The following is a 72089-nucleotide window of genomic DNA, read 5'->3' on the forward strand; positions in this document are numbered from 1 at the left end:
ATCCTTGTTGAAAGAATAAGGATGTTGAGATCTGATCACTTACTGAGAGGTGTTGAGGTGTATGATGATGAATGAATGCTTGTTGGCGATTCCTCGAAGGTAGTACGAAGGTATTGTACTTTACGCCACCAAGATACGAAGATAACTCATTGTGAGTTGTATGTGTGTGAGTTGTTATGACTTAGAGTGAATGCCATCTCCAGATATCATGTTCTCCTTTTATAGGGCTACTTTACAGCTCCTTCTCATGTCTTCTAGGTGGGGATCAGTCTCCAAGACAATCTCTGATAAGACAAAGAGAACTTTCCCTTTGGCCGACTATGATCCCTGCTGTTGAAGAAAGTTAGCCTGATACATTCCTCTTTTGTCATTTAGTGAAACAACCCAACCCGTACTCCGTACGATATTTTTTTTTAAATAATACACATTTACGCGCCACTTAAATATGTAACCCATTCCACACATTTCGTCAAAACATACTACGAGTTTAATGTTTACAAAGAGGCACAAAGGCCATTAACGAATGTGATACAAGTTTGACCAACTACAAATGATAGTTTATAATCCAAACGACCCCTTGAGCATGGTTTGGGACTAAACTACCCAAAACGTAGGCCAACTTCCAAAAGCTTCAACATAACATCTACAAGGGACACCTAGTGCCCAACAACCCCCTTGCCTTTATCCGCACCTGCATCTAAAAATATGAACAACGAGAGGGGTAAGCTAACGCTTAGTGAGTGCAATAATTATATGTTTACATATACAACCTACTTACTTGCAATCACTTACACATTCCTGCATACATGCTAGCAATATAATTAATCATACCATCGCAAGTATAATACCAAACTTCCAACAACATAAGCTAGCATAACAATAGCATATTATTTAAACAATATAATATGCTACAATCCGCACACAACCATGATTAACCAATCGAACAAGGGAACGGTGTTTAAGGACCGTCAGAGTTCATAACAACCATTAGTGCATTTAACACCTCGTACACTAACCCCACGGGTGGCATCTTAACACTTCGATACTTCACCCCGAGTGGCATCTTAACACTTCGATGCTTCACCCATCTATTCTACGGAGTAGTGTCTTAACACCTCGACACTTCACCCCTTAGGTGGCATCTTAACACCTCGATGCTTCACCCCGAGTGGCATCTTAACACCTCGATGCTTCACCCATCACATGAGAAGTGGTGCCTTAACACCTCGACACTTCACAACTCATACTACACAATTAAATACATCATATATGCATGCACATAATTATCCCACTCACCTTAGCACTTCGGTGGTGATTATGCACTTCCGAGCTTCAAAGCAAAGTACCTAATACATTAAGTACACATTCAATTACACAACTAGTGGAATTAACCACATTACACCTACTTGAGCATTTAATGACCCAATTCGCATTAAATGACTCAAACACACCACAATCGCCCTTAAATGGCCAAGACTCGACTTTAGTCACTTAAAGCTAGTGAATTAAAGTCTACCAACTTCAACTAACACCAACTTAGGGTAATTTATACCCATTTCGCCCAAACTAGGTCAACTAGCCCATTTTGGATCCATTCAACACTTTCACTACCAAACTTGTCAAACATGACCCAATTAACATTTCTTTAAACTTTAACAAGTGTGTTAGTGACTAAAAACGCCATTTAACATTTATAACCCCAAATCATAAGACCAAACCCTAGGTTATGGCCATTTGGGTTTACTTTCACCAATCTAACCCAAAACCCACCCATTAAACCCTCATATGGGTCATACAAGATCTTCATTAGCAAAACCCTAGCTTACAACCAATTAAAACTCAAAACTTAGAGTTAGAACTTACCGAGACTATCAACGCGTAGCTAGAGACACAAGAAACAACTTTAATTCTTGCTCCAAAGATCAACCCTCAATCCCTCACTCTCAAATCTCACTTTTAATCTAAATGGGTGTTGAGTTTTTGGGAGAGAAAATGAAAGAAAAAGGAAAAGAAATTAAATGAAATGGAATGGGTGGTTGGGATTTAGTGCTCCCATCAGATCTACATGTCCAATTACCATTTTGCCCCTTAAAATCATTAAATTTGAGCTAAAACCGGATTCTGTCCAGCAGGACTGCCGCGGCGCGGCCTAGTTCGTCGTGGCGTGACATACAACTGGAAAATCACCCCTCTTTAACTCACTCTCTGATCCTGGTTTGCTTGAAATGCCGCGGCGCGGACCAGTTTGTCGCGGCGCGGCCTAAGGCTAGAACTGGGCACTTTGGCCACACTCAAACCAAAAATCGTTTTACACAACTATCAATTCGTTCAAGCTTCCGATATACGTCTACACATCATATCTACGCTTCACATGACTTAACGCTAACTAAAACTCATATATAGACTTGCTTATGCACACAATATCAAGTATACACATACATACATACATATATATATATATATATATATATATATATATATATATATATATATATATATATATATATATATATATATATATATATTCATACATTTACGCGTAAGCTAACGAATTATAAACGTACAAATGATTAAATATGTACCTTTCGATACGTACGGGAAAAACGGGATGTTACAACTCTCCCCCACTTGAATCGGAGCGCGCCCTCGCGATCCAAGCCGCATGACAAGCCAGAAGATAAACCAAAACAAACTCTTCGGATTCCCACGTAAACTCGGAACCCTTTCGATGTCGCCATTGCACCTTGAAAGTTCTAATTTCCTTGTTCCGCAACATCTTAACCTTCTCATCAAGGATTGCAACCGGTTCTTCCGCATACTCTAGCTTGTTATTCAACGTAATTTCATCTAAAGGCACCCAAGTCGAGTCATCCGCAAGACACTTACGAAGATGGGAAACATGAAATGTGTTATGAATTCCCGCAAGTTCTTCGGGTAACTCTAGTCGATAAGCAACCTCACCAACACGTGCCAACACCTTGAAAGGACCAATAAACTGAGGAGCTAACTTTCCTCGTTTTCGAAACCGGATAACACCCTTCCATGGAGAAACCTTAAGCATCACCATGTCACCTTCTTGAAACTCAATCGTTCTCCTACCTTTATCGGCATAAGACTTTTGTCGATCTTGTGCCGCTTTAAGTCGAGCCTGAATCATCTCAATTTTACTATTTGTTTCCAAAACCAAATCGGAACTTCCGATTTCTCGTTGACCCACTTCTCCCTAACAAATGGGAGTTCGACACCTACGCCCATAGAGCATCTCATACGGTGGCATTCCAATACTAGTGTGGTAACTATTATTGTACGAGAATTCCACCAATGGTAAGTGCTCATCCCAACTTCCACCAAAATCAATAATACACGCCCTTAACATATCCTTCAATGTTTGGTTCGTACGCTCGGTTTGACCATCCATTTGAGGATGATACGCCGTGCTCATTTTCAATTGAGTACCCATATCCTCATGAAACTTGTTCCAAAACCGGGACGTGAAACGAGTATCTCGATCCGAAACAATAGATATAGGAACCCCATGTCTCGATATCACCTCCTTGATAAATAACTTGGATAAAGTCTCCGATGATATCGTTTCCCGAATGGGAAGAAACAAAGCACTTTTCGTCAATCGATCAACTATCACCCAAATCGTATCATATTGGGTTCTCGCCGTCTTTGGTAACTTAGTAATGAAGTCCATGGTAATGTGCTCCCATTTCCACTTCGGGACTTCCAATGGTTGTAACTTACCGTACGGCTTTTGGTGTTCGGCTTTAACTTGCAAACACGTGACGCATTGTTCAACATACTTAACCACATCACGTTTCATACCGGGCCACCAATAATCTTTCTTTAAGTCATAGTACATCTTTGTTGCACCCGGATGAATGGAATACTTTGACTTATGTGCTTCATCTAGTAGCACTTATCGGTTACCACCCATCTTAGGTACCCACACTCTTCCTTAAAACGACAACAAACCACGCGAGCCCATAGTAATGAACTCCGTTTGCCCCACAATCCGCTCTTCGTGCTTGTTGTGAACATACGCTTCTATTTGAATTTCACCAAGCTTTACAAGGAAATCGTTAGTAATAATCATGCGTAACGATCCTACTCGTATCGCCGGATGTTGACTCTTTCGACTCAATGCATCCGCGACCACGTTCGCCTTTCCCGGATGGTAAAGTATCTCACAATCATAATCCTTTACCACATCCATCCACCTACGTTGACGATAATTCAAATCTCGTTGAGTAAAGAGATGTTTCAAACTCTTATGGTCCGAATAAATCGTACACTTGACACCATACAAGTAGTGGCGCCAAATTTTCAACGCATAAACCACCGCCGCCAATTCAAGATCATGAGTCGGATATCTCGTTTCGTGCTCCTTTAATTGTCGAGAGGCGTAAGTAATGACTTTACCTCTTTGCATTAGAACACACCCGAGCCCATTTAAAGAAGCATCACAATAAACCGCCATGTATTCTACCCCTTCGGGAAACACTAACACCGGAGCTTGACACAATTTCTCTTTTAACAATTGAAAAGCGATTTCTTGCTCGTTCTCCCAATTAAATCTTACGTTCTTCCTCGTCAATTTAGTCAAAGGAGAAGCAATCTTAGAAAAGTCTTGGATGAACCGACGATAATAACCGGCCAATCCGAGAAAACTTCGGATTTCCGTAGGCATAGTCGGTTGTCCCCAACTCTTCACCGTTTCTATCTTCCCCTGATCTACTTGAATACCTTCTTGATTCACAATATGGCCAAGGAATTGGACTTCCCTTAGCCAAAATTCACATTTGGAGAATTTAGCATACAATTTCTCCTTCCGCAATGTCTTCAACACTTCACGCAAATGGTGCTCATGTTCCTTCATACTCTTAGAATAAACAAGTATGTCGTCGATGAACACAATTACCGACTTGTCCAACATAGGTTGGCACACCCGGTTCATAAGGTCCATGAATGCCGCAGGTGCATTCGTAAGACCAAAAGGCATAACTACAAACTCATAATGCCCGTAACGCGTTCGAAAAACCGTTTTCTCTATGTCTTCCGCACGGACCCGCACTTGATGATAGCCGGACCGTAGGTCAATCTTAGAGAAATACGATGCACCTTGGAGTTGGTCAAACAAATCGTCAATCCTAGGTAATGGATAGCAATTCTTGATCGTCACTTTGTTCAACTCTCGATAATCGATGCACATCCGCATACTTCCATCTTTCTTTTTCACAAACAAGACCGGAGCACCCCATGGCGAGGAGCTCGATCGAATGAAACCCTTTTCAAGAAACTCTTGGGTTTGATTTAACAATTCTTGCATTTCTGTCGGCGCTAAACGATAAGGAGTTTTAGCAATAGGAGTAGCTCCCGGAACCAACTCAATGCGAAATTCTACTTGTCTTTCCGCCGGAACACCCGGTAACTCATCCGGAAAAACGTCTTCAAATTCATTAACCACCGGAATTTCACGAATAGGTGGTGGCTCATCACGAGTATCCACTACATGAGCAAAATAACATATACCACCACTCTTGAGAAAACGTCGTGCTCGTGCATAAGTGCATAATGGTACGAGTCTTCTTCGTTTGTCGCCATGAATAATCAACTCTCCCCCGCTTGGGGTCTTGACACGAATGAACTTATCATGGCATGCAATATCGGCTCTATAACGATCGAGCCAATCCATACCAACAACAATATCAAACTCACCCAAAGTCATCGGAATGAGATCGATTTTAAACGTTTCGGTACCAAACACGACATTGCAATCTTTACACACATCTACCCCTAGCACCGTCTTACCATCCGCTATTTCAACTTCTACCGGATGACTTAACTTAGCTAGCGGTTTGTTAATCTTAGACACAAATCGGGGCGACACAAAAGACAAATTAGCACCGCTATCAAATAATATCCTTGCCGGATTAGAGTTAACCATGAAAGTACCTGAGACAACTTCATTGGAATGCTTGGCCTCATAATTGGTCATCAAATAATTTCGCCCCTTAGCCGTGCCCGCCGCCCTCTCTAACCTCCTAACATGATCACCCCGCAAGTCGGGACACTCTGGCTTCTTATGCCCTTCTTTACCGCAATTAAAACAAGTGAGCTTGGTTGTGGATGATTGTTTTGGGCACTCACGAGCCATGTGCCCCCTTTGCCCACAATTGTAGCAAGCATAGGTAAAATCTCCAGAAGCACCCTTCTTAACACTACCAACACTCTCGAAGCCCTTCTTATGCTTCTTGTTAGAAAAGTTCGAATGACTAATAGCTTCAAACTTCTTTTTGCCGAAGGTGAAGCCACTCTTTCTCAAGATGAGCGACTCAAACCCTTTGGCCATATCAAACAACTCATCGAAACTCTTCATCACGTTCACACTAATATTTTATTGAGAGTTGTCATTCAAGATTCGGTAAAAGTCTTCCTTCAACATCTTATCATTCCCGACATACTCCGGGCAAAATTGAGTTTTTGATAAGTAAACGGATTTAAGCGTATTCAAATCCATCGACCCTTGCCTCAAGGAACGCAACTCGTCCTTAAGCCTAGTAAGATCGGCCGAAGTTCGGTACTCTTGGAAGAACTCCGTTTTGAACTCATCCCAAGTAAAATCCATGCATTGTTCCTTGCCATAAACTTGGATTTTTGCATCCCACCATAGCTTTGCATCACCTCTTAGCATGCTACTACCATACCTCGCCTTTTTATCAAGAGGGCATTCACAAGTTCGAAAAGCCCCCTCCATATCGGAGATCCACCGGGCACTCTTTAACGGGTCTCTTTCGCCCTCAAAAGTAGGAGGTTGAGCATCTTTAAAATTCTTATAGAAAAAGTCTCGTCTCCTGACATTGTCCCCTTGAAGGACAACTTTAATTTGCTCCTTTACTACGTTGACTAATTGCTCGTCAATCGTATCTAGAAACATTTTCTTAACATCTTCAAGGAAAGACGCATGATGACTTTTCAAAATGGTCTCGACTTTAGCCGTGAATTCGGGGTCTTCACTAGTGCCCCCATTTTCGGTGTCGTGTCCGTTTCTCATCTTCATTCTATAAAATGGAAAAGATTTAAACAACGAAACGAAACAAAAGGACATAACACGTATGCATATACGTATACCCCACACGACTCCATCTTACTCAACAATCATTGTACATTACTTGTTTGACACGATTTGCACTCGTAACAATGGTAGCTAATCATTGTTACACGAGCACGTCGCATTAACTTGCTAGTACAACGTCCATCTCGCTTGATGATTGCTAAACACAACACAAATCTATTAGCACGAGGTTAGTTCACATAAACCAAAGCACTAACAATTCCCGATTAGACCCAAAGTCCTACAAGTCCGCATAAAAGTGCATGCACAATAAAGTCTAAGTCTAGGCACCTATCTCAAGTCGCCTAAATCCCTTAGACCATGCTCTGATACCACTTGAAACAACCCAACCCGTACTCCGTACGATAAATATTTTTTTTTAAAATAATACACATTTACGCGCCACTTAAATATATAACACATTCCACACGTTTCGTCAAAACATACTACGAGTTTAATGTTTACAAAGAGGCACAAAGGCCATTAACGAATGTGATACAAGTTTGACCAACTACAAATGATAGTTTATAATCCAAACGACCCCTTGAGCATGGTTTGGGACTAAACTACCCAAAACGTAGGCCAACTTCCAAAAGCTTCAACATAACATCTACAAGGGACACCTAGTGCCCAACAACCCCCTTGCCTTTATCCGCACCTGCATCTAAAAATATGAACAACGAGAGGGGTAAGCTAACGCTTAGTGAGTGCAATAATTATATGTTTACATATACAACCTACTTACTTGCAATCACTTACACATTACCGCATACATGCTAGCAATATAATTAATCATACCATCGCAAGTATAATACCAAACTTCCAACAACATAAGCTAGCATAACAATAGCATATTATTTAAACAATATAATATGCTACAATCCGCACACAACCATGGTTAACCAATCGAACAAGGGAACGGTGTTTAAGGACCATCGGAGTTCATAACAACCATTAGTGCACTTAACACCTCGTACACTAACCCCACGGGTGGCATCTTAACACTTCGATACTTCACCCCGAGTGGCATCTTAACACTTCGATGCTTCACCCATCTATTCTACGGAGTAGTGTCTTAACACCTCGACACTTCACCCCTTAGGTGGCATCTTAACACCTCGATGCTTCACCCCGAGTGGCATCTTAACACCTCGATGCTTCACCCATCACATGAGAAGTGGTGCCTTAACACCTCGACACTTCACAACTCATACTACACAATTAAATACATCATATATGCATGCACATAATTATCCCACTCACCTTAGCACTTCGGTGGTGATTATGCACTTCCGAGCTTCAAAGCAAAGTACCTAATACATTAAGTACACATTCAATTACACAACTAGTGGAATTAACCACATTACACCTACTTGAGCATTTAATGACCCAATTCGCATTAAATGACTCAAACACACCACAACCGCCCTTAAATGGCCAAGACTCGACTTTAGTCACTTAAAGCTAGTGAATTAAAGTCTACCAACTTCAACTAACACCAACTTAGGGTAATTTATACCCATTTCGCCCAAACTAGGTCAACTAGCCCATTTTGGATCCATTCAACACTTTCACTACCAAACTTGTCAAACATGACCCAATTAACATTTCTTTAAACTTTAACAAGTGTGTTAGTGACTAAAAACGCCATTTAACATTTATAACCCCAAATCATAAGACCAAACCCTAGGTTATGGCCATTTGGGTTTACTTTCACCAACCTAACCCAAAACCCACCCATTAAACCCTCAAATGGGTCATACAAGATCTTCATTAGCAAAACCCTAGCTTACAACCAATTAAAACTCAAAACTTAGAGTTAGAACTTACCGAGACTATCAACGCGTAGCTAGAGACACAAGGAACAACTTTAATTCTTGCTCCAAAGATCAACCCTCAATCCCTCACTCTCAAATCTCACTTTTAATCTAAATGGGTGTTGAGTTTTTGGGAGAGAAAATGAAAGAAAAAGGAAAAGAAATTAAATGAAATGGAATGGGTGGTTGGGATTTAGTGCTCCCATCAGATCTACATGTACAATTACCATTTTGCCCCTTAAAATCATTAAATTTGAGCTAAAACCGGATTCTGTCCAGCAGGACTGCCGCGGCGCGGCCTAGTTCGTCGCGGCGCGACATACAACGGGAAAATCACCCCTCTTTAACTCACTTTCTGATCCTGGTTTGCTTGAAATGCCGCGGCGCGGACCAGTTTTTCGCGGCGTGGCCTAAGGCTAGAACTGGGCACTTTGGCCACACTCAAACCAAAAATCGTTTTACACAACTATCAATTCATTCAAGCTTCCGATATACGTCTACACATCATATCTACGCTTCACATGACTTAACGCTAACCAAAACTCATATATAGACTTGCTTATGCACACAATATCAAGTATACACATACATATATATATATATATATATATATATATATATATATATATATATATATATATATATATATATATATATATATATATATATATATATATATATATATATATATATATATATATATATATATATATATATATATATATTTATATTCATACATTTACGCGTAAGCTAATGAATTATAAACATACAAATGATTAAGTATGTACCTTTCGATACGTACGGGAAAAACGGGATGTTACATTTAGACGTTAGTAGCAGCAAGTTGGTCAACCCGTTTACTTCTCTCCTTCAGCCTATGTGATCTTGTGACTCCAAGATAAGTCTTTATCCATTGGTTTCCGTGATCTCTTCGTCACAATGTTCCTTCGGGACTATAGCTTCGTATAACGGATACAGTTTCTTGTTAAGTCTGAACACCAAGATCACATTTTGGGAGTATTCTTCTTTTATCATTTGGGCGCCAGTATTTGAGTTTGAAGGTATCCCGCCCTTGACTTGTATTTGACATATGTGTTCTTGTGACCAATCCTTATGTCATCAATCCTCAATAAACGTGATACCTTCGTTAACGTAGCTTCGGATGTTTGCTAGTTGAGGGGATACACTATCACCTATATTTTAGTTTTAAAATAAAATAAATGGATTAGTGATAAGGATTTTTCTTGTTCAGATAGGTTATCGGGTTAAGTACATTCACGATTTGGTTGACGTCACGTGGATCTCGAAGATTTGGAGGAAACAATTATTCAAGTTTGGGTGACGTACGGAAGTTTCGCATGTAACGCGATTAGATTGAGCTTTATTCGAATGTTTCAATTAAGACACAATCACTTTGGTTAATCCGCCCAACATTGTCAATAGAAGTGATGATGGCGCTCAGGAGTCACCTTCGGAGGTTGCTGCTGGTTTTATGAACGGGGTCAACCAAACGAGCTTGCTCTATCGAGATCACTTGATACATATGGAGATGATTTTGTTAATGGCCTGTTTTTGGTTCATTCAGCAACTCATACGACTCCATTGATTGATCCTTCTTCGACAGTTGTGTCTTCTAACTCAATTGGACCTCAAGACATTGCCAATGTTAAGAAAAAATTTTGGTAGAAACAAGATCATAAATAAAGCTCAAGTTGATGAGGTCTCGGGGCAAGATGAAGACGGTTCGGTGTCTATGAACTAGAGTGGAGCCGATTTTTTCGACGAGCTTGTGCGTGATGGCGTTTTGTGTCCATCACGGGCTGTTTTGTGAAACAACCCAACCCGTATTCCATACGATATTTTTTTTTTACAATACACATTTACGCGCCAATTAAATATGTAAACCATTCCACAAGTTCCATTTAAACGTACAACCATTTAAATGTTTACAAAAAGCTTGAAGGCCATTAATTAAGTTTAATACAAGTTTGACCCACTACAATGATAGTTTATAATCCAAACGACACTCGAGCATAGTTTGGGGCTAAACTACCCAAAACGTTAGGCCACTTCGAAAGCTATCCCAAAAGCACCCCCTGTCAACACAAACGGGAGACAACTAATCCAATCGTATGCCCTTACCCTTGTCCAGGCCGGAACCTATAAAAATGGTAAACAACGAGAGGGTAAGCAATGCTTAGTGAATGCAATAGTTATACATACATATATATAACCCATCTATTTGCAATCACAAATACCAAATACCTCACACAAACATGTAACTCACATAACAAGTCAATCATACTCGAAATACCAACAAGTTGTACATTGACACCAAATCTCATTAGCATATACTCAACACCATATATATATATAATGCTAAACGATCACAACACAATATGGTTAACCATAACGCTATGGTGCTACCGGCACGTGGTTCACACAATACGCATTTGAGTCTCACTCTTTTATAGTGCTACCGGCACATGGTTCACACTTTGACGCTACCGGCACGTGGTTCACGCCTCACTTTATAGTGCTACCGGCACGTGGTTCACACTTGATGCTACCGGCACGTGGTTCACATCCTATATCCGTCACATACATGTTATGGCACTACGGGCACATGGTTCATACCATAACATTCACAAATAAACACGCCATATACATGAACGTATAATTATTCCACTCACCTTATCACAAGGATGATGATTTAGCACTTCCAAGCTTCAACGCAATGTACCTAAATCATTAAGTGCACATTCAATTTCACAACTAGTGGGATTAACCACAATACTCCCACTTGAGCATTTAATGATCCAATTTGCATTAAATGACTCAACTACTCACAACCGCCCATAAATGGCCAAGACTCGACTTTAATCACTAAGACTAGTGAATTAAAGTCTATTAACTTCAATTAAAACAAAACTTAGGGCAATCCATACCCATTTCATCTAATTAGGCCAACTAGTACATTTTGACCCATTTTATATTTCTTAGATTCACAATCAAGTCAAACTTACCCATTTACACTTCTTTCATAAATCTTAAAGTTCATTAGTGACTAACAACACCATTTGGCACTTACAACTCCAAATCACGAGGCCAAAACCCTAGATTGTGGCTATTAGGGTTTCATTACAACAACATAACCCAAACTCACCCATTTTACCCTCAAACGGGTCATACAAATCTCTAGTAACCCAAACCCTAGCCTTTAACCAATTAAAACTTAAAACATAAAGTTAGAACTTACCAAGACTATCTTCTCGTAGCTAGTAACAAGGAGAACAACTTTAAATCTAGCTCCTAGGTTTGATTCACAAATCTCCAACTCCAAATCTCAAGATCAAACTAAGTGGGTTTTGTGTTTTGGGAGAGAAAATGGAGAGAAAAGAGAAAAAGAAATGAATTAAATGGATATGTGGTGGAGAGTTAATGCTCCCATCAGATCCACATGTCAATTTACCATTTTGCCCCTTAAAATCCCTTAAATTGAGCTAAGTCCGACACCAGTTCAGCAGAACTGTCGCGGCCCGGACTTAATCGTCACGGCGCGACACATAAAGGGAAAATAGGCCCTCCTTAACCCACTTCCTGATCCTGGTTCGCTTGATATGCCGCGGCGCGGACCCATTTGCCGCGGCGCGGCTTAAGACTGCATCTGAACAGTTTGACCACCTTAAACAATTTTCGATGTTATTTAATTTGTACAATCCAAACCCGCTTCCTATATTCACCTAGCCTTCCACAATAGTCTCACAAGACTTAATGCTAACAAAACCCATGTTTAAACTTATATATATATATGCACACATTATCAAGTATACACATATATATATATACACATATATTCGTACATTTATGCATAAGCTAACGAGTTATAGATGTACAAATGATTAAGTAGGTACCTTTCGATACGTACGGGAAAACGGGATGTTACAACTCTCCCCCACTTGAATCGGAGCGCGTCCTCGCGATCCAAGCCGCATGACAAGAAGGAAGATAAACCAACACAAACTCTTCGGGCTCCCAAGTAAACTCGGAACCCTTACTACGACGCCATTGAACTTTAAAAGTCCTAACCTCTTTATGTCTCAACCTTCTGACCTTCTCATCGAGTATTGCAATCGGTTCCTCGATATACTCTAACTTATTATTTAACTCAATCTCGTCTAATGGCACCCAAGATGAATCATCCGCAAGACACTTACGGAGATGGGAAACATGAAATGTGTTATGGATCCCCGCAAGCCCTTCGGGTAATTCCAAACGAAACACGACTTCACCAACACAAGCTAAAACCTTAAATGGTCCAATAAACCGAGGAGCTAACTTTCCTCGTTTTCGGAATCGAATAATACCTTTCCATGACGAAACCTTAAGCATCACCATGTCACCTTCTTGAAACTCGATCGTTCGTCTACGTTTGTCGGCATATGACTTTTGCCTATCTTGAGCCTTTTTCAAATGCTCTCGAATCACATCAATCTTGCTATTCGTTTCTAAAACCAAATTGGTACTCCCGATTTCCTTTTGTCCCACTTCACCCCAACAAATCGGGGTTCGACACCTACGCCCATAAAGCATCTCATAAGGTGGCATCCCAATACTAGTATGATAACTATTATTGTACGATAATTCTACCAAAGGTAAGTGCTCGTCCCAACTACCACCAAAATCGATAATGCAAGCACGTAACATATCTTCCAAAGTTTGATTCGTACGTTCGGTTTGACCGTCCGTTTGAGGATGATACGCCGTGCTCAATTTCAATTGTGTACCCATATCCTCATGAAACTTTTCCCAAAATTGAGATGTAAAACGAGTATCTCGATCCGAAACAATCATTATAGGAACGCCGTGTCGAGAGATGACTTCCTTGATAAACAACTTAGCCAAGGTCTCCGACGATATCGCTTCCTTAATGGGAAGAAACAAAGCGCTTTTTGTCAATCGATCTACTATAACCCAAATCGAATCAAATTGGGTTCTCGCCGTTTTAGGTAACTCTGTGATGAAATCCTTGGTAATGTGCTCCCATTTCCATTTCGGGATTTCTAACGGTTGTAACTTACCATACGGCTTTTGGTGCTCGGCTTTAACTTGCAAACACGTGACGCATTGCTCACCATACTTCACAACATCACGTTTCATGCCCGGCCACCAATAATCTTTCCTTAAATCAAGATACATTTTCGTTGCGCCCGGATGAATGGAATACTTTGACTTATGTGCTTCATCAAGTAGCACTTGTCGATAATCTCCCATCTTAGGCACCCACACTCTTCCTTGAAAAGATAACAAACCCCGTGAGCCCATAGTAATGAACTCTGATTGTCCCACAATTTGCTCTGCATGCTTGTTGTGAACGTAAGCCTCTATTTGAATCACACCGAGTTTTTCAAGAAATTCGTTAGTAATAATCATACGTAACAATCCCAATCGTAACGCCGGGTGATGACTCTTTCGACTTAATGCATCCCCGACCACATTCGCCTTGCCCGGATGATAAAGTATTTCACAATCATAATCTTTCACCACATCCATCCATCTACGTTGACGATAATTCAAATCTCGTTGATTAAAGAGGTGTTTCAAACTCTTATGATCCGAATAAATCGTACACTTGACACCATACAAGTAATGGCGCCAAATTTTCAACGCATGCACAACCGCCGCCAACTCAAGATCATGAGTCGGATATCTCGTCTCGTGTTCCTTTAATTTTCGAGAGGCATAAGCGATGACTTTACCTCTTTGCATTAGAACACAACTGAGTCCATTTAACGAAGCATCACAATAAACCGTCATGTCTTCCACTCCTTCCGGCAATACTAACACCGGAGCTTGACATAACTTCTCCTTTAACAATTGAAAGGCAACTTCTTGCTCGTTCTCCCAAACAAACCTCGCGTTCTTCCTTGTTAATTTCGTCAACGAAGAAGCGATCTTAGAAAAGTCTTGGATAAACCGACGATAATAACCGGCCAATCCGAGAAAACTTCGGACCTCCGTAGGCGTAGTCGGTTGTCTCCAACTCTTCACCGTCTCTATCTTCCCCGGATTTACTTGAATGCCATCTTTGTTCACAATGTGACCAAGGAATTGAACCTCCCTTAGCCAAAATTCACATTTGGAGAACTTAGCATACAACTTCTCTTTTCGTAACATCTTCAATACTTCACGTAAATGACGTTCATGCTCGTTCATACTTTTCGAGTAGACTAGTATGTCGTCAATGAACACAATCACCAACTTGTCCAACATAGGTTGGCACAATCGGTTCATAAGATCCATGAATGCCGCCGGTGCATTCGTAAGACCAAAAGGCATAACTACGAACTCAAAATGGCCATAACGCGTTCGAAAAGCCGTTTTCTCAATATCTTCCTCACGGACCCGCATTTGGTGATAGCCGGACCGTAGGTCGATCTTAGAGAAATACGTCGCACCTTGGAGTTGATCAAACAAATCGTCGATCCTAGGCAGTGGATAACGATTTTTGATTGTCACTTTATTCAACTCCCTGTAGTCGATGCACATCCGCATACTACCATCCTTCTTTTTCACGAATAAAACTGGAGTGCCCCACGGCGAAGCACTCGGTCGAATAAAAACCTTCTCAAGCAACTCTTGGGTTTGATTTAACAACTCTTGCATTTCCGTTGGTGCTAAACGATAAGGAGTTTTAGCAATGGGAGTAGCTCCCGGAAACAACTCAATACGAAATTCAACTTGTCTTTCCGCCGGAACACCCGGTAACTCATCCGGAAAAACGTCTTCGAATTCACTAACCACCGGAATTTCATAAATAGGTGGCAGCTCATCATGAGTATCAACAACATGGGCAAGAAAAGCCAAGCCACCACTAACAAGAAAACGACTTGCCCGTGCAAAAGAACATATCGGCACAAGTCTTCTTCGTCTATCGCCATGAATAATCAACTCTCCCCCACTTGGGGTCTTCACACGTATAAACTTTTCATGGCATGCAATATCGGCTCTATTTTGATCGAGCCAATCCATACCAACAACGATATCAAAATCGCCCAAAGTCATAGGGATGAGATCAATTTTAAAGTTTTCGGCACCAAAAACGACGTCACAATTCTTACACACATCAACCACTAGCACCGTCTTGCCGTCCGCTATTTCGACTTCTACCGGATGACTTAACTTAGCTAACGGTCTATCAAGTTTAGGCACAAATTTTGGAGACACAAACGACAAATTTGCACCGCTATCAAAAAGAATCCTTGCCGGATTAGAATTAACCAAGAAGGTACCTGAGACAACTTCGTTGGATTGCTTGGCTTTGTCGTTAGTCATCAAATAGTTTCGACCCCAAGTCGTACCCGCAGCCTTCTCTAGCCTTTTAACATTATCGTTGTTCAAATCAGGACACTCTGACTTTCGGTATCCTTCTTTACCACAATTATAGCAAGTAAATTTGTTCGGGCCATTGGTACAATCACAGGCCATGTGTCCCCTTTGTTTACAATTGAAACACGTGGGCCCGAAACCCCCAGAAGCACCCTTCTTCACATTATTTAAGCTTTCAAAGCCTTTCTTGTTCTTTTTATTTGAAAAGTTCGAATGGCTCGAACCTTCAAACTTTCTCTTTGAAAAAGTGAAATCACTTTTCCTTGGAAACTCTGGCTCAAAACCCCGAGCCAACTCAAACAACTTCTCAAAAGACTTAGCCATACCCCGACTAATCTTACCCTTCAACTCATCATTTAAAGTACGGTAGAAATATTTCATTAATTTGCGATCGTCACCAACATATTCCGGGCAAAAGCGAGTCTTTGCCAAAAAGGTAGACTTGAGAGTAACCAAGTCCATTGAACCTTGTTGAAAATGATGCAACTCGTCCCGGATTCTATCAAGGTCGGAAGAAGTTCGGTATTCTTGGAAGAATTCCTTCTTAAACGCCTCCCATGTCAAGCTCATATATTGCTCTTCACCATACAAATTGATTTTATCGTCCCACCACAACTTGCCTTCTTCATGTAACATGCTAGACCCATACCTCGTCTTCTTCTCGGGAGGACATTCCGCGGTACGGAAAGCTCCCTCGATATCGGAAATCCAACAAGTGCTTTTCAATGGATCCCTCACCTCATTAAACATCGGAGGTTGAGTATCCTTGAAATTTTTGTAGTGGAAGTCCCGCCTTCCACCCCCACCATTACCTTCACCCCCTTCGCCTCGAGGATAAATGTTTCTAGCCTCTAAAGCCTCATCTATTGCGGCTTTCATTCGATCGTTGATCATTTCGGTCACTTGTCTATCGACCGACTCTTGGAAGACCTTTCGGACATCGTCAAGAAAATCCTTCTTTAACTTTTTAAAGATGGTCTCAACCTTGGCCGTGAGTTCAACATCCTCACTCGTACCACCGTTATCATTATCGTGTCCGTTTCTCGTCTTCATTCTATAAAACGGAAAAGATTAAACAAAGAACAAAAAGACATATCATGTAAGTATATACATGTACACCACACTACTCCATCTTGCTCGACAATCGTCGTACATTACTTGTTTGACACGATTTGCACCCGTAACAATGGTAGCTAGTCATTGTTACGCGAGCACGTCGCATTAACTTGCTAGTACAACGTCCATCTCGCTCGATGCTTGCTAAACACAACACAAATCAATTAGCACAAGGTTAGTTCACATAAACCAAAGCAATAACAATTCCCGATTAGACCCAAAGTCCTACAAGTCCCGCATAAAGCGCTCACACAATAAAGCCCAAGTCTAGGCACCTATCTCAAGTCGCCTAAATCCCTTAGACCATGCTCTGATACCACTTGAAACAACCAAACCCGTATTCCATACGATAATGTTTTTTTTTACAATACACATTTACGCGCCAATTAAATATGTAAACCATTCCACAAGTTCCATTTAAACGTACAACCATTTAAATGTTTACAAAAGGCTCGAAGGCCATTAATTAAGTTTAATACAAGTTTGAACCACTACAATGATAGTTTATAATCCAAACGACACTCGAGCATAGTTTGGGACTAAACTACCCAAAATGTTAGGCCACTTCGAAAGCTATCCCAAAAGCACCCCCTGTCAACACAAACGGGAGACAACTAATCCAACCGTATGCCCTTACCCTTGTCCAAGCCGGAACCTATAAAAATGGTAAACAACGAGAGGGTAAGCAATGCTTAGTGAATGCAATAGTTATACATACATATATATAACCCATCTATTTGCAATCACAAATACCAAATACCTCGCACGAACATGTAACTCACATAGCAAGTCAATCATACCCGAAATACCAACAAGTCGTACGTTGACACCAAATCTCATTAGCATATACTCAACACCATATATATATATATATATATATATATATATATATATATATATATATATATATATATATATATATATATATATATATATATATATATACACTGCTAAACGATCACAACACAATATGTTTAACCATAACGCTATGGTGCTACCGGCACGTGGTTCACACCATACGCATTTGAGTCTCACTCTTTTATAGTGCTATCGGCACATGGTTCACACTTTGACGCTACAGGCACGTGGTTCACGCCTCACTTTATAGTGCTACCAGCACGTGGTTCACACTCGATGCTACCGGCACGTGGTTCACATCCTATATCCATCACATACATGTTATGGCACTACCGGCACATGGTTCATACCATAACATTCACAAATAAACACGCCATATACATGAACGTATAATTATTCCACTCACCTTATCACAAGGATGATGATTTAGCACTTTCGAGCTTTAACGCAATGTACCTAAATCATTAAGTGCACATTCAATTTCACAACTAGTGGGATTAACCACAATACTCCCACTTGAGCATTTAATGACCCAATTTGCATTAAATGACTCAACTACTCACAACCGCCCATAAATGGCCAAGACTCGACTTTAATCACTAAGACTAGTGAATTAAAGTCTATTAACTTCAATTAACACAAAACTTAGGGCAATCCATACCCATTTCATCTAATTAGGTCAACTAGTACATTTTGACCCATTTTATATTTCTTAGATTCACAATCAAGTCAAACTTACCCATTTACACTTCTTTCGTAAATCTTAAAGTGCATTAGTGACTAACAACACCATTTGGCACTTGCAACTCCAAATCACAAGGCCAAAATGTCACGACCCGGAAAATTTCGACTAATTTTAAACCAAACTCTCGATACGAAGTAATATTCTTGAGACGATAAGAGAAATCTGTTAGGTTGAGTCTCAAAAATCTTGAACTATTTCATATATTCAATTAACCTTCGACTGTTCTCGACGATTTACGAACAACTATTTGTAAATAGATACATATATATATGAGTGTATATAAATATGTATATAAATACTACTTGGAAATATATAAGATAATATTAAATTTATTTGTTTAAAAATATATAATATATAGTTATGTGATAAAATTTGTTATTTAAAACTGATTATATAAAGAGAGAGTGCAAATGAAAAATGAATGATTTCGAGTTTAATTAGTAAACGTCAGTAATACTCGGTTGATATTTCGTTAGCATTCATATAGATTTAAAATAAGTTTATGAAGGATTAAAATAAAAGTTGAACTGTAAATCGATTACAAAGATTTTTGATTTGTTAAAAGTATTTTTGCCTTTTTAAGTTTAAATATTAGTACTCCGTACATATAAATCGGAACAGAAAATAAATAATTTTTGAATTTTTTTAATCAGGTTTCAAACAGGTAATGAGTGAAATAATTTAATATGCTTAATCTAAAAGTTTGAGATTTTTAGAAACACTTTTATATCGTAACTGTTTAGCAATGGACATGATATAGCCATTCCGGAATAAACTGTCGGTAGAATAGGAGTTAGATATTTATCAAAGTGCACGTTTCTTTTATTTTGTGATTAACATATAACCAAGTAGTATTATTATATTAGATTTAATAATTGTTTGCTTTTCTTCTTCTAATTTATATATACTTACACATACATTAATGATCATCTTAAAAACACTTGTGATCTTGTTTTTTTTCTTTCTTTCTTATTTTAAACACATATACTTCACACTTACCTATCACCTATCTCTCTCTTTTTCGTCATAGATAAACCTTCATCACCTCCCTTCGGCTACCACCACCTGCTTCCACCACGAGCCACCACTGTCACCACCATGATTCAACCGTCTCAATCATCTCCATCAAACAAACCCATTTAGTATCTTTGTTTTCTATTTCTATCACCACATCATCAACGAAGATCACCGGGAACAACCAAGAACAACCGCTACCCTCACCATCAATAAACCCACCATTCTTAAATTGTATTTCTTCTTCGTGAAACCCTAAACCGCCACCATTACAAACTATTAGGTTATATTTATTTTTTTCTGTTTTCATCACCATTAAACCATCACCACCGTCCCTTTTATTCCTGTTTTTGCAGCCATAAACCACCATAGTAAACCACCTATCTCCCCTCCCCTTTCTTGTTTTCTCTTTCGTGGACTATCACCAACAACCACCACTATTGTTTGTTGCTCGCTACTATTACAAGAACCAACCCACCACCACTTGAAGACCCATTTAAATAATTCGACTGTTATACCCTCCTGTTACTACTTCTGTCCGGTCATCAACACCATAAATTTTCTTTTTATTTAGTTATGCCACTGTTGCGTTTTTCTGTTGAAACGTCACCGGAGCACCACAGCTACGGCAACTATTATGTCGTGAACTTTGTTGCTGTTATGTTGTTACCATGGCCACTATTATCAACAAACGGGACCCTATGATCAACCTGCAACAACAGGTGCCGTAACAGTAAAAAAAATAAATAAAGAAGATGAAGATTAATATACAGAATTATGAAGAATAGTCGAGGATAGCGATGGTGAATAAGAACCGAACCCCACCTGTTGTTTTCCTGTCGTGTTATTAACCAAATTCCTAATCCACCAAAACAATAACTGGACTTGGGCCATATATAATGGACTTACATAAATGGGTTTTGAGTTGGGCCGTATTTGTTTAGTTTTCCTGTTGGGCCAGACGATAATGATATGGTGATACGAGTAGGATGAACACCACTAGGATGAGCTTTGATGAAAGAGAAGGAAAAACAGATCGATAATGGATTAACTAAATATAGGTATGATTATAAATCAGAAAAACAGACATGGTTGAGTGGTCAAGGGTGTTTGTGATTAAGTGAGAGGTTGTGGGTTCGAGTCCCGTCCCAGGCAATTTATCTCTTTTTAATGTTTCTAAGGTATAATTTGATATTTATTATTAATTATTAGCATTATTATTATTAAACTAACACCAAATATTAAAATTATGATTATTATCATCAAAAGTATTACTATCATTATTAGTATTATTATCATTAGAGATATTAATATAAATATTAGCATCATTATTATTATTAGTAAAGTCATTATTTTTATAATTATTATTATTAGTAATCATTATTATGAAAATTAACATTTTTATTAAAAAGTATCATTTTTATTAAAGTTATCATTTTTATCATCTATATTAAAAGTATCATCATTATCATTATTATTATTTATATAATTAATAATATTATTTTAGTATTACTATAATTTTAACAAACAAACGATATATGTATATATATAAAAAAATATATTTACTACATATAACATAACAAAATTTATATTTTTATTTATTGAATATATGAAACATATAGGTTAATAATATAAAAATAATATAACTAATAAATCTATATATATATATATATATATATATATATATATATATATATATATATATATATATAACTTTGTTCAATTACAATTATGTGTGTTAATATATATACAAATAATATAGGTTCGTGAATCCGAGACCAACCCTACACTTATTCAATGATGTCATATGTATTTTTACTACAAAATACATTATGGTGAGTTTTATTTGCTCCCTTTTTAATTGCTTTTGCAAAATATATTTTTGGGCTGAGAATACATGCGCTGCTTTTATAAATGTTTACGAAATAGACACAAGTACTAAAAATACATTCTACGTTGAGTTGTACCACTGGCATATTTCCCTGTAGCTTGGTAACTAATATTTACATGGGTATTGTAAACGCGAATCCTGTTGATAGATCTATCGGGCCTGACAACCCCAACCGGACTGGACGACCGGTATTCAACGGTTGCACAGTACTTCGTTTTGGTGACTACACTTGGTACGGTGTAGTGAGATTTCATAATAAAGGGAATATGCGACGTTGATTAAATGTTAAGTATGGTTACCAAGTGCTCAACCACTTAGAATATTTTTATTAAAACGTTTGTGTATATGAAATCTTGTGGTCTATTAAGATATTGAAATGATTGTTATGATAAACCTATGAACTCACCAACCTTTTGGTTGACACTTTTAAGCATGTTTATTCTCAGGTACGAATTAAGTCTTCCGCTGTGCATTTGCTCATTTTAAAGACATTACTTGGAGTCCTTCATGGCATACTAGGACAGTACCTCGCAATGGGACCAGATGTTGATGACTTCGTCCAGGGGGATAAGGACGGGTCCTCACACAAAACCCTAGATTGTGGCTATTAGGGTTTCATTACAACAACATAACCCAAACTCACCCATTTTACCCTCAAATGGGTCATACAAATCTCTAGTAACCCAAACCCTAGCCTTTAACCAATTAAAACTTAAAACATAAAGTTAGAACTTACCAAGACTATCTTCTCGTAGCTAGTAATAAGGAGAACAACTTTAAATCTCGCTCCTAGGTTTGATTCACAAATCTCCAACTCCAAATCTAAAGATCAAACTAAGTGGGTTTTGTGTTTTGGGCGAGAAAATGGAGAGAAAAGAGAAAAAGAAATGAATTAAATGGATATGTGGTGGAGAGTTAATGCTCCCATCAGATCCACATGTCAATTTACCATTTTGCCCCTTAAAATCCCTTAAATTGAGCTAAGTCCGACACCAGTTCAGCAGAACTGTCGCGGCGCGGACTTAATCGTCGCGGCGCGACACATAAAGGGAAAATAGGCCCTCCTTAACCCACTTCCTGATCCTGGTTCGCTTGATATGCCGCGGCGCAGACCCATTTGCCGCGGCGCGGCTTAAGGCTGCATCTGAACAGTTTGACCACCTTAAACAATTTTCGATGTTATTTAATTTGTACAATCCAAACCCGCTTCCTATATTCACCTAGCCTTCCACAATAGTCTCACAAGACTTAATGCTAACAAAACCCATGTTTAAACTTATATATATATGCACACATTATCAAGTATATATATATATATATATATATATATATATATATATATACACATATATTCGTACATTTACGCATAAGCTAACGAGTTATAGACGTACAAATGATTAAGTAGGTACCTTTCGATACATACGGGAAAACGGGATGTTACATTTTGGTTGGCTCCGCATCGTCTAACGTGTTAACGTATAGGATTGTTGATCGCTCGATGTTGGACTTATGCGTGACTAAGTCGACGACAACAAGGTACCGGATCAGTAGTTTCTGCCTATCTCTTGGTTTTTTCTTTGTTTTGGTCTTGTAGTTGTAAGTCCCTCTTTTTAGTTTGTGGTATGTTTGTTAGAGTTTTTGTTCCGTTCTTTACGTTTGTATTCTGGGGGCTCGATCTAGAAAGCAGGTAGGTTATTGGTTTTTAGTTTTGAGTCTTCCGCTATTCCGTTGTATATTTGTTCGATTTTTCATCTTTCGATGAATTAACTTTTGTTAGAGTATTCGTTATTTTTGTAAAAATAAAAAAAACATAAGTTATCTGGAAAGACTAAATACTTTTACCTAGATGTATCATGTACTTAGTTTAATTAGGTTATCATCTGATCAATTCTGTTTTTTTAGATTTAGGTTAAATATTTGTTCGGTTTTATGTATTTTTTAGATTTAAGTTTGGTGGTTATTCGTATGTACTGTCCTTTACAATTTTTAATGTACTCGCTCTCTTTCAATGTTATCGTCCAATGTTTGTAGGAAAATCATATCGAGACCTTTCAATTTTTTGTCGTTCGTGTGTACCACCAGATCTTTAAGATCTTTTTATATATTATTAATATTTTCTCCGAAAAAAAAGAAAAATTGATCAATTCTGACTTTTTCTCAAACCACTTTAATAATTAGTGAGGTTTGAACATGATTACATCGTATATGGATATGAGGGACTCAACTATACTAATTTTATTTATATATACGGAGTATAATATTCTTATACTTATATTGACAACTTCACACCAGGGAAAATGTGGTTATAGCATTTTGATGTTATTGAAGTTGATTTTTTGTTTCTTTAAGAATAATCTCAGGGTTGTGAATCACATGAACTTGTGGCTAGTTGGCTACATCCCAAGTTGGATGTTTGTCCATCTTTCTATATTACTAGTATTTTATTATTATTTGTTTTTAATTATAATTTAAAAATTATATTATAATAAAATAATAATAATAATAACAATAATTATTATTATTACTATTATTACTTTTTATGTAATCATCTATTTATTATTATTATTATTGTTATTATTATATTATTGAATAGGAGGAAGGCCAAAGCAAAAAGATTAATCAAGTGAGCATTATGTTGGTATATACCTCAATCACTTACCGATTATGGCTATATAAAAGGCATTGTTAGAACTCGTGGCCAAAATGTTCGTAACTATTAATAACTGAGCATCACGTCTTCGACATCTGTAATTGATTTGTTTATTTAACATATATCCCATCAATGAAGTGTATAATTCCGCTTTCTAGCTAAGTTCCTAAAATAGTACTGTAAATTTCTAAATGTCGATGATGAATGCCAATACACAAGATTTCAGGTTCAAGGGAGCCAATAATGTGTAGCTCAAATGGTAATTCATATTATAATAGTTAATTATCAATTATCAATTACCGGTCTATATTGACGGTTATCAACTTTTCTACAATAAAGTAGACATAAGAAAACTTGTCCCAAGAATTCATAATCAGCTTTAGAACAATGTACATTTTTATCGTTACACTATCGATCAACTCATAAGCTAACAATACTATCATTTGATAAAGCCAATGATAATAATACTCTCTGTCATGAAACTTTTCATCTACTTATTGTGATCGTTATATTTGATTTATTGTGATTTTTTTTTTTTTTTTGAAAAGCAAGATGAATTCATTAATCAACGAAACATTGTTACAATACAATCGATAACAATATTACTCAAAAACCTACTATGTGCATATATTGGATTTTTACAAACACATGAGTATAATGTTGCAGAGAGTGCAACTTGCCCTCCAACTTGATTGACCACTCGTTCTTGAACGTTGTCTGCCTATATACCCGAACCTTCTCTTTTTCTCTGAATGACATTCCTTTAATCATGCTCCACTGATTTATCATGGTCCTTTCTGACATTAGTGACCACATCACTGAAAATACGACCATCTCTGAAAGCATCTGGATGGGTTTCTTTCTTCGAGTTGTTTGATGTTTAATGGTTGGCTTGGTTCTTTTTGTCCCTATAACTATCTTTCCTTGTATCCCTCTTGTTTCTTGATTGTACGTCTTTGAAGATTCTGATTTCCAATCCATCAAAGTGAATATCCCTTAATTTGTTAAGCAGCATCCCTTCATCAACTACGTTACCATATCTTACGAACGCAAAACGCTTGTCGTTCCTCAATGTCTTCTTTACCAAGAAAACACCTCTTGCATTCCAAACTGCTTGAATTTTCTCCATAGGTCTACCACCTTACATCCTTCCGAAAACCTAAAAAACATGATCGATTTCAAGCGATTTCCGTTAAACCGCGAGTCATAAGTCCTATAGTTACCGCTACAAAAGTCTCGATCCCTAATGGTCCCCGAGTTGAAGTTTATACTCGCCTCTCTCCATTGTTCTCCCTCCCTCTCTCTCCTCTCATTCTTTCTCTTTCTAGATTAATTCAATGGCTCTTTTTTATTTTATTGCTAGGGACTTTGTCTTGAGGTGATGTCACTTGTTAAGCGTTCACGATTAGAAACACCAAGCTTAAAGTGTTATTTGCACCAATTTCATATTTAGATATCACAACTACATACGGCTCTATTGATTCGACAGCAATCGTCGATTTATTGACTACTTGACTGACTCTTAGAGCCTAAATTAAATTCCAGGCAGGATTTAAAAACCATGAAAATCTGATTCTACCATTTTCATGGCGTCTATTATTATTTTTATTTTTTAATTTTTTTCCTACTTAAAGGCCGGAGGTCCTCTCGGAAGCAATCTCTTTATCCATCGAATAAAGAGAGGGGTGACTTTCTCTACTCTTGAGAGTGTTTCACTCTGGGTGGAGAAATGACTTGTCTTTATTCTCGGATAAGGGAAGGATTGTCTACATCTCACCTCCTCCATACACCACTCATGTGGTATTGAGTTTTGTTGTTAATGTTGTTGTTGTTGTTGTTGTATATCACAACTGCAGTCTTGATAAAAGATGTTTAATGTGGCTCTTACAAGTAGTTTAGTTATAATTGTATAGTTGTAATTTTTTTTTTTTTTTTTGAAAAACAAAGCATTATATTAAACACGAAACATTTACAAGTTTCTTGAGCCTAACGACCCAAACAAGAATACAAGCCCGACATGTTGCAAAGTAAGCAACCAAAGCTAAAAAAACTCATTATACATACACGACAATACAATCAATTTAAATACGTGCTAGGATTACACAACCAATTTAACCAATCGAATTTTCGACCTCGTGATCTATGAGAAATCCATTCAAAGGACTTTACTTGTATCTCGTTTATTGCCACCGGAATGCACCAACTTTTTCCTCGAAAAACAACATTGTTTCTATTTGCCCAAATAAGATAAGCACAAACCCACACGACCGCTTGCCACACGTACTTCCCATTTTCCGTCATGTTAATCGGCCCATTCCCACGAAGGATTTCATTCATACTAAGGTTGGTCATTAAGCCAAAACCCCACCATGAAAAAACCCGGTTCCAAATATCCATAGAATTATTGCAAAATAATAGTGAATGTTCAACGGTCTCGATGTCATCATCACATAACGGGCAACGGACGGTGTCTAAGTCTATACCTCGCTTATCTAGTTCAATCCTAACGGGTAGTAGTTTTTGAGTTGCCCTCCATACAAACATTTCTATCTTCTTTGAGATTAAATTATTGCGCATATTTTCATACGAGGAGGAGTTACCCGAATAAAATTGAACATAAATAATTGAAGTAAGACTTTTAACCGAGAAGTTACCGTTAGATGTGAGTGACCATTTTCATTCGTCTTTCTTATCCCGATCAAATTTGTAGTCGTCGATAATTTTTTCAAGTTCAGCCATCTCACCAGTAGCTCGTCCCCTAGGTTCACGAGCCCAGCCCGCCTTAAATTTTGGCCCAGTAACAGCCCAATCGATTCTGTCCAATACTGTTGCCTGATCATCCGCATCTAATCTGTGAAGTCTCGAAAAAATTGTGCTGAGTCGACCTTTGCCTGTCCAATTCTCGTTATAGTTGTAATTGTTGGTTGTCGATATGGTTCACTGACCATTTCATTTCTTTGTAATCGATGTGGCCATTTCCTTTATCGGATAAAATGTTTCCTTACCACATCTAGTAATTGTGATGAATTCATAAATTTTATATTGTTTCAAACATTGATGTTTACGATCGGTACTAAGAATTTAAGGACCTAGAACGAAGTGAAACAAATACTTAGGGATCAACGAATAATATAAGCTACTTAAAAAAAAACCCCTAGACTATAATGAATAATATACGCTATTTAAAAAAAATGCCCTTTAGGTTTTGGTAGAATGCTAGCAGGTTTTGATTTTTTTTTCCCGAGGCCTTTGATTGTTGTTTTTGAGCCAATCGCGTGTTTCACCTTTGCTGCTTCAGTTATGTTTCGAGTGGTCGATCGTAAGGATGGCATTTGCGTGCGACGGGCACGGATCTTTAATATTCGCGACTCGCCCCAAGATATTTTCTTTACGCGCAGGTACCTGTTTATCTGCTAACGGTTAAAATTTTTTGCCTGTACCCGCAACCTGCGAGTACATGCTACCAAGGGCGGAAGGTCATTGAGACCAAACAGGGCCCTGGCCACCCCATTTTTATGGGCTATTAGTGTAATTATCAAAAATTTCATGGGCTAAAAAAGTTTATATTATACTGAGCCCTCCTAACTTGCCAGCCTTTTATCTTTTTGTTGAAGATTAACCCCAACTGTACGTATTACTCGGTATCTTCAAAAATCAAAACCTAAGTATACACCTTCTATCGACAATTCCAATTTCAATTCTATCACTTTGGCATATAATTCTAACCTTTATTCAGGTATCTTTTTCCTTATTTTGTTTATTTGATGATGATAATAATTATATGTTAAATGTTGCCTTGTCGGTCTTTGTTTTAGTAAATACTCATTTAATCAATTAATGGTGTGCTAGGACTTAAGAGAATTTTTTTATATACATTAAAACTCATGAATTGAACATATACATTAATAATCTGAAACTTCAAAATATGATTATAATTTTATTTGTTATGCACTCATGTGATGTGATTAGTTTAACATATTTATTGAAGTGAGTTCAGTTTTTTTGTTTTGTTATTAAGTATTAACAATAAGATGTGTTAACTATTTGTATTGTATATGTTATGTTTTTATATTTTCATGAACAACTATGTCATGTTTCTAACACTGAATCAGTTATTGATGATTTTAAAAAGCTTAAAGGCCGTCGAGCCTACCTGTAATGATTTGCATCTTATGACTACGATGTTTATTTTGTGATGCACTACATTTACTGTTTGAATTTTTTTTTTTTGCCCCCCTAATCAAAAGCTTTACGTTCCGCCACTGCACGCTATCCGTAGTTTTGCAAAATGTGCACTTTAACTAATTTTAATCACGGATACTCACTACCCGCTCGTGACTCTTGCCAACAATTATATAATTTTACCCGATTCTTATTCCCAGTACATTTTTTTATAAATACCTGCTACATGCAAATCACGAGCCCATTTCCATCCGTACTCGATCGGGTTGTTCCCTCCGGCCTCCCATGATTGAAGTTATGCAACTTTTTCTAGTCAAAGGTAAGTAAAGTTAACGGTGTGAATGAATACAACGTGGAAAACGAGAATATAAAAAAGATGACCGCGGTCTAATCAACATAACCGACCACAGAATTAAACCACTCAATAAATACACCAATTTTATTCCCATTTTCCCACTAAACAAAAACCCATCGAGATTTATAATTTCCCAATCTTTATTGAAATTCAATACCTGGGTTTTATACATCCATCCATCCACCACACACTAATTCGTCAATTTTTTCCCCCACAAATTAAAAATCAAACTATATATGCATATTATATTTTGTACTTATTAATTATTATTATTACATTGTTTTATGTTTTATTCTAGAAATATATTATAAAAAACGTCCAGTACCGGTGGTCCCCACCGAAAGCCGGTATACTTATTTATCTACAGCGTACAATTCTTATCTACTACACTCATCCTCTAGTCGTTTATATTTTGTCTTTTTTATTATTTTATTCCCTTCAAAATAATTTATTTTAATAATAAAAAAAAATAGAAGCTTACCAATATTCTTTAGGTGCTCCCTTCTTATCTTCTCCTACCCTCAAAACTTGTTATTCAACCCTTTCTGTTTCATCGATAGTTCATAAAGTTTTAATCTTTATTCGATTGGAACTAGGGTTTTAAGTGGGTATGGATTTAATTGGGTTTTTTATACCAGGAATTCATTTATGGAATGTGTTGCCAGATCTTATGGTGTTCATTGCCCCTTTGTGGATTGCTGTTCTTTTTGGGGTTTTAGTTGGGTGGGTTTGGAGACCCACTTGGGCTAATTCTGCTATTAACAATATAACAATAACAATGCCCACAAACAATTATACTCCTAAAGATTTTGTATCTTCAATTCCAATGTTGAATTCTTTAAAATCTCAACTACCCAGTTACTTTTTTCCGGTTTCTGATATTGGGTCACCGGAAGTTAGTTCATGTGAGGTGTCCACAGTCAGGTAATTTTTCTTGAAAAAACTCATTTTTGAAATTAATTTGTATATTTGTGATTAAAGTTTGAAACTTTGTGATTAAATTTGGCTTTTATGTGTATAGTTCTTCAAAATTGGATGAAAAAATGAAGAATTTTGTTGGGGAGGGTGATTTGGAGCATATTTACAAACTTGTTGAGGAAAAAGATGGAGGTCTTGCTTGGAATGTAATCATGGATAGGTCAACTTCAGATATGAGCTATCAAGCTTGGAAGAGAGAACCTGAGGTAATTTTATATTTATATTTATATTTATATTTATATTTATATTTATATTTATATTATGGTATTTGAAATCAGCAATGTGTGATAGGGACAGATTGTATGTGTATATTTTGACTAATATTGAAATGGTATGTGATTAATGAAGATTGGACCTCCACAATATCGGTCTCGGACTGTTTATGAAGATATGACTCCTGAAATGATGAGGGATTTCTTTTGGGATGATGAATTTAGGTTGAAATGGGATGATATGTTATTAGAAGCCGAAACATTAGAGGAGTGCCCGAACAATGGAACAATGGTGGTTAAGTGGGTTCGTAAGGTATAATTTACGTTTAATATTCATTTCATTTCAGTTTGCATCTTAAGGTGGTACATTAGTTTATACGTTTACAAAGCGGCTATTTGTCTTGCAGTTCCCATTTTTTTGTAGCGACAGGGAGTACATAATTGGCCGTCGGATTTGGGAGTCGGGAAAGACGTACTACTGTGTTACAAAGGTAAGCGTATGAAAATCGTTAATTAGATTAGTTTTGTTGTTTCTGCTATGAGTTCACTAATGATGACTTGGATGGAAACTATCATTATGTTTATTCTAAACGGATGCATTAAATGCTCCTAAATGTGTGTGTATAATCAATGGCGGAGACAAGGGGGACAGGGTGGTGCTCAGCCACCCTCAACAACTAAAGTTTAACTATTATTATTCTATAATTTTAGTACAAGTTATATTAGTTTGGGTGATTTAATGTTAGAAAAATACTCTGTAATTTGAAAAAAATACTCTGTAATTGTTATGTTTTTTGTTTCTTTTATTCAGTAACATACAATATTTATCGGTGCTATTGTTCAAAAGATGTGACCATGTTCCTTTATATAAGTTACGATATATAAATAATAAGCCCCCTTTATCTTGAATTTCTGGCTTCGCCTCTGTGTATAATTTTCGAACATTCAATTTGCTTTTGACAGGGTGTGCAATACCCATCTGTGCCACGTCGCACTAAACCAAGACGTGTTGACTTGTACTATTCAAGCTGGTCGATTCGTGCAGGTAATTTACACACTATATGTTAAAGATATATATTTCCATTTAAGATGGTAAGTGTGTCGATTTGCATTTTGAAATTGTGACATTAACTAATTGTAATCGGTAACAAGTTTGTACTAAAACGGATTTTAGAAAAAATGGTGTCTGGATATTATATTGCTTCCGCCGTTTGAAGTTGTAATAGCTGGATGTTCAAGTGTTTTTAAACTTTTGGGCCTGGTCATAATACTAAGTTAGTAGATAAAATGAACTTCTTTTTTTTGTTCAAGATTCAACTTTTGGGTCAAAGTCGGTCAAAAGTCGACTTTTTTATTGGTTTTGTTCTAGTGTAAACGAAAATCTCAAGCCCATTTAAAAAATAGATCGGAAAAACACCGACTAACATAGTATCCTTAAAGATAATATCCCACTATTAGTATAGAAAACACTATAAAAAATTTATACTTATATTATATGTTATTCAAACTAAACCATGTCATCTTAGCTGTAAATCAATTTTTTTTTTTTTTTTTAATATTTTCATTTAAATATTTATGTTTGAAATAGTAATATTTAATATTATATTTAAAAGTCAACGTTAGTCAACATCCGTATTGACCTCGTCTCGACCAACTCGACCTTTCAAGGTCCTGACCGACTCGTCTCTGTCTCGCGCCTTTTCAACCTTGCATTTAACTAACAATAATGAGATTATCAGGTCCAAAAACACAAATCCAAACGACCCCTTATCCCTATATTAACTCAGTTACTAATTTTCGTGTAATTAATAATTACCAGTTGAATCAAGAAAAGGAGACGGACAGCTAAGCGCATGTGAAGTGTTATTATTTCATCACGAGGATATGGGTATTCCATGGGAACTCGCAAAACTCGGTGTTCGTCAAGGCATGTGGGGAGCAGTGAAAAAAATAGACCGTGGTCTTCGTTGGTATCAAAAAAATATAGCATCAGGAGCATCTTTAACTCATTGTGCTTACATGGCTCATATCAATACAAAAGTTAGTACCGATCATTTAAAATACTTGGGGAACAGATCAAACGATTCACTAGAGATTGAAACTTGTGAACAAGTAGTTAATGACGAGAAACCGTCAGGGAAGAATCTTCCGAAGATTTTGGTGGTTGGAGGTGTGATTGCGCTTGCTTGCTCCATTGATAGAGGGCTTTTGACGAAAGCTGTTGTATTTGGTGTTGCAAGAAGATTTGCTAAAATTGGAAGGAGGTTGTGAATGGTTTGGTAGTTTCTTAATTCAAATATAGTTATAATTTTGATTTTATTTATATTTTGTTAGATTCATGTTGCAGCTAATGATAAAGATGAGAATGTATAATAACCATGTATGTTTACTTTGAAGTATTGTTCTCATGCTCCTGAAATAACAGGAAATTTCCGTTTTCTTGATTTAGTTGCCATCTTTTTTTATATTATTAATGTTTTATGATATATCGTATAAAACATACTCCTTCGTTCCGCTCCATTTTAATAGACGCGTTTTTCTTTTTTAGACGTCCAGAGATTTTCAAAAATAAATAAGAATAAAAAGATAAAGTTCTTTTATATATACCTTTGTATTATGTATTATCTATGTAAAAAAAGGTAAAAGTACAAAAAAGTAAAAGGTGACGATTACATTTTTTAAACTACGTGTTTTTTTGTGTAGAGACTGTTACATTGAGATGAAGGAAGTAATAATTTGCAATTTACATCGACTTATAGTTAGTAAGACATTCATAACGGTTTGTGTTGCCACTCTTTGGTGTGGCCATGAATATAATGGTGGAGTAACAAGTTGTGCCAAGGGGGTGGAAGAATGTTGGTCCACCGTCGAATGTTAGGAACAATTCGACGGCTCAAGTTGTCAGGTGTTAGTATAAGAACACTAACTGAAAACCATAAAGTATGAATTTCATAAACAAATTTGATAAAGCAATAGTGTGTTATTACATGTGTGAACGGAGATGGATGCCGCATAGGCGCACATCCTTGAGAGTTGAGAGATTAGGCTTTTGGGAGGCTCGTTCGCTCATAGGCCAAGGACAAAATATAAGCCCGATAAGCTGTACGTATCATAATCACAAAATGTTGATCTGTAATCAACGAGAACCACAATGTGATAAGCTAATGCAACGGAATACTTTTTTATGATCATATTGTGTGTAATTCTGGTCAATGCTTTAAATCTTAAAGCTTAATTGAGACTTGATTACTTTGAATTCAATAATTAAAAGTAAATAAAAACCAATTTAGATTGTAACTTGGTGTCAAGGTAACTCACTATGTATTTTCCTTCACAAATTCTGCTTAGTGTTCAACAGCAAGTGCAACTTACAAATCCCGTGCAATATGATTTACAGTTTCTGCTTGAATATGCAACATACAAGTTATAGCCTTACAATCATTCAAAACTAGTTATATCAGATGTAACACATAACACATCCCAGATGATGCAATCGGATTAGTTAGTGTTTTGGGTGATTTAACTATACCCATAGATGTAAGGAACCTATATATTATGGTATGAATATATATAATCCAAATAAATTTAATCTTTTTTCTTTTATTTTTCGAGCTAAATTTTTAATAAGATGTATGTAGAATAACTGTGTTTCTCTCTAGACTTTGAAGGTGCGGCTAGTGAAGTTTGAACCTGGTTAAAAACAATTGACCAAAAGATAAAAGATTTCACGGCCATATTTTAGTGGTCATATTTGAAGTAAATTCATAAATAAAGAATTATTTTAAGAAATAAAAAATTCCATCCCAAATTCCTAAATTCAGTCTTCACTTATGAATAGATATTTGATAGATAAAAAGAGAAATTCTATAAAGCAAAGAGAATGCTACCTTGAAATTGTTAAAAGAACTCCAGTTAAACAAATAATAAATTAATTATAGACAAGAATTGATCATCACTACAAATAATGAATTAGTTAGATACTTTTACAAGTATTGAATATTGAATATTGAATATGAATAATAAAAAAACAAAAACAAAACTGTTTTAGATCCTTAACAAGTACTTAGAATCTATGTTGCCGAAAAAATCTTAATGGAACACCAAAGTCTCAAAGCAGTGTAGGCCATCCAGCTCCGGGGCCCACCTTACAGAGTAACCACCCTTGTTCCGGTGACCGGTGGCGCTACTACTACTACTACTACCGCCACTACGGTTGACATCCTTTTGGTTATCTTTCATTGAAGTAACAACAGCAGCAGCAGAATTAGAGTTGGAATTGAGAGAATTTGAAGATCGGGTCAAGAATTCATGAGATAAAGCATCGAATGAACTAAAGATTGAATTCATGGTTGATGATTATATGAATGAATATGAATTTCTTTGAGTTATTGATGATGTTGAACAAGTGAATGGATAATTTAATTTGTAATATGAATATGAATATGAATACGTGAATGCGAACTCTATTTATATATGTCAAAAAAGAGGCCGGTGGAATCGTTGTAGTTTCCATTATGATTTGTTTCCTTTCAACGCGTTGAATTTAATTAGGAAAAAAATATATATAAGTCGGCTCTAAAGATATTGTAAAAAAGGTATATCGACAGTAATTATAGAATAGAATATAGATACAGATGCCGTTATTAAAAAAAAAAAAAATATATATATATATATATATATATATATATATATATATATATATATATATATATATATATATATATATATATATATAGATACAGATATAGCTACCGAGTAATTCCTTTTATATATATATATATATATATATATATAGATACAGATATAGCTACCGAGTAATTCCTTTTCTTTCTTATTTGGAAAATACGTCACCAAACAAAGGCTAAATTATGGACCTTGTTGTCAATTGTGATTTGTGAGCCACATGATTCCGAGTCAAGTTATTGGATACCGAGGTGCTGAGCAGTTCAACACCGAAGGGACCAGCGTTGTCAAACAAGACGGCTTCCCCACGCTTCTTCTTCTCAAGTGCCAATTTTAATACTTCGTTCTTCTACATAAACAAAATAATTAATTGAATGGTATTTGTATTTTATCCCAAATTTCACGCAAACTCTTTAATTTATTTTTACTTTGACTAGTTTATAACCCGCGCATTCGCGGATATTTTATCATACATGTTTCTAAAAATATATTCTTAATAACTTATCTATGTTAATGATATAACTAAAGAGTAATGCAATATATGTGAGTAATAAATCAATAAATAGCAAAAACATTAAAATTAGACACACAAAACAAATGAGTACGAATTGTGACAAGTTATAAACAAAAGTTCAATGCTAGTTCATTCCAGATAGTTAGCTGCGTGATGATTGTTGGACATTAAAGACTTCATTATTTCAGGTGGATCTGCATCCCTCGGTACCGATACGAGGCCTTGCACACAACAACCATGATAACGGATATCGTTTGCTCGAGTGTGTCACTTAGCCCGCTCTTCGTACCATAAATTAGCATTACAGTAGCACAGAGTTACTACAGTCCCCTAAATCTTCGTAAAATGAAGACACACCTACATGATAAAAACATTCGAAAGCAATCAAAGCAAAGCTTGTAATTGAGTAAAAACATAAAAATGAAAAAATTGAATAATTTAAAAGCTGAGGGTATAACCAATCTACGAAGTACACCATCATAATTAAAGAGACCAGAATCATGAGGAGTAGGGGATCTGCATATTCGATCAGCGACAGTCGGCAGATGTACTAACGTTTGGGAAGTGAGAGCTGCAATTTCGTAACAACCACATGTTACAAACCCATAAGAAACATGTTAATAAGTAAAAAAGCAGGAGTTAAATAACATAAACTTTCAAGAAATATGTTTACTATTCGGGGTCGACTCATTAACAGAATTAGACGAAATACCAACTTCAGCACCATCATAATCTCATCATAATCTGTTGTAACTTCATGATGTTTGAGAAAACCAATAGCCAAAGACAAATCATTCGAAGATGAGGCCAATATTTGTCTAGTGGATAAACCACACGTGTTTGCAAGAAAACTATAAACATTAGCAGCCTCTTTTTGAGTGTTATCACCAACAGCATTAGTTCGTTGGCGCTTTTTAGGCGGCATTCTAATTAAATATATCAAACAGCAGAAAGACAATTATATGATGACAATTTGAAGAAAACGTAAATAACGTACTCTGCTGACCACTGGCCAACAGAAACAACACGTATCACAAAATGCACTTAACAAATACAATTAATTCATAGAGGATTCTGTAAACCTAAAGTTAAGAAAATGATGTAGCATAACATCAAACACAACATGTGTTGGCACAAAAACAATAGAACAGATTTAAAATATAGCAAAATAAATAAAGGCATATTATATGTGAAACAAAAACAACACTATACGAAACATAAAAAATAAAAACCAATACAAAAAAAAAAAAAAAAAAAAAAAAAAAAAAAAGGATAAATGAAATAGTTACCTCAGAAATTGATAGAAAGAACTTCAGGAGATAACCTGAAATAGAAATACGCAGATGAAGACAAAAGTACATTAATGTAGGTATCATGAAGACTAAGTGGCATTTATAAATAGAAACAATTAGTTAAAAACCTTAAAAGGGAAGATATTGACAGCATACCAATTTGTAGCAACAAAAAGAAGGAAACGCTACTATTATAACCTGCAACAACAAAGAGATTTGTAAACCAACAGTAATCGGCAAACGGTGAGCATAATTGAAAACATGGCGATAAGAAACTGGAACAAAAAACCATACGATAAATATAAGAAAACGATAGATGAGAGCATGCAATCGATAGTCGGAACCGAAAAAAGGGGGGCGAACCTGGTACGATTGCAAACGGGAAAAAAAGATTGACTTTCGCACACCTCGAACCCGAGTCATTTGATGAACAAAAGACACCGGTTGCCACCCAAGGCAGCCATCACTTTAGGTGTTATACCTAAAACGTTATACATAAACAGTAAAACAAACGGGCTTTAAAAAAAAAAAAAAAAAAGGATGAACAGTTCTCGCATGTTTTGTCATGATATTACGAATAACGAAAACGTCTATGATATTTACATTCAATATTATACTCTCTTACAAAATTATAATGATAGTTATTCAAAATAATGAAAATGATAGCAAATTTCTAACTGGGCATGCTATTGAAATGCAAATATATCTGCCATGCCATTGATGCGAACAAATTAGCAATGCAGTAAACATTACCTCAGTTTACAAACATAAGTGTGAATACATAATGCTTCATCAATTATAAAATCAAAGATCATCAGACAATAGTGTTAAAAATATCTTATAAACTTCGCGTTGACATTTTTTTGTTTGTAAACATCCTGCAAAAGAGAGTTATTTAATTAAAAACTCATAATAATGAATGATCTTAGTAACAATATGTGATCCTAAGTCTATGGCTAAATAGTAATAAAGAAATATTGAAAATTTGCGCAATTTTACCCGTGATACATTTGCAATTAACATACCGTCATCTAGAAACATTCGAGGACCATACGTGCTGAAAATACTTTCAATCAGGACCTGCAATGTATAATTGTTAACCATGGTTCTTGTATCTAATTTAATACAAAGTCACTTCTCAATTCGTATTTGGTATACGAAAGGGCGGAAGGCAAGCCCTTCTATCTGACTTTGGCTTCTCAATTGCATGTACCAAAATTAAGACTGTGCCAAAAGAACCAGATGCTTCGCGAACCATATTCTTAAGGCATTTCGTTGCACTTAAATCACCCTCGTGAATTAGATTTTTTCCACATTACCAAACATATGTTAAGCTTAACACTAATTTGCTTAAAAAAGGCCGCCAAAGATTTATCTCGTCCAGATCGCATTAAACCTCGTCACAAAACATGTAGATTGACAAACCATTTGCATATCTTTGATTATAGCAGTTCAGGTTTCATAACAAATTTTATATCTGGCATCTATATTAAATTTAAATTCCAAATTAAAATAAATAAAAATAACTTACATCAACCGCCGTAAGTTATACATTCATCAGAATCAGATATCGCACCTCCCGCATTCCTTAAACCCATTAAATATAGGAAACAACAATGAAACAAAGATTAATTATACATAAAGATATGAAGAAATAATTATAATTCGATTATCAAACATGAGACAATTTTAGTGATTTATTTAACAACATAGCAATAAATTTTATTATATGAAGATGCCAGATATATAATTTGTTATGAAACGATAATCAAAGACAGACCGTTATCGAGAAATCGTTGATTTTTTATTGTGATACTATCATAACTATTTTTTTTATTTATTTATTTTTTTCTTTTGAAAGGCGATTTTTTTTAATCATTTCTTTAACGACCCTCATCATTTGCACGTAACACACGTTCGGCGGAAACCCGAACCCGATCGACGGTAACCGATACTATCATAACTATTAATCTGAAAAAGAACACTTGCGGGTGATGAGAGAAATACCAAAATCGCGAAGTCGTTGATATTTGAGGTACAACATTCAATTACTTAGAGTGAAATCTATGATTTTGATGAATGAATGGAAGAAACGAAGGTGCGAGTGTGACGGCCGGGTAGCGTGTCCCTTGTATATCAATTGATCTGAGATGGGTGTATTGAGGATTAATCGTCGATGGTAGGAAAAAAACGGAGTCGGCGTGAATTTAGGGGAACAAATCAAAGAAAGCGTAAATGTGATGTGATACTCCGTAATACTTGAGAAGGGTAAATGGGCTTGTCGTGGTAACTACTTAATTTAATTTAGGGCATTAGTGTAATTATAAGAGGTAACTGCCGATAAGAAAGCTAAATGATGTCATTAGCAATTTAAATGGCTGAGATTTTAAATAAGGGAAGTCATCTAATGCTTAACCTTTTGACAAGTGTGTTTTTAGCTGTTAATATAACATCATAATTATTTTCTTATTATAGATAAGAAAGATGGTCACTGTGATTACCAATGTTACATATATTGTCCATCTGTGACGTTAACTCCAAACATATGTCAAACACACTAGAGTACTTTTGTCATTTTACCTCGAAATAATCACGTGAGTGGTCCCTATGTTTTCCCCAAAATTTCATGCGGAGTCCCTATATTTTTTTTACTTTGGTGGTCACTACGATTTATCAATGTTATGTGGGTTTTCTATTCACGTTTTCAATCCGTGTTTTTGATTCGCGTTTTCGATTCACATTTAGGTTCGCGTTTTCGATTCGAATTTTCGGTCTCGTTTTCGATTCAGGTTTTCATTTTGCATTTTCGATTTGCGGTTCGATTTCAGTTTCAAAATTAATTTTTCAGATTCGCGAATCGTAAACATGAATTGTGAACGCGAAAGTAAAAAACGAAAAGAAAACGAGAAATGAATACACAAAACGAAAACATGAATCAAATACGTGAAACGAAAATGAAAGTTGAAAACGTGAATCGAAAACACGAAATGAGAACGCGCATCGAAAAAGCAAAACAAAAACGCGGATAAAAAACGTGAAACGGAAATGCAAGTTGAAAACGTGAATCGAAAACACGAAACGAAAACGTGATTTGAAAACACGAAACGAAACGTGAATCGAAAACACAATATGAAATAAAAATACGAATCGAAAACGCGAACGGAAAACGTGAATAAAAAACGCAAAACGAACACGTAAATCGACAACGCGAAATGAAATCGAAAATTAGAATCGAAAATGCGAAACAAAAACTGAAACCGAAACGCGAATCCAAAACGCGAATCAAAAACGTGAATCGAAAACCTACGTAACATTTGTAAATCACAGTGGCCCTCCAAGTCAATAAAAAGGCAAGGACTCCGCGTGAAATAGTGGGTAATTAAAGTAAAACTGATTCACACAATGATAGATCTTTTGATTAAACACAATAATCATAAACCACTAAGATTAAGCTATTAAGATTTAGTCTGGATTAAAATCACATAAAATCCTAACTACAAAAATTACTCAATGTAATTACATGATTATGACGTCAAGTGAACAATCCTTGATTAAAGATACTTAATTAAGGATTGAATGTAATGAGATTATGATGGTGAAATGGGATGTTTGATGATTGTTTTGGGCCCTGATGATCGTCTTTCACTTTATCAATCAAGTGATCAACCACCCTGTGACGACCCGGAAATTTCCGACCAAATTTAAACTTTATCTTTATATGATTTCGACATGATAAGCAAAGTCTGTTAGGTTGAGTCTCAAAATTTTTGAACTGTTTCATATATTCAATTGACCTTCGACTGTTCTCGACGATTCACGAACATCATTTTGTTAATAGATATATATATATATATATATATATATATATATATATATATATATATATATATATATATATATATATATATATATATATATATATATATAACAATAATAATTTGTAATATTATATGATTTAGTTTTTAGAATTGAGTATATAAGATAAAATAATATGTAATATTATAATTTCTATACATAAACATATATAATTATAGTAACATGGGTAATTTGTGTATAATATATATAAAATTTTATAATATTTCATTTCACATAAACAGTTATGTGGTAATATTAGTATAGTTGTGTTAAAATTGTTATTATTAAGAATTAACATTATTATTATTATTATTAATATCATTATTAACATTCTTATTAATATAATTGTTATTAATATTATTATTATTATTAATATTAAAGGTATTATTATTATTAATATAATTATATTTATTATTAATTATGAATATAAATTAAATATAAAGTTTTATGATTTTCTTTAGCCATCATTGTCCCTTTTTACATTTTCCGTATGATTGGAAATTTATGTCGACTACGTGATTCCAAAACTTAAGGCTGCCACCTATTTGCCTTACTGTGTTTGATATTTTTCTTCATCCACTGGTACATCTAATATAAATAATAAATATTTAATATATAATACAGATATATATGCAATACAAGAATGGAAAACATCTTTCATCTTCATTCTTGTTTTCTGTCATTCTAGCCAACAACTTTCGAACAACAACTTGCAGCCACCACAACCCGCCATCTTCCACTCGTTATGTTGAACAACACAAACATGAACCACCTTCATTGTTTCCATTTCTCTCAACAACCTTCATTACAACGTCAACTCTATAAACTTCTTTCTTGAACCATCCTTGCTATACTTCTGTTTTCGATAACCACACCCAAACTATCATTAACAATAACTACACTTCTACTCGATTGTTACTAGTTCCGGTTTAAGTCGACACCTTCATCCTTCTTGATCAACCATCACACCACCTGCACCACCTCTCATCCACCCTTCTTCTCCATATGAAACCGTCACCAATCTCAATCTCTCTCTCTCGCTATATTTTCTTTTCTCTCACTTTAACCATGAAATCCACGAACACACAAACACGTTTTTGTTGCATCACCAATGACAGCCTACTGTTGTTGCTAATATTTTGTTCCTATTTCAGCTGTAACGAGACCCAAAACCACAAACCCAATAACCACCACCCATTTGTTGTTCGATTATTTCTGATTCAGACAATGCAAATCGCCACCTTTCTTCTCGGTTAAAACCCACAACAACCAAGATCACCCTCCAAACTCTCATAACATCGTAAATCATCACAAACCCAAACCGCCATCTTCACTCTTTTGGATTGCAACACCATCGAACCACAATCATCTAGTATTGTCGTTTCTGTTTCTTTAATTACCAACACGAAAACCACCACCATCTTCACTCGTTTGTGTTTTATTTTTATGTTTTATGTTTCTTTTGAACATAGCTCAAACTAGAACCATTATATATTCCTGTCTTCCTTCTGTTTACCTTGATCATCAACACCACCATTAAATCACAATACCATATTGATGTGCGAAATCGTGTCTATAATTTATCTTATGGAAAATACCGGTTTTAAAGATTGCTACACACTAACGGGCAGTGTACCCGATCGTGTAGTAGTATAGATAATGGTAAAATCCGTGTATCGTTCCAAGGACAGTTATATCAGTCAAACTAGAATTAGAAACTATATTATGATTAACTAAGTTAATTAAAGTAAAAGTACAAGTTTTATGTTTTGGTGGCTGTTTTAACGATTTAGCCAAATCCAAGAAGGTTAAATGTAAAAACAATATTTTTAGTCTTTTGGTTTATAAAATACAAATAAATACAAATAAAGCAAGTAAGATAGTTTTGAATTAAATCAAAGAGATGAAATGTTCATCTAGATATTTTACCCTCGGTATTGGATGTAGTTTAGATATTAAGCCCTGATTGAATACTTAGGCGTGTAGTTATCTAATAGGTTTACTAAGAGTTCTCTCGGATAAACACGCAAATACAATAACAAGCTCAAGGTTTCCCTTTTTACTATGGTTCTTGTATTTGTAATCAAATAACTATCAGTATGCTAATCACCTAAATCGACTCGCCAAGAGTTCTCTTTAGCAAGTACTCAAACTAGAATTACTAAGCGAGGGTTCCCTATAACTTAGACCTTTTCGTTTGTGACTAGTTGATCAACAAGATTAAAGACTTGAATAACAATTGCCTTTGCGTTCGCTCTACACAATTCATTCCTATTTTGTTTAACCATTTTAATCTAGTTTACCCCCTTGGTCCGGTTTAGCAAACAATCAATCTAAGACAAGTTGATTGTAAATCAATATGATACATCAACAAGAGTTCTCTTTATCAACAACATATCAATTAACTAGATACAAATGGTTTTAACAACAATAAGCATGGTTCTCAATTCAAGCTTCAATCTATCACGCATAATACATTCAATCAATAAGATTACATCCAATACCTTGGTTATTAATCTAGACAAACATTATAGAAACTAGCCAACAATCATGGTAACAGACAACAATACAATCAAATTATAAACTGAAATCATTTCTGAGAACAAGTAAATAACCTACAAGAATAAGAGTTCTTGGATGAAGAAGATGTTGATGGATGATGCCTTGATGTTGAGCCTCTTCAAAGAGGTTGGAATTCTCCAATATGCTCCTGAAAATCGTCTCTAAAACTCTCTGGTTCGTAACTCTAATGAAACAGTCCCAAAAATGAGGTTTTAAGGTGGAGAAATTAGGTAAAAAAGCAGAAAAGTCGGGTACACCTACTTTGGGACGTCGTCCTAAAAGGCAGGACGGCGTCCCACTTTACAGAGCAAGACGGCGTCCCAAATCTGCAAGACGGCGTCCCAGTTAAAAGGCCAGGACGGCGTCCTGGAACCCTAGACGGCGTCCTGGTTGGATTTAAGGCACTGTTTCGTTTTCTTTTTAATATTAGCTCATTTGGACGAAGCCTAACATATCGGAAGCATTGTTATATCATTTTAGAGTGCTATCTTGACCCTAACTCGTATCGGGATCAACCAATGTCATAAATCATCGAAATTCTTTGCAAATCATTCTTCCGATACAAATTCGCGCATCTTGTCTTATTACTTGTAGATCACCTTCATTATCTTCGATTATAGAGCGGTTTAAGTGATATTGCGATAGATATATATGATGTAATTGAGCAATATCAAAACACCCCACACTTAAACCTTGCTTGTCCTCAAGCAATTCTTTCGTTACAAAGTAGAACAATATCAATCATAATCACACAATATAGATTACAAACATTACATGAATTACTCGAAACACACGAAACACACACGTTGAAATGAAACACAACTCACACTATATGAAACACACACTTTAAGTAACACACTCACGCTATATACACTATGGAAACACACGCTTTAAGTATAGTACACTTTTATTGAAATCACACGCACGCTTTATACACAATGGAAACACACACACATTTTTGGTAGATTAGAGCCAAGTATCCGAAAAAATTGATCCTAGGGAAATCAGGACCTTGATGAAAACGTTTTATGGTTTTGAAAATATCATGCTAGTTTTTAATACTAGACACGTTTTCCGATTTTGTCGGATTTTTGAATTTTGAAAAAAAATGAGTGCGGGTTTCCCGCTATTGGTCAAGCCAATCCCTCCCACGGTACCTAACATCATGAGATGCCGGTAGAAAATAATGTGCTTAGGAGGATACACATTACGTCCGGATATCATTGATAATCATGAGGTAATTATCTAATCCGTTAAGTCAATCATAAAGATTGAAGTTCATCAGGCTTAAAAGCTGATATATTACCTTTCCGGAGGTTATCCACTGGGAATCTGATCAATCACTGACAATTTGTGTATCATGGTGCGCTTCCCATTTGGCTAGCAAATCTCCCTCATTGAAATAAGCTTTGACTACCAGTTTCCCTGTTTGATGTTGAGGCCTGGTAGATTTCCAGTCAATTTTAGCAATGACTTTTCAAGACTTTTCGTCACCCTACAACTGGTCTGGACTACAACTTCTGAAATAAATCAGCAAGTGTGTCGTTCGGGAGACTTGACTCCCTTTAGGATGGAATGGATACATCCTGTATGGTCATAATAAGTGGTCGGACGCAACATTGTCCTTGTTAGGAGAAACAATGAGGATCGTCCTTAGGGTTTTCGATCTGGCGCGAGATCCGGTTTCCGACCACGCTATACAATCACCGCTCTCTCACGGTTTACACTCGTTTTTGGTACAAGTGACCTACAAGTTAGCTTACTAAACTAGTAGGATTTTCACTCAAATAATTGAATGATGGAGCAACTTCAAAGACTATTAATAATTTAAAATGTAAACCAACATTTATTTTCTAGATTTTAAGACCATAATGTGTATAACGTGGTTTTTGAGCTTTTAATCGTTTTTAAGGCTACTTGAAAATTTTAAATTTTTTTTGAATAAGCTTATAAAATTTAACCTTTTACAAGTTATGTTGCTTTGAACGCCTTAATTTTAGTAAAACGAGTTCCCGATAAATTTCTACTCCCCACCCCACACTTGAGATCATGCAAGGCCCTCATTGCATGAAATCAGAAAAAGGATTAAATTTAGAGGGCAAAGTGATAGGGTGATTGTAGAAATTTCCAATTTTGAACCTGTAAATCGTGGAACATGTAGACGGATGCCGCTGAACTTACTGCCAGCATAAGAGCATCGTCTAGTCCGCGATTATCATCATACACACATCATAATATCAAATGTCGCTGAACTTAATGCCAGTCTTTGAAGTTCAATCATGCTGCACAAATAAACAAACCACACAAAGCATATAAAAATAACGGTGTTTTTACAACCACATCCGTTTATCAAACCACACATTAGTATATTATTACAAACCATAATTGTATCAAAATACATCACACAAATAAAATAGTCTAAAAACAAGGTACAAAATGATCCAATAGGCACGCAGGCCTAGTTATCAAACGGCCAAAAATAATTACCCGAACCATCGCGGTACGGGCGCCCCTGTGGATATTGCTGCTCAAATCTGTTCCGAGCATCCTGCAACGCAGCGGTATTATCATAAATCGGGTGAGGCGGAGGTGGGTTTTGAGGATCCGTGTAATATTGGGGTGTCAGACGTGTCGTCCCATAGTACTGCTCGGGGTTGGAATAAAACAACTCTGAGTTATGGTTATTCCAATCAATACCATAACTCATCCATCCCTGATCGTGCACTTGAGCAATCTGTCGTTGCTCCATTCGCTGCTGACTATCCCACATTCGATCGTTGTGCATCCTTTGTTCGTTCGGGCTTAACCTCATGTTATTAACACTACCAACCAAACTGTCCCAACTTGATTGGGACGGATGCCACGGAACCTGTTCACCAACATTAGTTTGTGCCTCCATTTCCGCCTCCTCTTCCTGTTGCTGCTCTTGCTGAACACCGCTGCCACTTGCGCCACCTGCACCAGCTGCCACAAAGGGTACCAAATGCCCATTTCTGTCTTTCATAATGATTTCGGCATTAATATAAAAAACCTTTTTCAATGGTTTCATCACACTCGTAAATTCCTGTAATCTGTCGAAATCAATGTTAAAGTGTCGGGCAAATCGGGTTATGTAGTGCCCCCCCAGAAGTGGCTTCTGTAGCCGTGTCTCTGTAGCAATGGAAAGAAAATAGTTACCGATCAACCCAGGAATGTCGGTATAGGCACCCCGCTTGATTTGATCCATAATCCACAAATCTAATGTTTTCACCTTCTCATTACCCTCAATCCTCGCATTAAACGTGCATGCGATGAGTCGATGAAGCAGCCTATCATCCCGGGCTGCGATTTCGTTGTACCGGTGTTTGCTTGATCGAAAATGTGCAGGCGCATTATTTGGCTTACAAATTCTGCGCCAATAAGAAGTGTCATCAAACTGATGTCGGCCAACATAATCAGAAGCCCTCAAGTATTCACCTAACTGTGTGTCGGTGAGTTCCTCAAAAATACCCAGAATTCGACAAAGCTGAAAACTGCTCAAACCCCTGTCTTGGCCTCCTAGACGAAACCGTAGAAACTCAGTTGACAAATAATCACTTACATTGCTAAACCGCATAGTAGAGTAGAATTCTTTAAGAAGCACCGGGTAGATTGGTTCATTGATGCTAAAAACATGTTCCCAGGCGTGGGCTACTACTCTACCGTAAGGAATGGCGAGTAAATTAGTAACATGTCGGCGCATGCCCGCCTCCTCCAATGGCCCCCAAATAAAATACCAAGTAGCATTAATGGGCCTGCGGTTTATTCTCTCAAAAGTTTCGGTGTAGTCTTCGTCATTCTGTACCTGTGTTAACCAAACCCGAGGATCATTTAGATCCTCCTCCTCTTCTTCTCCGGAAGAAGACGATGAATGATGTTGTTGTGGTGGTGGTGGTTGTCTTGGTGGAGCCAAACCTGATGGCCTTCCTCTTTTAGCCGGTCCTCCTCTGCTTGATTGTCCCTGCAAAACATTATACACAAAACCAAAAGAACATAGAAACCGTTGTGTTAATGTTAGCTAAAACATAACCGAGTAGCAGGAGAACTTAATCATTCAATTCCTAGTTCAAAAGTATTATGATTCATTTAGACCAAAGTGCATGTTCACAAGTTTATACCAGAGTCAACCAAAGTCAATTTGAATTCATTAACACACTTTCAAAAAATGAAAATCATAACATCACAAAGTAGCACAAACTTAGGACTTAAAGGATTCAAGTATGTTGTGTCATAGGTCATAACATTTAACTTTGCATTCTAATCATATTCATCACAAATCATAATACAATTTTCACAACTTTTAGCTCAAATGACCTTATAACATCATACATTATGGCATTCCATTCCCTTATTTGATTCAACATGACCTAACAAATGAAAAACAAGCATACACATTTCATAAATTCATTACAATTCACAATATGCTTAGAAATTCACTAACTTTCAAAAACGACCCGGCCAAGTTGACATCAACATCACCAACACAATCAAATACTTCACAAGAATCATAAACATCAAACATAAACCCAACATCATAAATTAAGCACTCAAAATTCGGATTTACACTCTACAAACCCTAGCATCATGAACAAACCCTAAAGAACATGTAATCTTTGCAAAATAAACACATTAGGGCAATTTAAACATCTAAGGTATGTTAATCTTAACAATAATCATGCAAATCAAACACCCCACACTAATCTTTAATCAATTTATAGATATAGACATATAATTCAAGTAATTGATAAAGAAAAGTGAAGAAATGTAGAATCCATACCCAAAAGCTCATGATTGGAAGCTTGAATTTGAAGATTAAATCGCGAATTTGATGTAGAAATTTAGGGTTCTTGAGAGTGGTTCGGTTTTTGGGAGAGAAAATATAGATAGAATGTGTTTTGTGGATAGGAAATAAGTGGGTAAGGGTATAAAACGCGTTTAATTTTCTGAATCAGGGAGTCGGGACGTCGTCCCAAAATACAGGACGGCGTCTCGATATTCAGTGTGGGACGGCGTCTAAGAATGGGGACGGCGTCTCGATATACAAAGTGGGACGGCGTCTAAACAAACAAGACGGCGTCTCGGAGTTTAAATTGGGACGGCGTCTTCCCTTGTGGGACGGCGTCCCGTAACACTAAAACCCACTGACCTGTAATTTTGAGTCGTTTGCGTTTCGGGGTCATACGGTAATCATTTTGTACCAAACAAAAATTAATAGCACACACAATACAAACCTAATTACAAATGTGAACCATTTTTTACGAGTCGTTCACCAAACTCGTCCCCGTTTTGATTTAGGCGTTTTTCTTGAAGTTGAGGCTAACCTCATCCTCAATTTCCAGGGGACCATCAACGTAGTGTTTGACCCGGTGGCCATTCACTTTAAAAGTATCGCCTTTCCAGTTTACCATTTCAATTGTACCATAAGGGTACACCCTTCTAACCACAAATGGTCCCGTCCATCGGGACTTTAGCTTTCCTGGCGATAACTTGAAACGAGAGTTATAAACAAGGACACGATCTCCTTCCATGAATTCTTTTGGATGTTTCAATCTCTTGTCGTGCCATTGTTTAGTTTTTTCCTTGTAAATTAGAGAGTTGTCATAGGCTTCAAGCCTCAACTCGTCTAATTCGTTTATTTGGGTCAAACGTAACCGACCCGCTTCTTGGTAATCCAAATTGCATGCCCTTAACGCCCAGTGTGCTTTATGTTCAATCTCCAACGGGAGATGGCATGCTTTTCCGTATACCATACGGAAAGGAGTAGTTCCTATTGGTGTTTTGTAGGCCGTGCGAAATGCCCACAATGCATCATATAACTTGTTTGACCACTCTTTTGGATTAGCACCAACGGTCTTTTCTAGTATGCGTTTTAATGACCGGTTGGTGTTTTCTACTTGCCCACTCGTCTGGGGATGATAGGATGTCGAAATTTTATGGATTACTCCATATCTTTTCAACACCTTTTCCATTTGCTTATTGCAAAAGTGGGTGCCCCGGTCACTTATAAGAGCTTTAGGCGTGCCAAATCTAGAGAAAAGCTCCATCAAAAAATTTACCACTACTCGGCCATCATTTGTTGGTAGAGGCTTTGCCTCCGCCCATTTAGACACATAATCTATGGCGACAAGTATGTAGAGGTAAGAGTGAGATTTTGGAAAGGGGCCCATAAAGTCAATTCCCCAAACATCGAACACCTCGCATACTTGGATGCTTTGTTGAGGCATTTCATCCCGTTTAGTTATTTGACCGGCCCGTTGGCACGCGTCACAAGCCTTGCAAACAGCGTAGGCATCTTTGAATATTGTAGGCCAATAGAAACCGGCCTCGTAAACTTTCTTCCCCGTGATTTGGGGACCAAAGTGCCCACCCGTTGGACCATGGTGACAGTCAAGCAGAATTTCGGTGCATTCTTTCCCCGCAACACACCTGCGAATAATTCCATCCGCACATCGCCTGAATAAATAAGGGTCTTCCCAAAAATAGTACTTTAGGTCACTAAAGAATTTCTTTCTTTTCTGATGTGACCAACCAGTTTCTAGGTACCCTCCAACAATGTAATTGGCGAAGTCAACAAACCACGGATCCTCCACCTTCTCTACTCTCATTAGGAATTCTCCGGGAAAATCATCTTTAATACTCGATTCATGGAGTACTTCAAGATTGGGATTTTCGAGTCTAGAAAGATGGTCCGCTGCAAGATTTTCTGCACCTTTCTTGTCCTTAATCTCGATATCAAATTCTTGCAAAAGCAAGACCCACCTTAACAATCGAGGTTTTGCATCCGGCTTAGAGAAAAGATATTTTAATGCCGAATGATCAGTGAAGACAACAGTCTTTGATAGGACAAGATAAGATCGGAATTTGTCAAAGGAAAAGACGATCGCAAGGAGCTCTTTTTCTGTTGTTGTGTAATTTAATTGGGCTCCTTGTAAAGTCTTGCTCGCATAATAAATGGGTTGAAAATGTTTCTCAACCCGTTGGCCCAAAACTGAACCAACCACAAAATCCGATGCATCGCACATTAGCTCGAATGGTAATGACCAATTTGGAGCTATGATTATTGGTGCGTTGACAAGTTTTTCTTTTAAAATTGTGAATGCCTTAGTGCATTCACTTGTGAAAACAAAGGGTGCATCTTTTTCAAGAAGTTTATTTAATGGCGTTGCAATTTTTGAAAAATCCTTAACAAATCGCCGGTAGAACCCGGCATGCCCAAGAAAACTTCTCACACCCTTTACGTTTGAAGGAGGTGGAAGGTTTGCGATGACGTCAACCTTTGCTGGATCCACCTGAATACCAACACTTGAGATTTTGTGCCCTAAGACAATGCCTTCTTTAACCATAAAGTGGCATTTCTCCCAATTTAGCACTAAGTTCGACTTCTCACACCTGATTAGCATTTTCTCCAAATTTAGAAGGCATGAATCAAAAGTGTCACCGAAGACTGAAAAGTCGTCCATGAACACTTCCATGCAATCCTCAATCATATCGTGGAAAATGGCCATCATACACCTTTGGAATGTCGCAGGAGCATTACATAGACCAAAGGGCATTCGGCGATATGAGAAGGTGCCATAGGGACACGTGAAGGTAGTCTTTTCTTGATCTTCGGGGGAGATGGGAATTTGAAAGTACCCCGAAAAACCATCTAGGAAACAATAAAAGCTATTTCCTGCAAGTCTCTCTAACATTTGATCAATAAATGGTAGAGGAAAATGGTCTTTTCTTGTGGCTTCATTTAACTTTCGATAATCTATACAAACCCGCCACCCCGTAACAGTTCGTGTCGTGATAAGCTCATCCTTATCATTGGTGGTAACAGTTATACCACCCTTTTTAGGAACACAATGAATCGGGCTTATCCACGGACTGTCTGAAATCGGGTAGATTAGACCTGCATCTAGCAATTTAATGATTTCCTTTTTGACAACGTCTTGCATATGAGGATTTAGTCTTCTTTGACGTTGCACCACTGGTTTGGAATTTTCTTCCATTAAGATCTTGTGCGTGCAATAAGAAGGACTAATTCCTTTTATGTCATGGATTTTCCATGCAATGGCCGGTTTGTGGGCCTGTAACAAGGAAACAAGACGTTCTTTCTCATTTTGAGAGAGAAGTGAGGAAATAATTACCGGAAGTTTTGAATCTTCCTGAAGGAAAGCGTACTCAAGATGATCAGGGAGCGGTTTAAGCTCCAAAATGGGAGGTTCCTCAATTGAGGATCGACTCCGGTACTCGCTATCCTTGCTTAGTTTTTCTATTTCCTCTTCAGTTGGTTCACACTCATTGGCCATCAAAAATGTGGCCATCACATCCATTTCTTCTTCAGTGAATTCATCATCTCCATTTGCCAAATCGTATACACCTGTTTCATCCGATTCGGGAGATTCCTGCAAGAACTCGTAATGCGAATCTATGCTTTGCATGAAATAACAAGTATCATCCGAAGATTCAGGATATTTCAATGACTTGTCAATTGCAAAAGTCGCACTAGCTTCACCAATTCTAAGGGTCAACTGCTGGTCATAAACATCAATGACACATCGAGCAGTATTTAAAAATGGCCTACCCAGAATAATTGGTATTCTCTCATCAACTTCCATGTCTAAAACCACAAAGTCAGCCGGAAAGATCAGATTTCCGGTCTTAACTAACAAATTCTCTATTATTCCTCGAGGGAATTTTATAGAGCGATCAGCTAGTTGAATAGCCATTCGTGTGGTTTTGAGTTCCCCAGGGGCTAACTTAAGGTAAATTGAATAGGGCATTAAATTGATACTAGCCCCCAAATCGGCTAATGCCCTCATGCAATCAAGGTCACCCATTAGACATGGAATAGTAAAACTACCCGGATCTTGAAGCTTTTCAGGAAGTGTGTTAGACACCAGCGCGGAACATCTAGCATTTAAAGTTACTGATGAAACGCTTTCCATCTTCTTTCGGTTAGTAAGTAAGTCTTTTAAAAACTTAGCATACTTTGGCATTCCGGAGATAACATCAATAAAAGGCATGTTTATGTTTATCTGTTTAAACATATCTAGAAATTTTAGCCTTTCGGCTTCTAGCCTTTCTTGTTGTTGTTTTCTTGGGAATGGGAGCGGTGGTTGATATGGTTTCACTACGGGTTTTTCCCGTTCTTCCTTTTCAACCACTTTTTCCGGCTCCTTAACCGGTTCATCGTTTTGGTTCAATGGAACTCTGAAATCAGAATTTTCGGGCATTTGTGGAGCATCGTATGCTAAACCACTCCGTGTGGTAATAACATTTGCGTGCTCATTTCTGGGGTTCTTGTTGGTATCTCCCGGTAAACTACCGGGTTTTCTCTCACTCAGTAAATTGGCTAAACCACTCATTTGTTTTTCCAAATTTTGGATTGATGCTTGTTGGTTACGAAACTGATGTTCGTTTTTCTCGTTGGTTTGATTTATGTTTGTGACAAGCTGACTTTGTGATGCAATTAACTTTTCCAACATATTCTCTAAATTTGACTTTTTCTCCTCCTGTTGGGGTTTTTGATAATAACCCGGAGTTTGTTGTTGGAACCCACTACTTGACCCTTGTTGAAAATTAGAATTTTGACCTTGAGGGTTGTAGGGGTTGTTAAAGTTACGGTTAAATTGGGCTCTACCCTGAAACTGGTTATTATTTCTCTGGCTTATAAAAGCCACTTCTTCTTTTTGAGCCATGGTTAACCCGGCATCACAATCTTTACCTAAGTGTAGACCACCACAGTATTCACAACCTACTTTCATACTATGGATTTCTTTTGTGATTTTGTCCATGTTTCGGACAACACCGTCTATTTTTACACCTAGGGAGCTGAAGTCATCATAAGCACCGGCGCTTTGGACTTGAGCATTTCGAGTAATTGGGCGTTCTTGATGCCACTCATGAGAATAATCGGCTAATTTCTCGATTATCTCATAAGCCTCTTGCTCGGTTTTGTCCATAATTGAACCTCCGGATGCTTGATCAATGGAAATTCGGGTTGCAACTTCGCAACCCTTATAGAAGATTTGAACCTGTTGAAAGGTATCCAAACCATGGTTTGGACACCCTCTAAGCATTTTAGAAAATCTATTCCATGCTTCGTACAAGGTTTCCATAGGCTTTTGACAGAACTGGGTAATCTCCTGTTGGAGTCTCGCGGATTTAGATGCTGGAAAATATTTCTTAAGAAATTTTTCCATCATACTATCCCACGTTCTTATCGTAGCCTCGGCTAATGAATCTAACCAACTTCTTGCTTCCCCGTGGAGTGTCCACGGGAAAAGTCTTAGAAATATAGCCTGGTCAGTTTCTGGTTTTAATTTGAAAAGAAGACATATCTCTTCAAAGAGACGAATATGTTCGTTTGCGTCTTCATTAGGACCGCCACTAAATTGACACCTATTATTAATCATTTGAAGAATAGGTCCTTTAATTTCAAAATTTACCTCACCCGTGAGCGGAGTAATAGCACTACCTTGTCCGGTTCGCGTCGCTTTCATCCTGTCTGCCATTGATTGTCTTGGTACCAACGGTCTTTCTCCTTCCATTTCAAAATTTGGTGGTTGAACTGGTTTACCAAAGTCTGAATATCTAGGCTTGGTGGTACTTGATTCTGAATCAAAAGTTTCCTGCTTTGATGAAGATTCAAAAATATCAAGCACTTCTTTTGGAATTCTACCAAGCTTTCTATCCGGTTCTGTCAATGGTGTAAATAATGGAGATTCTGAACTTCGGGTATGTGGCATATGCAACCTATAATCTGCCAATCACACAACTAACAAAAACTATCACACATACCGATTCTACAAAATTAAAAATCAAAGACTATTAATAACTTAAAATAATTAAGAAACTACTTAATCACAAATTAGTTAATAATCCTATTTTGACACAAAACTGTCCCCGGCAGCGGCGCAAAAAACTTGATGTGCGAAATCGTGTCTATAATTTATCTTATGGAAAATACCGGTTTTAAAGATTGCTACACACTAACGGGCAGTGTACCCGATCGTGTAGTAGTATAGATAATGGTAAAATCCGTGTATCGTTCCAAGGACAGTTATATCAGTCAAACTAGAATTAGAAACTATATTATGATTAACTAAGTTAATTAAAGTAAAAGTACAAGTTTTATGTTTTGGTGGCTGTTTTAACGATTTAGCCAAATCCAAGAAGGTTAAATGTAAAAACAATATTTTTAGTCTTTTGGTTTATAAAATACAAATAAATACAAATAAAGCAAGTAAGATAGTTTTGAATTAAATCAAAGAGATGAAATGTTCATCTAGATATTTTACCCTCGGTATTGGATGTAGTTTAGATATTAAGCCCTGATTGAATACTTAGGCGTGTAGTTATCTAATAGGTTTACTAAGAGTTCTCTCGGATAAACACGCAAATACAATAACAAGCTCAAGGTTTCCCTTTTTACTATGGTTCTTGTATTTGTAATCAAATAACTATCAGTATGCTAATCACCTAAATCGACTCGCCAAGAGTTCTCTTTAGCAAGTACTCAAACTAGAATTACTAAGCGAGGGTTCCCTATAACTTAGACCTTTTCGTTTGTGACTAGTTGATCAACAAGATTAAAGACTTGAATAACAATTGCCTTTGCGTTCGCTCTACACAATTCATTCCTATTTTGTTTAACCATTTTAATCTAGTTTACCCCCTTGGTCCGGTTTAGCAAACAATCAATCTAAGACAAGTTGATTGTAAATCAATATGATACATCAACAAGAGTTCTCTTTATCAACAACATATCAATTAACTAGATACAAATGGTTTTAACAACAATAAGCATGGTTCTCAATTCAAGCTTCAATCTATCACGCATAATACATTCAATCAATAAGATTACATCCAATACCTTGGTTATTAATCTAGACAAACATTATAGAAACTAGCCAACAATCATGGTAACAGACAACAATACAATCAAATTATAAACTGAAATCATTTCTGAGAACAAGTAAATAACCTACAAGAACAAGAGTTCTTGGATGAAGAAGATGTTGATGGATGATGCCTTGATGTTGAGCCTCTTCAAAGAGGTTGGAATTCTCCAATATGCTCCTGAAAATCGTCTCTAAAACTCTCTGGTTCGTAACTCTAATGAAACAGTCCCAAAAATGAGGTTTTAAGGTGGAGAAATTAGGTAAAAAAGCAGAAAAGTCGGGTACACCTACTTTGGGACGTCGTCCTAAAAGGCAGGACGGCGTCCCACTTTACAGAGCAAGACGGCGTCCCAAATCTGCAAGACGGCGTCCCAGTTAAAAGGCCAGGACGGCGTCCTGGAACCCTAGACGGCGTCCTGGTTGGATTTAAGGCACTGTTTCGTTTTCTTTTTAATATTAGCTCATTTGGACGAAGCCTAACATATCGGAAGCATTGTTATATCATTTTAGAGTGCTATCTTGACCCTAACTCGTATCGGGATCAACCAATGTCATAAATCATCGAAATTCTTTGCAAATCATTCTTCCGATACAAATTCGCGCATCTTGTCTTATTACTTGTAGATCACCTTCATTATCTTCGATTATAGAGCGGTTTAAGTGATATTGCGATAGATATATATGATGTAATTGAGCAATATCACATATCAAACCACCTCACCCTCTCTCTCTATCCCTCTCTAATATTTATACTCGAAAACGAATCTAAGAAATTACTTGCTGCTGCTACGGTCTTATCTCCCGTTTTCTGCTTCAATCAAATGTCCAAACCATCATTAACTAGCCAAAAACCAAACCATGAAAACCAAAATACACAGGACCGTTGCTTCATTGAACCTACAACTCCATATCGTCGCTTCAATGATTTTTCTGTCGAGCAGTCCCAATCAAACACCTCTTACTTGCTGATTTCTTCTACTTTCTGTTAAATGATGTTCGAAATACAAACCCACTTGCTATATTGTTGAAGGTGATTGTTATTATTAAAGTATATGGGTTGCAACCGACACCCACTATCTTCTTTTTAATAATAAAGTCTATAATGATATTATACTATAAATAAGACAATAAAGGCTGCAGTATAAAACTAATCGATGGCATCCAGCTAGTGTTATGTTTTCTTTTCGAAGCCGTCACCCCACAGATATCACAAAAGAGATTCCACAATTTAAATTGGGTTTTGCAAATCACTTGGGCTGTATTTTTTTTCTGTTTGTTGGGCCTGAGAACTGTCTATGGACCGAAAGAAATGCTGAGACATGATGATCATGTTGATGTTGGGTGGAAAAAGAAATTGAAACCGAAACACAAATACATTAATAAAAATAAAGGTCAAATATATTACAGAAAAACGGAATGGATTGATTGGTTAAGGTGTGTTTTGTGTATCGAGAGGTCGAGGGTTCGAATCTTGTCTGGAGCACTTCTTTTTAGAAAAAGCTTGGAGAAGGTATACACTTTTTATTTTATTTCTATCCTTTATTATTATTATTATTATTATTATTATTATTACTACTACTACTACTACTACTACTACTAGCTTAAGGCCCGCGATTTCGCGGGCACTTTCGTATGGATGTTATTGAAATTGTGATGGTTCAAGTAAAGTAACCTTATATATAATATGTTCATTTAATTACAAAGCAAAAGAAAATATAATAATAATCTATTAATGTCGTTTAGTTTGTATAAGAAACTAATCAAAGCAAAGCATGCAGTTGAACAAACATGTAGATATAAATAAAGTCTTGTATATAGAGTTGCACTTCAGTGAAATAAAGTCCTAACAAATGATTCCATTAATTTGAAGTTGAAATCTGGAGTGCCCAAGTACAATAATCTTTTCTCTTGGAACAGAGTTGCAGTTCAGTGAAGATTAACAAAACATTCTTTCTTGATATCATACCCGACACCCTACATTACCATTGTAAAGGATTATTGCAGCATGAAGTCACACATTCTTAGATTTGTCAATATTGGTTTTTGGATGAAACTCAACCTTGTAATTATGTTAGAAAATGCAATATTAACCCCTTTACTTAAGATAGGTTGATTAATGTTATTTTATCTCAAAAGGAAATTATGATATTCTAATATTAATTCAATTTATTCAAGGGCATTAAAGGGTCAACCCAATCCAACCAGTTTTGACCCATACAAACTTTAAGTCGGGTTGACCTGTTACACAACCATATTAATTTTATCTATACATTATTGGATGTGACAACTCCAACCCTTTTATACAAAGCTTATTCATGGTGTATTAATTCTCCAAAACAAATACATGTATTTAATAGTTTACACTATAACTTTTGTTAGTTTGTGATAGTATTTAATATGTCATTTATATTCTTTTTTTTTTTAAATAACAAAAATCGTTGCCCAAAAGAAAACAAAAATAATGTTTCTCGCTCAACCCAACTTAACCAAAGTCATAATGAAATGACATATATCAACCCGTATCACATTTCGACCAGCTACCCAACCAGACTAAAATGGGAACTATACTTTATGAAGCAGTGAGAACATGATACACGAACTTACATTGATATTTATCGGATAAAAGTGGGTAAGTTCCTGGAACCAACATACACTAAAGAGAAGATTCTCAAAGCTATATCCTTTGTGTTCTTCTGTGAGTGCTTTTCATCGCACCTTTTGGTTGCCTGTATGCACAGTTATGATACGTAGATAAAATCATAAGGGGTAAAAATTCAAGATATACTAAGAGTGATGATACAAAAGTATATAGAAGTTTACTGCAGTAGATCAGTCGATTGTGCAAAAGAGTTGTTGGTCTTCACTTGATTACATCAGTCTTTTTTTCTTTGATTTATCAGATCCTTCTTCTTCACCTGCATATATAATTTGTATTAAACTACTGAATACAAAAAAGATATAGAATATGAAAGAAGATGGAATACGGCTCATGATTAACCTTGTTACCATGATCTTCGAAGCTACCATTCAAAATAATATAATATAATAGTAATAATAAAAAGAAAAACCATTAATAATAGACAAATAAACACCCAAAAATTGTTGGAAGCTTCGACGAGCCCAACACACCCACTATAGAGGACCTAGACTATACTAGACTCACTACACCAACACTTTGACGTTGGTTAGCCTTTAATTTTATAAATCCTTAGTGCACAATGTACTTAGGCGACAGTGTCGACCATATATCTTTAGGCGGTATAACCGACCATGTATTACTTAGGCGGCAGAGCCGACCATATAATAAGAACAACAAAAGTGCACTAAGAACTTAAACACAAACTAAGGCTTGATCGGGAAACTTAACAAAAACACTTATATTAAATTACAATTACAATATTACTTACAAGCTTTCTCTTCTCTACTTTCGCCTACTCACACTCTTCTTCTGTTCTTCACAACTCACTTCTTATTTCACTCTCACAACTTCACAACTTACTTCACACCTTACACAAATGAACCCACCACCTATATTTATACTACTCCATGGAAGTTTCTAGAAACTAGATATTTCCATGGATATATAAATATCTAGATATTTTTATACATATAAATATCTAGATATTTCTTACACATATAAATATCTAGATTTTTCTATACATTTTAATATCTAGATATTTTTCATATACATATTAATATCTAGATATTTTACCCATATACATATACTAATTCTATATTATTCTAAATTTGCATTGTATTTTAACACTCCCCCTCAATGCAAATTTTCTTCCAACGATGTCTTGCAGACCATTCCAAGTGCTTCTCTGAATTTTGTAAACTTCGGTTTACTTAGGCTCTTGATGAATATATCTGCAACCTGTTCATCTGTCTTTGTTCGCACCACCTTGATCTCCCCTTCAAGGACCTTCTCGCGAACATAGTGATAGTGTACTTCTATATGTTTTGTTCTTGCGTGAAAGACTGGATTCTCTGCTAGACGTATAGCTGATAGGTTATCGCAGAAAAGCTCTACTTGATAGTCTGTTGATTGATGAAGATCTTCCATTAGTTGTTTCAACCATGTAATTTCTTGTGTTGCTGACGATGCCGATCGATATTCTGCTTCATTGCTTGATAAGGATACTGTTGGTTGTCTCTTGCTGCACCATGATATTACTCCTGATCCAAGACTAAACATGTATCCAGTTGTTGACCGTCGTGTATCATAGTCTCCAGCGTAATCGACGTCACAATATCCAGTCACGTGACATTCTTTTGTTTTCTTGTATAAAATGCCAAAATTAATAGTGCCTTTAACATACCTTAAGATGCGTCGTACAACATCAAGGTGAGGCTTCTTCAGATTGCTCATGTATCGACTAACCACTCCAACTGCATAAGATATGTCTGGCCGGCTTAGTGTGAGATAAATAAGACTTCCGACCATCTTTCGATACATGGTAACATCTTGAAGACTTTTTCCTTCATCTGCTCGTAGTTTTGTATTCGGATCCATCGGAGTTGAGATAGGTTTGCAATTAAGCATTCCGTACTTTTGTAAAAGATCTCGCGCATATTTCTGTTGTCCCAGAAATAATCCTTCTCTTTTCTGCTCTATTTCGAGTCCAAGAAAATGTTTGAGTTCTCCAAGCTCCTTCATATGAAATCTGATAGACAGATTCTCTCTTGTTCTTTGAATCTCCTCATAGTGATCTCCCGTGATGATTAAGTCATCCACATATACTAGCACTATGGCTAGTTTTCCTTGATCTTGTTTCACAAATAAACTAGAATCTGAAGGAGCACTGTGAAACCACTTTTTACTAAAAACTCGCCAATCTTCCCGTACCAAGCTCTTGGAGCCTGCTTCAAGCCGTATAGTGCTTTCTTTAATTTACAGACATGGTCAGGATGGGACTTGTTCTCAAAGCCTCTTGGTTGCTCCATATAAATTTCTTTGTCAAGTTCTCCATGTAAGAAAGCGTTCTTGACATCCATCTGCCACAGCTTCCAAGATTTGCTAGCGGCTAAAGCTAGTAGAGCTCGAATTGTTGTGATCTTCGCCACTGGACTAAACGTTTCTTCATAATCCAGCCCATATTGTTGAGAAAAACCTCTAGCAACAAGTCGAGCTTTATACCTTTCAATGGAGCCATCTGATCGAGTCTTCACCTTGTAAACCCATTTACAAAATATTGGTTTTACATCTATTGGCTTTGGAACTAAACTCCATGTCTGGTTTTCTTTTAGTGCATTAATTTCCTCTTCCATCGCTTTCTGCCATTCTTGACTTTGTGCTGCTTCTTCATAAGTGGAAGGCTCAATAGGTATTGATTCATCCACATGAGCAGCATTGGCATACCTCGGATTAGGTTTCCTCGACCTTGTTGATCTCCGTAATTCTTGCACATGCTCCTCGGCATCCATTTGGCTTGGACGAACCTCTTCAGATGTAGATTGATGTACCCCAGTTTTTCATGGACTCGTTTCCTTAGAGTACGATCCATCTCCTTCTTTAATTGGATCCGATATGTGCTCTTTATGTTCTTCTTTTTCTTCTGGACCTTCTTCTAATCCATGAGATTCTGGAAGCTCTATCTTTTGAGGTGACCACCATGAAGAAGCTTCATCAAATACCACATTTCTTGAAGTATAACACTTTCCAGTATTTGGATCACAACATCTCCATCCTTTTCTTGATTCATCATAACCTACAAAAATGCATCGAATTGCCTTCTTATCAAATTTGCTTCGAAGATGATCTGGCACGAAGACGTAGCATACACATCCAAAAACCTTGAGATGATTGACGGTTGGCTTGATCTTCCATAATCTTTCATATGGTGAAATATATCCCAACTTTGTTTGCGGGAGTCTGCTAATCACGTATGAAGCCGTCCTCATACATTCGGCCCAAAATCTTCCTGGTACATTCTTACCATGAAGCATACTTCGACAAGTTTCAGCAAGATGACGATTCTTACGTTCTGCCACTCTATTCTGTTGTGGAGTATTAGGGCAAGTTAATTGCCTTCTGATCTTATGCTTCTCAAGATACATATTGAACTCAGTTGATAAATATTCTCCTCCATTATCTGTGCGTAAGCATCGAATCTTAGTATTGAGCTCACTTTCTACCTTGTTCTTGAACTCTTTAAACTTCAGAAAAGTCTCCGACTTCTCCTTCATGAAGTAAACCCACACATATCTTGAGAAGTCATCAATAAATGTCACCATATATTTCATACCTCCAAGTGATGTTTGTTTCACTGGGCCGAAAACATCTGAGTGTATGAGCTCTAGTGGTGTCTTGGACTGATGCGCTGACTCCTTGAATGGCAATTGGTGAGCTTTGCCAAATTGACATCCAGCACATATTGTATCTGTTCGGATATCAATTTGAGGAAGCCCATTTACTATGCGTTTTACCATCATCTCCTTTAACTTGTTGTAGCCCACATGCCCAAGACGTTCATGCCAAAGATCAGCCGTCTCATTTTTTTGAGTCTTATCCACATAAGCTGTTTCAGCAGATAATACATAAACCGACTCTATTCTTCTTCCTTGCATAATTAGATTGCCAACCACCTTCACTCTCTTGAATACGGACACATCTTCTGGTCCAAAGAGCACATAATTCCCTTCTGCTGTCAATTGTGGTACTGACAGTAAATTCTTCTTTAGACCAGGGACAAGATACACCTTCTCGAGTTGGAGCTTATGAGAGCCGCCTTTATTTGGAATTATTGTCTTTCCAATGTGAGAAATAGATAACCTTGAATTGTCGGCTGTCAACACGACTCTCTTTCCTTTGTAATCATCCATTTCTTGCAGCTTTGTCTCATCATTGGTCATATGATTTGAGCACCCAAAATCGATGATCCAATCATCTTTGTAGTTTATTTTTGACTTTAAAGTTGTTGTAAGAGCTTGATCATCTATGTCAGCTTCAACAGAGAGTCCAGCTTCTGCATCCCATGTTTCCTCATTAATGGTTGCTTCGAATGTGACATCTTTCTTCTCATCTCTTGCAGCGGCCACATTTTCTTCGAAAGTTCGCCTTCTGGGGAATCTACAATCTCGAGCAAAATGACCCTTCTTGCCACAATTGAAGCATTCACCATTCTTTCTCTTATCATTTTCCCCGTATTGTTGGCGATGATCTCTTCTTCCTTGTTGAGCTCCCCCTGAAGCGTTGCCTTTTGATTTTGGGTGGCCCTTCCATCCATATGTCTTACTTTCTTTCATCGTCTCTTATCTTCGAGATGTTGCTTTCTTCTTATTGGTGAAGAGTGCATATTCTCCGTCTTTTATAGTTACTTCATTCATCTGCTTGGCTAATGCCTCTTGATTAGCCAATAGATTCTCCAGCTCTATTAATGATGGTTGAGTAGGCCATCCTCTCACAGCGGCTATAAATCCATTATACTCGGACCTTAAGCCGTGGATGATAATTCTCTTCATCCTTGCATCACTCACTTTCTCTTCAGGAGCAAGTTGAGATATCTCACGACAAATAGATTTCACCTTGGTGAAATACTGAGAAATAGATAGACTTCCTTGTGAGATACCTGCGAGCTCATTTTCCAAGAGCTGGAGGCGTGCTTCATTCTTCTTTGAAAATAACTTTTCAAAAGTTTCCCAAGCTGCCTTTGGTGTTTTCTCGTCACGGATGTGCTCCAATAGATCCTCCTCGATTGTAGTCTTCAATATAAATAAAGCCTTCCCGGCCTTGATGTTCCATTTTCTCAAGGCTTCGGCATTTTCTTTCGGTGGAGGCGTTGTGTCACTGCTAGCAACTATTTCCCATAAATCCTGTCCTTGTAGGTAGGATTCTATACAAGTGCGCCAATAACCATATTTGTGGTTATTGAGACTCTTGATTCCACTGCTCGTACTTGCAAGATCTGCCATCATGACGTCCAACGTCCAATAAGCTTGGTCCCTGACCGATGAGCTTTCACAGTTCCTAACTGTGCTCCGACAGAATCTCCCTTAGAGCCTTGGTGAAAACAATTCGATGTAAACGTCCAACGTTTAACGATTTCCTCCACTAGAAATGATCCCGAACGACCCGCTCTGATACCAATTGTTGGAAGCTTCGACGAGCCCAACACACCCACTATAGAGGACCTAGACTATACTAGACTCACTACACCAACACTTTGACGTTGGTTAGCCTTTAATTTTATAAATCCTTAGTGCACAATGTACTTAGGCAACATTGTCGACCATATATCTTTAGGCGGTATAACCGACCATGTATTACTTAGGCGGCAGAGCCGACCATATAATAAGAACAACAAAAGTGCACTAAGAACTTAAACACAAACTAAGGCTTGATCGGGAAACGTAACAAAAACAGTTATATTAAATTACAATTACAATATTACTTACAAGCTTTCTCTTCTCTACTTTCGCTAACTCACTCTCTTCTTCTCTTCTTCACAACTCACTTCTTATTTCACTCTCACAACTTCACAACTTACTTCACACCTTACACAAATGAACCCACCACCTATATTTATACTACTCCATGGAAGTTTCTAGAAACTAGATATTTCCATGGATATATAAATATCTAGATATTTTTATACATATAAATATCTAGATATTTCTTACACATATAAATATCTAGATTTTTCTATACATTTTAATATCTAGATATTTTTCATATACATATTAATATCTAGATATTTTACCCATATACATATACTAATTCCATATTATTCTAAATTTGCATTGTATTTTAACAAAAATATTACCAAAAAAAAAAAATAACAAAACTAAAGTAAATAACTGTAGCAGAATTACCGGTAATACACAAGGGGCTTGTCTCGATATTTAAAAGTACATGTTTCTTTTACTTATTCAACCCACTCGGCTCGTCCATCTTGCCACCTCTAAACTCGTTAAAGAAGAGTATAGCATTTACATCTTTCTAAGAACATATAGTTAACACAAAGTAATAATACAATTACTATTACAGTGACAAAAAATAAAATAATTATATCAATGTAATTTTTTTTTTTTGAACGGCAAGATTGCATCAGTCCGGACCGAAGCCTAGTCATCATTTGCACACACACACACACGTTCGGGCAGGAAACCCGAACCACGATCACAAAAAATAAAATAATTATATCAATGTAATTTATACCTATTAGACTTCTATTTAAAATAGAAAATCTACATACCCTTGTGCTACCAAAATAATCAGTGGTACTATTTGACATCCAACCATCATCGGACGATCCTTATAACGTTCAATTGTGCATAAATTTGGCGTAATCCAATTGAAAGTTGTTTCTTACTTATGCATCTCGATTCTTAGTCTGCACATGCAAGTAAACAAATTGATTATAATTATCAGTTATAAGCCATCACAGAAATGATAGTATATTACAACTTGACAAAAATCTAAACCCCAATTTCTAAACCCTAAACCCTAATTTCTAAACCCTAATAGCTAAACCCTAATTTTTAACCCCTAATTTATAAACCCTAATTTCTAAACACTAAAAAAAACTCAGCAGCAAAGCATTCTGTACACTGAATATTATCAGTTATTTCTTTTCTTCAAGCGTTTTTCCGCCAAAATAATAACATTCATCACGAAGTGTTTTTTCTTAAATATTCATATTTTCGTGTGATCTTAATGCCTTAAAAAAATCGAAAAAAATGAAAAAAAATTAATTCTCCCCAAAAAGGTGCTTCCCTCTTGATTAAATCTCTCTCTCTATATATATATATATATATATACATATATATATATATATATATATATATATATATATATATATATATATATATATATATATATATATATATATATATATATATATATATATATATATATATATATATATATATATATATATATTAAGTTTAATTATTATTTGTTCTTTCAAAAGTGTAACCGTATTTGTGTTAATTAATAACAGTGTTTGTGTTAATTAATAAAAGTGTTGTGTGAAAAGAATCATATTATGAAATGTGGATATTTTATAAAGTCAGATTGCTTATATTAGGTGAATCTACCATAATAAAGCATTAAAACTTATATCATTTATTTAAATTAAAAAGTAAAGTAATAAATAGCAAAGATTGGTAGAGACGTAGATGATCACCTGGTGTAAATGGCGCATTTTAAACCAAACGTGCTCATAATCATCTAAGTGATACTCATTTTTTTCAGGGAGACTGACCTGTTGTAAACACAAGCATAAAATATTATGTTAATAAGAAAGCAGCTACATGCCCGGATTAAGATCTCTTAAGAAGATTAAAATATAGGTTATTGATTAAGTACCAGTCAAACTGCTTACATGTTTATAAAAAGTATATGTGAAACGTAATGGGTCAAAATTGCACTCTGCTTCTGAAATGCAGTATGATCCTGGAGAAGGAACAAAACATGATTAATAAGGTTATTGAGTAAGTACCAGTCAAACTGCTTACATGTTTATAAGAAATATATGTGAAACATAATGGGTCAAAAGTGCACTCTGCTTCTGAAACGCATCATGATCCTGGAGAAGGAACAAAACATGATTAATTCATTTGCACGAGGTAGGATACTCGGTACCATTAGAGGCCTGGTCAGCTCAAAATATGCCCAACACGCCATAAGCACACTGTTAATGATGGTCTAAAGAGTGAAACCTACACAATTAAACCATGAAATTGATAAATTTTTCTACCAATTCACATTTACCACCATATGATGAGCATTCGAAACCATAAACTGAATATATCTTCCAAAAAATAAAAGTTTGAATATTTACGTACCATAGTTTTTCATTCCACCATAATAGTGTAACCACCTCCATTTCTTGAAATCAGCCAATAGAAAAACTAACTGCAAAAGTCAGAATAACATAGCAACATAGTATGGGCGCATTTTCTGATCAATCAACAAAATTAATTAACAAAACAACCATTGAATTTAATATGTAAACGTCTCCTGTTTCAAATTGAAAGTCTATATATCACATAAATCTGCTCTCTTTTGTAACTCAAAGAGTAAAACCTTTGATTGACATGTCATAATGTATTTATACATGGATAGTTTTCAACTTCACTAATTGAAGTTTAAGTACACTGATCACCTCATGACATCCTTGCTACGTGTCTTCAAAATCCAGTGTATTTTCTTGAATACTTTGATGGGTTTTGTCAAAGAGTCTACACTGACCTACAAAGCGGATTAGACCCGCCCATTTTACCTCTTCCTCAAACCTGCTCATGCCCATTTGATAAAATACTTGTCTAAATAAATAATTTAATCAAATAATCAAAAACTTATTTCAATATGGTTTATTCAAGATAAACAGTTTAATCAAATAACCCAAAACTAAAATTAATGAATTCTTAAGCAAAAACTGATTTCAAAAGGGTTTGTTGATGATAATCAATGTAATTAAATGATACAACACTGAAATGAATGAATTCGTAGACCTAAAGAGCATGAATAATTACACAATTAAATCAAATAACCAAAAACTAAAATGATAACGATAATCTATAGATGAACATAAAATTACCTGATAATGGAGTGGATATGTGTAATAAAATGAGAATCATATACGTATCAACGACGAAGAACCCTAATTTGATACGGCAACTTCGCTTCATAGTTGAAGATGTGATTTTACGAAGTCTTTTCTTAAATCTAATTTTGCGGGGTATGAAGAAAACAAAAGTAACGATGGAAGACGAATGCTTTGTTTGATGGTGATGATCGGAACAGATTAGGGTTCGGAATTGAAGTTTATGGGAAGGAAATGGCGTGATAATTTCTAGCCCGTGTTTTTTTTTTTTTTTTTCAAAAAATGTATTGTGGGGGTATTTGGGTAAATAAACAATGATGGTAGGTATTTACGAGGTCATAATTTTTTAGGTGTATGATTTAATGGTCAAGATTTGAAAGACTTATTTTAATAGAAGGTTATGATTAGAAGTTGGCAATATAGATGATCTATTTTTGTGTTTGTTATTATAATATAAAGAGATTATTATTATTATTATTATTATTATTATTATTATTATTATTATTATTATTATTGTTATTATAATGATGATTATGATTATGATTATTATTATTATTAGTGATATTATTAGGATCATAATTATTATTGTTATTAGTATTATGGTTATGGTTATTAGTATTAATATGGTTAATATTATGACTAGTAATATAGGTATTATTAAGTATCATTTTTTTTAATTATTATTATTATTATTATTATTATTATTATTATTATTATTATTATTATTATTATTATTATTATTATTATTATTATTATTATTATTATTAAAAACTATCATTTTTATTAAAATCATTATTTTTTTTAACAATATTAGTATTATTTGTTTTTTATTATAAAAATCACCATTATTATTAATAGTATTATTTTTATGAAAACTAACATTTTATCTTATCATTATTATCATCACTTTTATTATTAATAACATTACTTTTATTACTATTTTCAAAACTATTAATATCAATATCATTACTAAAAAATCTAATTATTAGTATTATTATTATCATAAAAAGATATAAATTGTTACTTATATTATTTTACCAAATAAATAGATATATTAGAATATATTTAATACATATCACATAATAACACTAATAATTTCATAATAAATAATGTATATAAAATAAATATAGTTAATTTAGTTATATAAATTACTAAAATAACAATTAATGATAATACATGAACTTGTCAATTACAAGTGTAGGTTTTAATATATATATATATATATATATATATATATATATATATATATATATATATATATATATATATATATATATATATATATATATATATATATATATATATATATACTTGATATAGGTTCGTGAATTCAAGGCCAACCCTACACTTGTTCAATGTCGTCATACGTATTTTTACTACAAAATACAGTATAGTGAGTTTCATTACTCCCTTTTTAAATGCTTTTGCAATATATATATATTTTTGGGACTGAGAATACATGCGCTGCTTTTATAACCGTTTTACGAAATAGACACAAGTAATCGAAACTATATTATATGGTTGAATGATCGAAGCCGAATATGCCCCTTTTGCTTTGTAGCCTAAGAATTAGTAAACCGAACTACTAATTGACGCGAATCCTAAAGATAGATCTATTGGACCTAACAAACCCCATCCGTTGTAGCGGATGCTTTAGTACTTCGATGTTGTTTTATCATGTCCGATGGATGTCCCGGAATGATAGGGGATATTCTTATATGCATCTTGTTAATGTCGGTTACCAGGTGTTCAATCCATATGAATGATTATTTTTATCTCTATGCATGGGACGTATTTTTATGAGAAATGGAAATGAAAATCTTGTGGTCTATTAAAATGATGAAAATGATTGATTATGATAAACTAATGAACTCACCAACCTTTTGGTTGACACTTTAAAGCATGTTTATTCTCAGGTATTAAAGAAATCTTCCGCTGTGCATTTGCTCATTTTAAAGATATTACTTGGAGTCATTCATGACATATTTCAAAAGACGTTGCATTCGAGTCGTTGAGTTCATCAAGATTATTATTAAGTCAATTATAGTTGGATATATTATGAAATGGTATGCATGCCGTCAACTTTCGATGTAGTGAAAGTTTGTCTTTTAAAAACGAATGCAATGTTTGTAAAATGTATCATATAGAGGTCAAGTACCTCGCGATGTAACTAAATGTAATGTATTCGTCCAGATGGATTAGGACGGGTCCTTTTAGTTGGTATCAGAGCGGTGGTCTTAGCGAACCAGGTCTTGCATTAGTGTGTCTAACTGATAGTTGTTTAGATGCATTAGTGGGTCTGGACTTCGACCGTGTCTGCATGTCAAAAGTTTTGCTTATCATTTCGTGTCGAAAATTACCTGCTTATCATTCTTAGAGAATCACTTACTTATCACTCTTAGTCTAGACACATCTTACTGAATTGACTGCATGAATAGTGTATAGACAAAATTCATATCTTAGCGTATCTGTTATTGTTACTTTTTCCTGACAGATTCCGTAGATTCCTCCGTAACTTATGAAATTTTAGTATTATATATGCATATGTAAATTATGTATTGCAGGATACTAATCTACATCCTATAATCTATTTCTTATCGAAAATCCTTCATCTGATCGTATGTAACATCCCGTTTTTCATCATAACATGTCCAAGGTACGTGATGAACTTTAGAATGTTCATACTTGGTTGTATAATAGTATAAAGATGATTGTACGATGAGTGCATGAAGTGTACCAAGCGTGTACGTGTTTCTTGTTCGAATGTCGAAGAAAACTGGACGTTGTTTGAGTTACAAGATGTGTACGTACCTTTTCGACCCCAAATAAATTTTGAGTTGATATTTCAAAACCTTACCATTAGAAAGGAAATCTTATTACGTTTCCAACGATTTTTGGCTCATCAAAAACGGAGTTACGGTCAAAAAGTTATGGCCAAAACAAGTTCAGAAACCGGGAAGAAATGTGCCAGGCGCAAATTACGGCTGCCAGGCGCAATTTGCGGCTGGCTGGGGGTCAAAAATCCATTCAGGACCTAAATGGACGCCTTTGGGCGGCCGTTTTTGCGGCTGGCCGTAATTTGCGGCCAGTAGGCGCAAATTGCGGCTGGAAACGCATTTTTGGTGATTTTCTTGATATTTTGAGTTTTAATGAAGGGTATTTGTGTCTTTTCACTTGTAGACGGATTTGTAGCCTTAATATCAGTTTGGGATCCAATTTTGGATCATTTTCACATCCACACAACTCTCTCATCTCATCTTAGAGAGAGAGGGAGATTTCTAGAGAGAGATTTAGAGATTTGGGGAAGAAGAAGCTTGAATCGATCAAAGGTCTGAGTATTAAAGTTGTTCATCTCGTTCTTGGCTACGTTTTGGTTGTAGTGGTAAGTTCTAACTCCGAAATTCATCTTTATGATTTGATATTCAAGTTAGGGTTTTAAGCTTTTTAGTTGTAAAACCCATTTAGATGATGAAGTGGGTTTATGGAAACTAGTTATTTTGTTACATGGTGGGTTTTGGGTGTAATCACTTAGTTTAGTAATTTTGGAAGTGTTGGAACCCTTTTGGGTGTATTTGAGTTGACTAATTTTGAAATGGGTCAAAATTAGGGTTTATGTGTCAAAATGGGTTTTGAGTCAAGCTTTGGTGAATTAAGTATGTAAATACTCGTTTTAGGTATTATTTGGTGTTTTGTTAATATAATCACTAGTCGTTAGTGATTTTAGGCGTTTCTGAGACTTAGGTCAAAATGGGTCGACTTTGATTGGGTCGAATTTAGTAATGACCTTAAATTGGATTAAATGGATGTTAAACACTTTTGTTAAGTGTTAAATGGCATTTTTGAATGAAAATAAACGCGAGAAATAATCTCGGGTTAAAATTGGTATTTTAACCATAAAGTCAAACTTGGTCAACCATGAAACGGGTTTTTGTGTAATATACGAGATAGTATGCGTTTAAAGGCTAAAGTTGTTGTATTTTGGTATTTCAAAAACACGGGAACTAGTCTCGTTAGTTTGGACCTTCGAGTGTCATTAAATGTATAAAAAGGTGTATTTTGCACTTAGGTGTCTAAATGGGCGGATTGTGGAGGTAGGTATGAACCCTTGGTTAAGGGCGTTTGCGTCAAATTCTCTTGAAGGGAATGTGTGTTGATTGTGTGAATACCTATATGTATATTATAGGTAAAAGCTTGCTCGGTTGCGTTTGGTGGCGACTTTACATACATGACTTGTGCATGCGTCTCGAGGTGAGTGGAATAATTATGCATGTATGTATATAGTGTATTTATTTGTGAATGTTATGGTATGAACCAACGAGCCGGTAGTACCATAACATGTATATGACGAGTGTCATGATGTGAACCACGAGCCGGTAGCATCAAAGTGTGAACCACGAGCCGGTAGCACTATAAAATGAGATGTGAACCACGAGCCGGTAGCATCAAAGTGTGAACCACGAGCCGGTAGCACTATAAAATGAGATGTGAACCACGAGCCGGTAGCATCAAATTGTGAACCACGAGCCGGTAGCACTATAAAAGAGTATGACTCAAATGCGTAGTGGGGTGAACCAAGGAGCCGGTAGCGTCATAGCATTTCGTATGGTGTGAACCACGAGCCGGTAGCACCATAGCGTTTATGGTTAACCATATGGTAATGTGTATGTGTTGTAGTGTAGCATATTATATTGTTTGAGTATATGCTATTGGTTATGCTAGCTTGCGATATTGGAGGTTATTAGCTTGATACTTGAGATGGTTTGCTAATTATGTTGCTAGCATGTATGCGTTATGTGAGTAAGTGTATGCAAGTAGGTACATTATATATGTATATGTATAATTATTGCATTCACTAAGCATTAAGCTTACCCCTCTCGTTGTTTACCTTTTTACAGGTATTGTGTTTGCGAAGTTAGCTAGTCGTTAGACTAGATGCGTAGGAGCGCTTAGGCTCGATGGGGTAGCTTTTGGAGTTTTGGATGCGGATTGGGGATTTGGTAGTCCCCGGGATTATGCTCTTGGTATCGGGTTGGGTTATTGTGTATTAACCCGTATTTCTTATGTTCGGGTCGTTATTACAAATGATTTTGTATAGTGTAATTTGTGTACCAAGGGTCATGATAATTTGTTAAACGTATCATTACGATGTTATGTTTTGGTTAAAACAGAGTTGAAAATGTATTGTATTAATGAGACCTAACTTATATAAAAAAAAATGTACTCCGTTTTTGGTTAAACGGATTGGGGTTGTTTCATCGTACGAGATGAATCCCTCAACTAGTTCGAGTCCCTCGAATTTCGACAGCTATTCCGACATGGATGTTCACCTAAACTCCGGAAGCATCGTCACCAGAATGAATCAACCAATCAGCCATCCCCAATTCATCTGATGGGT

The 72089-nt window shown here is 36.2% G+C and overlaps 2 protein-coding genes and 1 long non-coding RNA gene across 3 annotated transcripts; 1 reads left to right on the plus strand and 2 right to left on the minus strand.

The window, feature by feature from the left end:
* Window positions 1-26676: 26676 nt before the first annotated feature.
* Window positions 26677-27177, minus strand: LOC139902055 (uncharacterized). Its single transcript, XM_071884712.1, has one exon. The coding sequence runs from the start codon at window positions 27175-27177 to the stop codon at window positions 26677-26679; it is 501 nt and encodes a 166-aa protein (XP_071740813.1).
* A 2436-nt stretch (window positions 27178-29613) lies between these two features.
* LOC139898585 (uncharacterized) lies at window positions 29614-32813 on the plus strand. The gene is made up of 6 exons (XM_071881342.1): window positions 29614-30061; window positions 30159-30321; window positions 30464-30640; window positions 30735-30818; window positions 31291-31372; window positions 32147-32813. The coding sequence occupies exons 1-6, from the start codon at window positions 29748-29750 to the stop codon at window positions 32596-32598; spliced, it is 1272 nt and encodes a 423-aa protein (XP_071737443.1). The 5' UTR covers window positions 29614-29747; the 3' UTR covers window positions 32599-32813.
* A 2746-nt stretch (window positions 32814-35559) lies between these two features.
* On the minus strand, window positions 35560-39016 carry LOC139898586 (uncharacterized). Its single transcript, XR_011777065.1, has 5 exons — window positions 38824-39016; window positions 37180-38403; window positions 36973-37014; window positions 36814-36848; window positions 35560-36450 (listed from the first exon to the last, which is right to left on the minus strand). It is a non-coding gene; the product is annotated as an uncharacterized lncRNA (long non-coding RNA).
* Between the last annotated feature and the right edge of the window lie 33073 nt (window positions 39017-72089).

This window comes from Rutidosis leptorrhynchoides, chromosome 3 (genome assembly GCF_046630445.1).
Source record: "Rutidosis leptorrhynchoides isolate AG116_Rl617_1_P2 chromosome 3, CSIRO_AGI_Rlap_v1, whole genome shotgun sequence".
NCBI lineage: Eukaryota > Viridiplantae > Streptophyta > Magnoliopsida > Asterales > Asteraceae > Rutidosis > Rutidosis leptorrhynchoides.

Bases quoted from the DNA above. Each gene is read 5' to 3' on its own strand.
- LOC139902055 (XM_071884712.1), bottom strand. From the start codon at position 27,177: ATGCGCAATAATTTAATCTCAAAGAAGATAGAAATGTTTGTATGGAGG.
- LOC139898585 (XM_071881342.1), top strand. From the start codon at position 29,748: ATGGATTTAATTGGGTTTTTTATACCAGGAATTCATTTATGGAATGTG. The intron at 30,062-30,158 runs GTAATTTTTCTT...TTATGTGTATAG, and splicing joins TGTGAGGTGTCCACAGTCAG to TTCTTCAAAATTGGATGAAA. The intron at 31,373-32,146 runs GTAATTTACACA...AATAATTACCAG, and splicing joins AAGCTGGTCGATTCGTGCAG to TTGAATCAAGAAAAGGAGAC.